The sequence below is a fragment of the Mercurialis annua genome, linkage group LG8 (assembly GCF_937616625.2).
Source record: "Mercurialis annua linkage group LG8, ddMerAnnu1.2, whole genome shotgun sequence".
NCBI classification, from domain to species: Eukaryota; Viridiplantae; Streptophyta; class Magnoliopsida; order Malpighiales; family Euphorbiaceae; genus Mercurialis; species Mercurialis annua.
In genome coordinates this window covers 9,235,947-9,308,035 of record NC_065577.1, presented here as the reverse complement: position 1 = coordinate 9,308,035, position 72,089 = coordinate 9,235,947, and the positions used below count along the sequence as shown (strand labels likewise).

General features: G+C 33.7%; 4 protein-coding genes across 4 annotated transcripts; 2 read left to right on the top strand and 2 right to left on the bottom strand.

The window, feature by feature from the left end:
• Nucleotides 1–7,849: 7,849 nt before the first annotated feature.
• Nucleotides 7,850–8,549, bottom strand: LOC126661574 (uncharacterized). The gene is made up of 3 exons (XM_050355428.1): nucleotides 8,308–8,549; nucleotides 8,091–8,235; nucleotides 7,850–8,011 (listed from the first exon to the last, which is right to left on the bottom strand). Exons 1-3 carry the CDS (start codon nucleotides 8,547–8,549, stop codon nucleotides 7,850–7,852), a joined length of 549 nt encoding a protein of 182 aa, XP_050211385.1.
• Nucleotides 8,550–18,586: 10,037 nt separating this feature from the next.
• LOC126661573 (uncharacterized) lies at nucleotides 18,587–19,504 on the top strand. The gene has a single exon (XM_050355427.1). The coding sequence runs from the start codon at nucleotides 18,587–18,589 to the stop codon at nucleotides 19,502–19,504; it is 918 nt and encodes a 305-aa protein (XP_050211384.1).
• A 22,274-nt stretch (nucleotides 19,505–41,778) lies between these two features.
• On the top strand, nucleotides 41,779–45,499 carry LOC126661271 (cytochrome b5 domain-containing protein RLF). The gene is made up of 6 exons (XM_050355101.2): nucleotides 41,779–41,935; nucleotides 42,560–42,677; nucleotides 42,839–43,229; nucleotides 44,178–44,312; nucleotides 44,921–44,971; nucleotides 45,247–45,499. Exons 2-6 carry the CDS (start codon nucleotides 42,645–42,647, stop codon nucleotides 45,321–45,323), a joined length of 687 nt encoding a protein of 228 aa, XP_050211058.1. The 5' UTR covers nucleotides 41,779–41,935; nucleotides 42,560–42,644; the 3' UTR covers nucleotides 45,324–45,499.
• A 1,130-nt stretch (nucleotides 45,500–46,629) lies between these two features.
• On the bottom strand, nucleotides 46,630–49,729 carry LOC126660957 (protein DUF642 L-GALACTONO-1,4-LACTONE-RESPONSIVE GENE 2-like). The gene is made up of 3 exons (XM_050354685.2): nucleotides 49,481–49,729; nucleotides 48,147–48,644; nucleotides 46,630–47,370 (listed from the first exon to the last, which is right to left on the bottom strand). Exons 1-3 carry the CDS (start codon nucleotides 49,557–49,559, stop codon nucleotides 46,850–46,852), a joined length of 1,098 nt encoding a protein of 365 aa, XP_050210642.1. The 5' UTR covers nucleotides 49,560–49,729; the 3' UTR covers nucleotides 46,630–46,849.
• Between the last annotated feature and the right edge of the window lie 22,360 nt (nucleotides 49,730–72,089).

Below are 72,089 nucleotides of genomic sequence, written 5' to 3'. Positions count from 1 at the left end.
AAATAATATTAAATTTATCGCAAATTACAAAACGGATACTGAATTATACCATTTTGTTAAAAAAAGATACTGAATGATACATTTTTTTTATAATTATGACATGCCACGTAGGATAAAATGCAAAACGTTTGGTGTGTTTTGCCTCGAGTGACATCCCGTGAAATAATTTGATAACTTAGTGACCATTTTTTAATGATTTGAAATTTAGTACCCTTTCTGTAATATTGGAATAACTCAGTGACATAGGGAGTTTAATATCCCTATTTTAAATATTAACTCTTTTCTCACAAATATATTTTTGTGTTTAAATTTTTTAAATGTATAATAAAATGTATATTATTTTAATCATTAAAGAATGTGTGTATATATATACACAATTTATAAAAATATATATTATTTATAAACCGGTAAATCTCAAATATTTAAATCTAAACTATTAACCATAAAAATTAAAAATTAAAATCTAAACCTAAACTCTTAGACCGGTTAACCATATTTTAGGTTCGATTTTCCAGTTTTGGTTCCGTTAATCGGTTTGACCGGATTTTTTGCCCACTCCTAGTAATAAATACAATTAATCAAATAACTAAATTTTTGGTTGATTAGTAAGAATAATTCTCTTAACTTTCAAATTAAAATTTTAGCCTTTCTTTTTTGGAAAATTATAAAAAAAATAAAATTAAAATTAAAAAATTTCAAAAATCTCCTCTTCCATTCATTTAGTACTTAAAAACTTTTTATTCAATACCTAAAAGTTTTGTTTTTGTGTGTTTCATATCAGAAATGTACTAGAGATGTATTTTTGGAAAAATATATTTTATATTGTTAAAAATAAGTTTATAAATGTGAAAGATTTCCACTTTTTAAGTAAAACTGAATTTAGTATTATTTAAGTATATTTTTGAAAATTAAATGACTTTGCGAGATAGTTGTCCCAAATTGCAGACACTTAATTATTATTTAAATAAGAGCAAATTACTCTAAGGTATCTCACATTTGTCATAATTTACAGTTTGATACCCCTTATTTAAAAATCAAACGATTTGATACCTCAGTTTTGATTTTGTAAATTATAAGGCCCTTCTGTTAGTTCAGTTAATAATTTGAAATTTACTTTCAAACTATTTGATACCTCGGTTTCAATTATATAAACGATTTGGTACCTCAGTTTTAATTATTTAAACAATTAGGTACCTCATTTGTAAACGATTTGGTACCTCACATTTCATTCCGTTAACGATTGAGTACCTACATTTAACAGAAGGGTCTTATAGTTCACAAAATCAAATCTGAAGTACTAAATCGTTTGATTTTCAAAAAAGGGGTATCAAACTATGAATTATGACAAATATGAGATACCTTAAAGTAATTTTCTCTTTAAATAATTAAATCTTATATGCATCTTATTAAGTGCAGTAGAATGCACTCAAAACAAAATAAAAATCATCAAAAAGTACAAAATAATTATTTAATTAAATAAGAATAAATATGATATTTAAAAAAAAATTAATTTACTTATCCAGGTAAATTAAATATCTTAATGTATTTTTTTTCTCATATTATATATCAATTTTAGATAAAGAGAGTAGTGAAATATAAAAATTAGTAAATCAATTATTATGCATAATTGTGCTAAATTTATAAGTAATTTTTTTATTCAAAATATAATACTTACATATTCTCAATGATTTAGACTATATTTTATTTTATTTCAGTTTATTTTATATTTAATTATTTAAAAAATTAAAATAAAATAAAAGAAATTATCATTATTTAAAATTTATTATAAAGAAACTAATAATTTGTTATTCTATATTAAACTATGTGTGGTACAATTATTCAATAAAGTTTAGTTTTTTATTTTTAGTCTTAATTTCTTAAAGAGAACACGAACCGTATCGTATTTTACAATTTTAACATAAACGTTCAATTTTGGCAATTTAATACTTGAACTATTATTCATTTGCAATTCAAAACACATAGCAGTTTTTTTTATCAAATAAATGCTGATGCAGACATCAAAATAAATACTATTTTGACGTCCACATTAAATTTTTTTAACGGAAAATTGTTCGGTGTTTTGAATTATAAAAATTTAAAATTTGTGTCCGATATTATCAAAACTAAAAGTGCGTATGAATAGTGCTAAAGTTCTTCATTCTTTAAACAACTAAATCCTAATTCTTAAGAAATTATGAGCGAAATAGTTAAAATAGTTAGATTTCTAATTATTTAATAATATATTATAAATTTAGAGAGCAAATTAATATTTTTTTTTCATATTTTACAGATCATATATAATTGAGTGTTACTTTTGAAGCGTTTTAAAACGTTCTAATTTCTTTTGCTATAAAAATGGGTATTTGCAAAACAAATCTCAATTTTTCATGCTTGTAACGATTTAATCACAATATTTAAAATGTTACAAAGCAAATTCTAACCTTTTCAATTTTTGCAATTTATAGTCTACTTTTATTTTTCGGCCATATTTTACACACGTAGCAGCAGAATTATCCTACCTCGCATATTCAATGCCACATCACCCGTTTAAAGCCATGTCACTCTAAAAAAATCAATTGACTCCTTCAACTTTGCATATAATTTAAAAACTAAAAAAATGATACTTTTGTGTTCATTTAACCTTCTTCTACCACCACCACTAGTCTCCACCATCAGCCTACCGCCAGAACACCTCCTAGCCGCTAGACCAACTCTCCATCAAACCTAGACGAAGAAGATATGGGTCTCTGTCTGAGTACCAGACGAAGAGAAGAATCTCTTCGTTTGGGCAGACGAAGAAAAACCATCTTTTTTCGTCTAGGTAACTCAGACGAAGAAAAACTTCATCTTCTTCGTATGTGTTATCCAATCAAACAGATCTTTGTCTAGATAACCCAGACGAAGAATGGTCTGGCAGCGAGGAGGTGGTCCGGCAGAGGGAGGGGGTCCAGCGGCAAGTGATGGTTGTAGAAGAGAATAGAAATGAAAAAAGAAATTGTTTTTTTAAATTATGTGCAAATTTGAGGGAGTGAATTGAGCCCTTTTTAGAGTGATGTGACATTCAATATGTGAGTTAGAAAAAATCCGGTTGTCAGGTGGCTCTCCGGCACCCCACATGTGCAAAAAATGGCCAAAAAATAAAATTGGGCTACAATTTGCCAAAAATGAAAGGGATTCTTACAAAAGTATTATAAAAATATTTACAAAAAAACTCATAGACTTTTTTTATTCACAAACATACCGACTGAATTAAAATTATTTATAATAATATACCAAACAATAAAAATCATTTAAAAAATACGGTGTGTATAATGTCGGTTTATTAAAACTATGAACCAGAGAATTTGAAAATAGTATTTGATTTATTATTGGTATTATTTCATCATACTTTCGGTATATCGATAATAATGTTTTCTATAGATTTTCTAGTTTATAACATATACATTTTTTTATATGTATTTTTGCTATAGTTGGTAATGAACTAGAGAATTTGTATATTGTTAGTTTTAGTATATTGTTAATTTAATTTTTAATATATGATGTGATGTAATGTTGGTGTAATTTTTATCTAATATTAATAAAATTTTAGTATATTCTGATGTGTATACTCTTAGTATACTGTTGGTATAATTTTAATATATTGTTAGTTTAATTATTTTGGTAATTTTTTTATTTAATATTAATAAAATTTCAGTATGTTTTGATGTGTATAGTATTGGTATAATGTTGATATTATGTTAGTATACTTTTAGTTTGTTAGTATACTGACATTATACCAATAGTATATACCGTATTTCTGTAATTATTTTTTAATTTTTGCTATTTTTGTAAATATTTTTAAATCAACTAGAATTTTTGAAAATGAAGAAAGTCAACAGGTATTTTTATAATTATTTTTATTTTTTTAGTAAATTATGTAATTTCCTCAAAATGAAAAAGTTGGAATTTGTTTTGTATTTTGAACATCGATACAAAAGTGAAATATTGAAATCTATTTTGTCAACATCCTTATAACAAAATTAGATAGGTTCAATTCAATATAATATCTAAATGTTTTATAATTTTCCTTAGTATTTGATTAAATTGATTATATAATTAATTACTTTAGTTTTATCTAATTGAATGAATCAAAAATGCAATTGATACACTATACCTCACTATTAGAAAACAGAGAATTGCCAATGAAATTTTTTGATTTAACGACGGATTTTAGCCTTTTACCAACGGAAAACTTAATTTACCAACGGATTTCAGCCTTTAGTGACAGAAAAATCTGTTGCTAAAATGCAGTTTTCTAGTAGTGCCTAACAAAATAATTCTTTAATTATATAACGCTAATAATTTAAAACTAATTAGTTTCATTTAATTAATGGTTTTGTGATGGTTCAATTTTATTTGATATTTCAATTATTAAGCTGGTCAGTTCATATTATTTAAAGAAGTCATAAAAAATTTACATATTAAAAGTATTTTATTAACACATTATTTAGAAATTGTATTAATAAACATTCATAAATATAATAATAAATATACTAATATTAATTAAACATTAAGAAATATAATATATTTATTTAAAAAAATTAAAAGGTAGGTATTTATTCACCCTAACCAAAATGCAGCTTTGCCAATTTCGTAGCAATAAAAACACATGTATACATACACTAATTAGTTTCATTTAAATTTGATTCACAATTAACATTTAGTCCATCTAATCATATCTCTTTTTTTTTTATAAAAAAAATCTTAAAGAGATGCATACGCAATATACATAAATAAAAAATATAGAAAGAATATAATAATAAAAAAAAAGAAATCATGAATATTGTGTTGTCACTCACAAGCCATGCATCTTTGGCTGACTCAAATTCTGGCAACAAACCACCAAAATCCTTAAACAAATGTAGGCTATCAAGTTCATGAATATTGTAAGAGTTCTCAAGTTTAGGGATTTCACTTATTAATTTTACATTAGTCTTAGCAATTAGAATTATTTGAAAAAAAAACTAGTTTAATTTAATAAACATTGTAGCAAAATTTAATAATTCTTGCACGATTCAAATGAAGATCTAGGGATCCTTTCAAATTCATTTCAATTTGAGTGGAATTCAAGATCTACACCATTCATTTACAATAAATGGTGTAGATTAATTTAATTAAAATAATATTTGTTGATTTACACTATTTATTTGATAACAAATGGTGTTTATTTATTGAACTTGACCCTTTAAGTTTAAATGAATTTGAGAGAATTTCAATCCATATTTGCAACATTTGCGATTACACATGGGCAGGTAAGATGGGTCTAGGCCCAATTTTCATTTCTACTTTAATTTGTTTTATTTTGAGAAAATTAGCCCATATACTGTCTTAGACCACAATATTTAGGTTTATACGGTGACCAAATTCAGTTTAATTTTTTACGGTTAGAATTTTTTTTTATTTAACAAGATATGTTTTACACAAATAAGATTTTGAATTTGACAAATACTTAGCCGATCATGCAGCAACACCCACTATCATTCCGGTAGTTTCCTTTTTCTTAAGATTTTCCCAAGATTTTCGCGGCCGTTCAATATCAAATTCTAATTAACCAAATATTACTCATTATAATTTGATTTTGGGTTGAATTAGTTTTGTAATGGGGAAAACTAGGGCTGCCACTAATCAAACTCCTACCTGAAAATCTCAATCAAAGAAAAACCCGCCTATGAAATCGACGATTGCTGCCACGAAAAGGAAGGTTAATTTCACTGATCTTCCTTCTTCGAGTAAGCACCGTAGACTTCAGCATGATGAAGAGGAGAGTGACAGTGATTTTGAGACATTCGTTGTCATGCTAATAAAAAGGACAATAAAATTGCTCCTCCTCCTCCTCTTGATGTTAGGATTAGTGTTTGTACCAATTAATTTTTTGGTTTCTTTAATTGATGGTGTTTATTAATATTTTGTTGTTGTTTAATGTGTTGGTATTTATTTGTTTTGTGGTTTTTTCCTTTTGAAATTATGAATTAGTATGTATCGTATGGCCTAATTTTTAGAAGAAAATTAGGCATGAAGTAATTTATAAAACTATATGGGGACTAAAGCTTAACTGATAGTGATTTCCGATTCTTTTTTATTCTAAATCAATTGTCACTACAAAAAATCAGCCAATTAGCGACGGAAATTTCCGTCGCTAATTGGCTAAAATCCGTCGCTACATAAGGTTAGCGACGGATTACCGACGGAAAAAATCCGTCGGTACATTTTGGGTCGCTAATCATTTAGCGACCCAAAAAAGAGAACCGTCGCCAAATTACCGACGGAAATTCCGTCGGTAATATGACCTGGTTCAGTCGGTATTTTGGTCGGGCTAGCCGACCAAATACCGACACATTAGCGACGGATTATACCGTCGCTAATTTAGCGACGGAATAATCCGTCGCTACTTGTAGTCGCTAAATTGGACTAATTAGCGACGGACTTTCCGTCGCTAATTAGTCCAATTTTGTCTTTTTTAGGAATATAGCGATGGAAAATCCGTCGCTAAAAACTCATATGTGGTCGCTAATTTTTTATTTTTTCGGCAGAAAATTCCCGTTTTCGGCATTTTTTGAATTTCCCTGTTTTTTAATAGACCCGTTAACTAATCACAGACATACACGATAGACAACAATAAATAAACATAAACCAAAACCGTTATATATAAATAAACGGTAAAAAAGTATACAATTCGATAAATACTAAATAAGTCAAAATATGCAAACTGTATTATAAAAATCCAAGTCCAAATACTATACTACCCCAAACTAGTAGTGTCGTCAGTCGGTGGAGGTGGAGGTGGGGAAAACTGCGGTCGTAACTCCGGTGGGAGTGTAGTCATTAGTCGCGCAAGCTCAGTACGGATCCGCTCGTCGAAACCCGCCTCCACAGTACGGATCCGCTGCTCGACCCGCTCTTCAAAACCCGCCTCCACAGTACGCATCCGCTGCTCGAGTCGCTCCTCAACCTCTCTAGCAATGCGCTGCTCGATCTCCTCACTAACGACCGCCTGCTGCTGTGACTGGGATGATCCGCCGCGGCGCAATCGGCTGCTCTGGCCGATGTAGGATGCTGAAGCCGAACCAATACCGTAGACTCGCTGCTTCTTGATTGCCTCGAGAGACAAAAACAGCTCGTTCTCGTCGATCGGCTCTGGAGTCGACGAACTCCCTTCTCCAGCCGCCTGAGACTGGGTCGCTGCAGCAAGCTCTGCCTGGAAACGGTCCCGAGAATAAAAATACGAATTTATAGTTTAGTAAAACTTTATAAAAATACTTCACAAATATTAGTTTAAACCTACATTTCTAACTAAAATTCGGCAGCATTTTCTCTAAAATTTGATCATCACCCATTTTTCAGGGACATCCTGCAACAACTACAGACAACTCTGTTCAACAATACGAAATAGCAATCACAACACCCATAACAAACACGTAAACATCCTACAAACAACTAACTATATAAAGTTATATTTATATCATAGTAAGCAGTCACTTAAGGTTAAAATAAACTTACATTTTTATCCTTTGATCTCTTGTCAATGAAGACAGTCCGATCAGCTTTGGTCAGGTGCAACCGTACATGCAACTCAGCTAAAGTGGGCTCTCGACCGAGCTCCTCAGTCTATCATATGAAATAAAAAAGTTAATTAGTAGATAAACAGAATATATAACGATTAGTAATATTAAAAACTTACCATAACTGTCTTATGCCTCGTAGCCGATCTCGATCCTGCGGTATGTCGAACCGGTCCGGTGCCAGCTCCAGACGGCTCACTCAGCCGATTAGCTCGTGCTACCTCAGACTTCTTCTTAACCTCAGCAGTATCCTAGTCTCGCTTCCACGACGCCCAAGTATCAGCACTAACACTGCCCTCTTTTTTATTTGGCTTCATGTTGTGGAGAGTATCTTTGTACCGATTAGCCGCATGTCGGTAGAAGACCCCTCTAATCAGGTCCTCAGGGTGGGTGGAGTCCCAGCAAAAACCCTTCTGCAAACCATTAATTAATAAAAACAATTAGAAATCAAAAAGACAGTAAAACATAAATTTAAAATTTTAATTTAACAACCTTGAACTCCTCGAAGTAGAAGCCCTTATGCTCTGCTGTCAGCTTCTTCCACGAGGAACCCTCAGGGAACCAGCTAGATCGGAAAATGGGCAAGATCGCCCTCGATGCGCTCCCACTGTCGTTCCTGCTATCTAGTAACCTTTCTCTGTACATTACAAAAACGTTAGTTTTCACATTTTTGAAATAATATTTGTTAAAAAAAAATTGTCAATCATACCTTACAGCATCAGGTGTAACTCTAATCCTCCCAGTCTCGTCCGTAGCTGGCGGCTGGTCCTGTGGCTGTCTCGCCGCTCTCCGCGGTGCGGGTCTACCCGCCAGCACCTGCTGCTCAGCCCCTGGATCCGAGCTCTCAAGTGGATCCTGCTCTGGGTCGCCACGTCCACGTCCACGTCCACGTCCCTGACCAGTGTCCCTACCCCGGCCTCGGCCGGTAGAAGAAGAACCTGAACCTCTCATATCTGCAAAACAAATTACAAAACAATATTCGACAAGAAAAAAATAATCACATCTATTATAAAAACCATAACACATAATTTTTTAACAAAATAAAGTTACTACATCAACAAACGTAAATAAAAGTCAAAATTCTACAGAAATAACATTAAAACAAATCATGCAATTTCTATATCATCTTCCTCTCCAATGTCATCATCGTCTGATGAGGATGGTGGATAATCATCTTCCGTCTCTACTATTGGAGGGTTGTGTAATGCAGCCTCGTCCGCCTCGCCATTCGGATCAACTAAATTTTTCGGGTCGTCATTCATTATGACATCGAGCGGATGTTCCGCACTATCATCTTGGAAAGCTGGAACAGTTGTTTCAGGCATGTCTAGCTCAGAGCGAGCTTTTATCTTGCATACTGCCCACCAATCTTTCTTGTCCCGCTTTTTGCTAGGATAAGGTAAGTAATGTACTTGATCGGACTGTTCAGCTAAAATGAAAGGTTCATATTTGTTGTATCTCCTTCTGTGATTAACATCCACTATGTTATACCGAGGATGGACTAACATACCAGCCGTTTTTGTAGGATCAAACCAATTACATTTAAATAAAACCGTCCTCTTTATCGGTAGAGCTGGATACTCTAACTCAATAATGTCAGTCAACACTCCATAAAAGTCGCTTTCAGCTGGGCCGTAGAGTGATCCTTTTACACAGACTCCGCTATTCATTGTGACCCGATCCTCCCCATATTCTTCAGTATTGAATTTAAACCCGTTCACACAGTACCCCTTGAATGTTTTGACCGATCTAAGCGGTCCCTTTGCAAGACTTAGAATATAGGGATTGGTACTGACAGTTGGGTCTTTCACCTGTAGCACAATTATTATACGGATCAACACGATAATATAATATACAACTACGACAGTAAAACAACATTAATACTTACATATTGCTCGAACCAAAAGGCGAAATCATCATCAACGTCCATTTCGCAAACTTCATTTCTTTGCATCCGACATGGTACCATCAGATCACCATCCTTGAAATAAAAAGATGCAAATTTTGCTGTTTCCTCCAGTAGATATCCGCTGCTAATGCTTCCTTCCACTCTGCCTTTATTCGAAACCTTATTTTTGAGTTTTTTCAGGTATCTGCATAATCATTTAATTAGTTAATTTACCTAATTATCGGTTGACGAAATAGAACTTTAAATATATCACCTTTCAAACGGATACATCCAACGATACTGAACATGTCCTGCCATCATAGCTTCGTACGGAAGGTGTACGGGGAGATGTTCCATCGAATCAAAAAAACTCGGCGGAAATATACGTTCCAACTTGCACAGTATCTTCGGGATATCAAGCTCTAATCTCTGAAGATCTGCCTTTTTCAGCGATGTGGCAGTTAACTCTCTGAAGAATATACTCAACTCTGTTAAAGGCTCCCACACTTCTGCCGGAAGAAGCTCCCGAAGAGCAATTGGCAAAAGTCGTTGCATGAAGACATGACAATCATGACTTTTCATGCCCATCATCTTTAAACTGTTTAAATCAACGCACCTAGACAAGTTGGACACGTAACCATCCGGAAACTTTAACTTTTGAATCCATTCTAACAAAATCTTTTTTAAATCTCTGTCCAAAGCATACAAAGCCTTTGGATATCTACCAGTTTCCTCATCTTGTGCCAGGCCAGGACGATCACAAATTTTATTCAACTCTGCCCGAGATTTTTCCGTATCTTTCGTCTTACCAGGTACATTGAGCACGGTATTGAAAACGTTGTCAAATACATTTTTCTCAATATGCATGACATCGAGATTATGCTGGATCACATTTGTCCTCCAATACGGTAAATCCCAAAATATACTTTTTCGGTTCCAACCACGGCCTTTAGATAGTTCATCATTCGTAGCCTTAGCATCATTCTCATAGGCCCTCTTAAACCCCAAACCGTCCACCTCTGCTAACACTTCATCTCCAGTCCTCACACCTCCAAATTGATGCCTAACTTGTTTGCCTTTTCGGAATTCGGTAACGTTCCGACGGAAATGGTGACCTGTAGGTAAAAACTTTCTGTGGCAATCAAACCACGATTGTTTTCCACTCTCGGGCAACGTGAAAGCCTCAGTATTTTCCATACAATGCGGACATGCCAATCTTCCTGATGTGCTCCAACCAGACAACATTGAATAAGCGGGAAAGTCATTAATTGTCCACATAAGCCGCCCTCATTTGAAAATTCTGCCGTTTTTGAATGTCATACGTCCAGATTCCAGATTCCCACAACTGATTCAACTCCGCTATTAATGGCTGCAGGAAAATATCCATATGGTTTTTTGGATTTCCGGGTCCCGGGACAAGTATTGTTAGAAACATAAACTCATCCTTCATGGACATGCCAGGAGGCAGATTATACGGCGTCACAATAACTGGCCAGGAAGAATAATTTTTCCCAAAACTACCAAATGGTTGAAACCCGTCAGTACATAAGCCTAGCCTGATATTTCTTGTTTCGTCAGCAAAATCTGTATGCAACTCACTGAACCGTTTCCAAGCCGGAGAGTCAGAAGGATGACACATCTTCTCGTCTTCCATTTCATGTTCAGCGTGCCATGTCATATGTTTAGCTGTGGCTTTGGAAGCGTACAATCTTTGCAGCCTCGGAGTTAAAGGGAAATAAAACATTTTTTTGTACGGAACGTTAGCCCTTCTTTTGGCCGAATTTCTTTTCGTTACAGGTTTCCACCGAGGAAATGTGCAAACTTTACAGTGGGTTAAATCCTCGTCCGCCCCCCTAGTAAATCATACAGTTGTGGAAACAGCAATCAATAACCTCGACCGGCAACCCGAGACCTTTCACCAGCTTCTTGATATTAGCAAAAAAATTCGGCATTTTGTTGTTCTCTGGAAGCAGTTCTTGTAATAAACGGCAGGTGTCATCAATCAAAGATATCGACCCCTGATGTCGACACTTAATATCCAAAATTTCAACAGATGCGGACAGGGGTGAGTGTCTGCTATTTCCGGGCCATATTTCTTCTTCTGCCGCACTCATCATATCAAAAAACTTCTGAGCTTCGTCATTCGGGGTCTCTTCCTCAAAAACTTCGGGACCAGCAGCATCAATAACCATTCTCTGACCATAGTTTAAATCTCCCCCTCCCTCATTATAGTAATCGTATTCATTAGCCGGCTGCTGAACTACAGGAAGGACATTCACCTCACCGTGGTGAATCCAGACATAGTAATCTGGAACAAACCCAGACTGCAAGACATGTAGTTTCACAACTTCGACATCTCGAAAATTCGTATTTCTACATTTTGTCCTAGAACATGGGCATTTTATCTCTTCTCCACTCATACACTCGGGATGTTGTACAGAAAAATTCACGAACTCTTCAAGATTAGGGAAAAATCAGGCGGCAGGAAGCCTCTGTCATGTCTCGTATACATCCAACTGCGGTCTGGATTCATTTCTGAAGGACGTACAATTAGGTACTGGTTCATAAGCTCAATGTAGCAAAGTCAATGTAATTGACTGCTAAAAGGGTAGGGTCCTATCCCATTCGCAAAACTGGCGCCCCATAATTCGATCACGATATATGCATGAATACGGAAAAAATATTCGGCAGCCTTCCGGCGTCGTTCCCCAGGTGCATTATATAATATAGGGTGTGTAACGCTAATTATATATTCCGTAAGGAATAAGCGTTACACAGCCTATATTAAATAGCCACCCGGAGAACATACGCTAGAAAACTACCAAATATTCCTATACCATATCCATACATATATGTTTTTTCGTGATCAAATTACGCAGACGACGTCAGTTTTACGAACTGTACACACGTACAATCCCGTGTCGTTCAATCTCTTGAACACACGGGACGGGTTTATACGGCTAGGTAAGATTTTTTCGGTGGGAATAAAATCTTTGTTAATTAAATTTAACAGCTGTTCAATTTACTCTAACTAATTAATTAAATTGAAATACAAAAATTCAATAACACTTACTTGTTGAAGAGCAGAACCGCAAATGAGAGGACTCCTGAGAACGGTCGGTTTAGTGCGAAAACAATCTACGGCTATCAGCGCCAAAATCCTACGGTTTAAGTTTTTCATTAGTTTTTAATATTTAAAAAAAACCGGCAGCATTTTCCCTAAAAATGAGCATCACCCATTTTTCAGGAAAAGCCTGCAAGTAAACAATACGTATTCCAACATAACCAACAACTTATTTCATCTCAATGTTTTTCCAATAAAGCATACCGTTAATAAATTACGCTAATTTCATTTAATTAACATAAATTAAAATTATAGGTTGCCTTATATTACAAATTAACTAACTTAATTTAACAAAATTAAACAAGATTAAACAATACAATTAATCTATTAAAATATTTAACCTAAAATATTTTGAATTTAACCTAAATTCAAAAATAATTGAATTAACCTAATCATTCAAAATTTAATCAACTTAAAATTAAACAATGTAATTAACCTAATCATTTATAATTTACAAAATCTAATCAATTTAAAATTAAACTATTTAATTAACCTAATCAAATAACCCAAATTTACATAATTAATATAAAATAACCTAAATTTAATAATTAATATAAAATAACCTAAATTTAATAATTATTAGGTATAAAATTAACATTAATGTATTAACTAATTATAAATTAAATAACCTAAAATTACAATTTAATTTTATTAACAAATGTAATTAAATGTGTGTTCAAGAGAGTAAATAATAAACCTAATTAAAAAAATTAACAATTTAATCTAATTAAATAACAAATCTAATCTAATTAAATAACAAATCTAATTATATTAATAAACCAAAATCGACATACCTTGACCGGAACTGAAGACAGCAACGGCAGCGGTGGCGGCAGCGGTGCCGGGCTGGAAATGGGCAGCCACCAAAATTAAAAAACAAATAACCTAATATTGTTTTATATTAAACCAAACTAATAAAAATAGAGAAGAATAAATACCTGGATCGGAAGCGGCAGGTGGAAGAAGGTGGACGGCGGTGGCAGGGGGTTTGAGATGGACGGCGACGGTGGCAGCAGAGAAGTAAAATCGACGGCGGGAGAAAATAGAAAGGGATCTGAACTGGACGGCGGTGGCTGGAGGTCTGAACTCGACGGCGGCGGTAGGTGTGAACTAGAACGGCAGCGGGTCTGAACTGGAACGGCGGACAGAAAGGAAAACAGAAAGGAAGAATAAAAGGAAAGAAAGGGCTTCAACCCGTTTTATTTTACTGAGATTAGCGACGGACACAATCCGTCGCTAACCTTAGTAAAAATGAAACGCAGCGTTTCAAGGGTTACAATTACCGACGGATTACCGTCCGTCGCTAATTTCAGCCCTTGAAACGCTGCGTTTAAAAGACACAATGAACTTAGCGACGGATTGTTGGCATCCGTCGCTAATTTAAGTGTATAAATTTGGCGGGTTAGTTCCCGCCAATCTTTTTGTGTAAATTAGCGACGGATTATAACATCTGTCGCTAATTTCAGTGGGAAATATTGGCGGGTAGGTTCCTGCCACGCTGTTTTGTAGAATTGGCGACAGATTCCCTATCCGTCGCCAATTCCGTCGGTAATGAATCGAATTAGCGACGGAATCGTCATCCGTCGCTAACTTCGGTCGCCAATCTGCTGATTTCTAGTAGTGTGTGTATGAATTAGATTTATTTGTTATGTTGATTTTTTGTTAACTCTTAATAATCTTTTAATAAATTATGTATAACTATATGGTTCCTGATGGTTAACTATTAGTTAACTATGTTTGGAGAAAGTTTGTATAATTAATTAGACTACATAATGTAAATTACCTTTATGTCCATTAGTTAGAGTTAACTAATAAGTAACTACTGGTTTACTTAAAGTTAACTAATCTTTTTCAGAATTAACAAAAATGAATTTTGTATTTGTATTAATAGTTTGTTAATTGTTTAATATGTAGGATGGGGACTACCTTATCAAGCTTAACATTTTCCAGTCAAGGTTCATCATTATGAAAGGGTAAATGTTATTTTAAATCAACCATTTGTTTTGGATTTCGCTGAATATTTGATCAAAAATCAACCAATTCCAACAGCGTTTGAGAGTCATCGGGAACGGATTGCGTATCTTTTTTTTTTTCAATATGCAAACATGAAGCATGATAACAACATTGACAACAATGAGGAGGTGGAACCCAAACAAAAGTTGAAGGGCGTTATCAGGAATTAATTGTATTTAACAAATTGGAATTGTTTGGATTTTGTTTTTTTTAGATTTACAACATTAGTGGGTGTTTAACTGTTTTCATCCGACCTTGTTTTTTTACAAACATTTGTTATTCAATCATATATTGCATTTTGATTAATAGTTAGTAAACTTTTTAATGTTATATTATCCTTTTTATTTAAAATATATGATACAATTTTGTACATTGTTGTTTATTATAAGTTAACTGATATGTCACTATTAGTTAACTAAAACTTTCATGTATAAAGAATATTTATACAAAAACTATTACGTATCCATTAAAACCCTACTAGTTAACTAATAGTTAACTATACACTGTTAAGGGATTAATAATAAAATTAATAATAAAATTTAAAAATAACATGCTAAGGGTTTAATTACTTTTATTAAAAATGATAACAATTTCTAAATATAAATAAATCACTTAAAACCATTTAAAATAACATTATTCTTCTTAAATTAGTAAGATGACAAAATTAACTTCTATTTGGAAGATTACGACATATTTTTTTGCTATGCCCCTGTTGTCCACATCTGCTACATTTGTTTTTTTTCCTTTCTCTCATGTGATGCCTTCAATCTTTGTTTCTTAGGTCGTCCTGCTGGAAGTTTTCCTATTGGGGGAAGAACTTCAATATGTTCCATGTCTAATATGTCATCCCAATCGCTTTGGTTAGGCACCGGATAAACAATAGCCTCATATATTTTCACTAAATTTTCCTTTTGAAAAAATCTACACAATATTGATAGGGATCCATGTGGTATTTGCAAAATACTGAAACTGCATGTGCACAAGGTAGCTCATCTTTTTGGAATCTACAACAACTGCATGTCCTTTTAATGAGATCTACTATTAAAGTCTTTGTGCCGTCTTCCTCACTGTATATACATGTTACTGATGGAATAACCTGTATCAAATCAATTAAATATTTAGTTAACTACAAACTTACTATTAATAAACAACAATTAAACTACATAGGCAGTTTCTACTTTTTATAAAAAATAGTTAACTAAAAGTAGTCTGCAAGTAAACTGTATAAATATATTTAAAATATTTAGTTGATGTTACCTTCATTCTTCGAGCTATTGAATAATTTTTTTTTAGTGTTTCTTCTGCTTTACTTGTCAGTTTTGTCATAGTATAAGAAGCTATATTCTATTTTTGTAGCTCCATTTTTGAACTAATACCCTCAAATACCCTAGAAGTGTTGCAATTGGTAATTCCTTTTCTGATTTGATTGCTGCATTAAAAGACTCATCAATATTTGATGTCATTGTCCAGTACCTAATATAACTCCAATGATTAGTATTAAAAAACAAGAATACTGGTTAACTAACAATAATATTATAGTTAACTATAGGTTAACTATAAACGACACTTTAAGAAATCAGCAAAAAAGAAAGATTGAAATCAATATAATTACTTGTTTTCAGTTGAATGCTGTAAGAGTTTCAAATTCTGCATCGTCTTTAATTAAAATGCCTTTGATCTTATAATTTGAGTAGTTTAGATTTTCATCCCATAATACGTCATAGTAGATAAGAACCTTCAATATTGTCATTCCTGCAGTTTTTGAAAAAATAAATCATGTTAATGTTTATTTAAGTTAAACATTAGTTTACCATTAGTACATTAATAGTTAACTTACAAACCTTACAGTGTCAGTTTATATCATCGTGAATACTGCATCATTCAGAAAAAAATATGTAATAACCCGGAAATTTAAGAGTTAAAATATAGCCACGTGTCTAATTTTTTATTAGACGGGAGTAGGTAAATTAAATTTAAAGATAAATTTAATTTACAAGTGTCTCTAAATTTTTAATATGGCTATAGGATTGCAAATTTAAATTTTTAGAATTTAAATTTGTATAGTTATATAGTTAACAGAGAGAATATGGATTTATGAATTGGGTGCAGAATAATTCATAAGTCCCTAGCGAATATTTTTGGTGCTAATATTCGCGAAATATTTTAAAAAGGTTATCGTGAAAATTTGATAAAATTTGGAAGCAGAAATTTTATCAAGCGCAGTCAATGCGGGCTTAATAAATCAAAAATGATTTATTAAGAATAAAATATAAGTCGGATGGAAATAAAAATTATATTTTTATTCTCATTATATTTTATTTGATTTTTGGTAAAATTTTCACGAAATTTGGAAATCGTTTCCGTTTAGGTTACGGACGACTAATTTAGAAGTTGGTTTAAAGTGTATGATTGAGCTAGTACTAAAGTGCACTTTAACCAATACTATATATATACTTAATTGTTATCAAAAAGAAGGCCACAACTTCATTTCTTCATCTGAAGAAATAAAAGTGAGCTGCTTCCTTTGAAACACAGTGCGACGATTAGGGTTCCGCGCCGCTTCGTCCGTTTCTCGATTCTAACTCAATTTCTTCAACGATTACTTACGTAATCGAGGTATTATATCCGTATTAAACGTTTATTTCGATTTATTTCGAATATAAACTCGTTTATAAACGGTTACGTATCAAATTATCGTTTTAAACGTCCGTATTGATTTTGAATTGTGTATACGTGATTGTGGACGTTAGAATAGTGTTTTTGGACGTTTTAAGCAGGACAGGAAGTCCCGGAATTTCAATTCCGGGCCTGTGCGGAAGCACAGCCCACTGTGCGCATGCACAGTGAGCTGTGCGATCGCACAACACAGTGTGCGGGCGCATGCTGCGCGGCCGCACACTGTGCTGCGCGACCGCACAGCATATGTGTGCGGGCGCACACTATTATTGTTTAAGAAAGTATTATTGTTTAAGAAAGTATGTTTTATCTTTATTATTTATGTTTTCATTTGATTTCTTTAATTTTTTATTTATTTATTTTCATAATATAATTGATGGATACCGAATCGTACGATAGTTACAATGGAGCCGAGTCATATGAGATCCACTTTCAGGTGATACCGGACTCCCGATGAAAGACCTGAATATATGAGGAAGGCGGCCGAATCCCTTGAGATTCGCCGATATACCAATGAAGACCGAATCCCTTAGGATCCGCCCAATGCGCGTTAATCCGGGATTCGGATAGATCGCCATGATCTACTATAATATCTCGAAGTATCTTCCCATTTGGACACAATCTTCAACATGGAAAGATAAGCTCTATCTTAGGAAGACGAGACTATTTAGGAAGACGTTCCTAAATAGGACTCATGTCTAAATAAGGTAGATCACGCTAAATCAGGGTGAATCCCTACAAAGTAGCCTGATCCCTATAAAGTAGGAATCACTTACCTACTATGACTCTACAAGGTATGTATTCATCTACTATAAAAGAAACATGAGGTATGCCTAGAATCACAATGCATTCATATACTCAAAAACGCTGCTCAAAGCTCTAAACTGACTTTAGCATCGGAGAGTTAATCCGACCACCACCGTCCGGTTAGCTTCTACCCTGTTTTGCAGGTCTCATTCACCGGTTCAGAAGGCAGACTCCATCAATTGGCGCCGTCTGTGGGAAAAGCTTAACCCAACTTCAATTTGAAGGAACTTTTCTGAACTCAAAACAAATTTCATTGAAGAAGATGACTTCTGAAGGAATGAACCTGAAAGATATACAACCAATGGATCCAAAAAGTACGCCGGAAGTAATCAACGTCACCGAGGATGTTTCCACAACTCCGGGGGAAGAAGTGATACCGGAGGACCCTCTTTTTCGACACCTCAATACCAAACTAATCCGACGAGAGGAAGCAACCCAATTGCTTTCAACCTGAGCACTGATGAACAACCAACGCCAGGCATGGCAGCGCAAGATTTATACAGCGAGATGCTGAAAAAAGTACTAGATGTCCATGCAAACCTGGATAAATTGGCTAATGAGGCAAAAAGAACGAATGATAGGCACGAAGAAACTATGAAAATCCTGAGGGATAATTTCAACCCAACAGCGACGAGAAGAAGAGGAAGAATAGAAAACACAAATCCAGGCCGTCAAGAGCCAACCAGGGGAGAAAACAACAGAAGGAGGGAACCCCGAAATGGAGGAAACGAAGAAAGAGACGAGGGAAGAAACGATAGAAACCGACGAGAAAATGGAAACAGGAGTGACGAAGAAAGCCCAGGAAATCAAGAGAATGGAAAAGAAAAATCCGACGAGCAAACCCCTGAAACGCCCAGAAATGAGCAAAATCAAGACGATGCCCGAAGCGGGCTAAACTCAAAAAGAGAAGAACGAAGGGAGAAAGAGAAAGAAGATGCCCCACCTAAAAGCAAGCGACAAGACAGAGATACAGGGAAAGAGCAACCAAAGAAAAAACACCAAGAAGGGGAGGGCGAGTCCTCAGTATCGCCCCAGAAGAGCAAAGCCACATATGTAGTCGAAGAATATCTGGAAGAAAAGATTGCCAAAGCACTCAAGGAATTGAAGTCAGAAGAGCTGGATATAGACGATCTCAGGCTGAAGGGATCGCCCCTTTCACCCGAGATCAAGGAGGAAACCATTCCATATAGCATGAAGTTACCAGTCTTGCCAACGTTCAACGGAGAAGAGGACCCCCGAGATCATACGGCCAGATTCACAGCCACCATGGGGCTACTCAGCGTATCAGACGCTATTTTATGCAGGGTATTCCCAACCACACTCACTTGTACCGCCCAAAGGTGGTACAATAAATTGAAACCAGGATCCATCAAGAGCTTCGCATCACTATCGACATAATTCCTCAACAGATATCTCACAAACATACCAGCAAAAACTACCACAAGCATCCTAAGATCATGCATTCAAGAAGAAGGAGAAACCCTAAGAAGCTATATCGAACGACTCAATAAGCAAGCTATGAAAATCGATAACCTGAATGTTGACATGGCAACCGAAGCATTGCGAGAAGGAACACGATACGGAAAACTAGTAGACAAGCTGCTGGTCAATAAACCCACGACTTTCTCGAATCTGATGGGCATAGCCCAAAAATACTTCGAGCTAGACGAGGGGCGAAGGGCGATTCGTGGAAAAGAAGTAAAGGGAAAAGAGTCGAAAGAGAAATCCAAAGAAAAGTCGAAGTCAAAACCCGAAGATAGAAGAGGAAGGCCAGAAGAAAGTAGGCGATTCGCCCCCAAAACAAGATACGAACCGAGGTATGACCCTAGAGACGATGAAAACAACTTCACACCATTGAACACCAGCCGAACTAACGTCCTCATGTGGATCAAAGAAAATGTCAAAAACGCAGTATGGCCACCAAAGATGAAAGCCGAAATAAGGGACACGAGAAAGTACTGTAAATTTCATGAAGACTATGGACATGAAACAGACAGCTGCAGAGATTTGAAAGTCAAAATTGAGAGAATGATCGACATAGGATAATTAAGGAAATTCGTGGCCCACAAAGCAAAAAGCAATGACAAGGGAGAAAAGAGAAGCAGAGATGACAAAGCAAAAGAAAAAGAAGACGAACGCCCATCCAAAATATTGGGAACCATACACATGATCAACGGGGGTGGACACAACAGCTCAACGATTAGGAGAATGCAAAGGAGAGAAGTGATGAACATCAGAGAAACTCACATGCCACCCGTAATCTTCGATGTTGAAGATTATGAATATGTGAAAGCACCCCATAATGACGCCTTGGTAGTAACTACTATCATCGAGAATTGGAACATAGAGAGAATCCTAATTAATGAAGGAAGCGCAGTGAATCTCATGACAAATGCGGCGTACAAAATGCTTGGAGGAACCGCGTCAAGGTTGCGCCGAGTCCCGATCCCACTATCGGGACTCGGTGGCCCCTATATCAATCTGTTAGGAGCAGTCACCCTGGAAGTGATAATCGGCCCAGAGAGAGGAATCAACAAAAAAGGTTATGTCACTATTTAACATAGTTGACATGGAACTAACATACAATGCTATCCTCGGAAGACCTTTCCTTCATGACTCAGCTGCAGTGACTAGCATAAGAGCATTGGCGATAAAAATACCAACGGAGAAAGGAGTAGTGACGCTGAGAGGAGACCAGAATATAGCTTAGAAATGCTACGACGAGTCCGTGGTAGATCTCCAAGAAAACAAGACCGAGAAGAAGGAAGAATAAGAAAGGAAAACGACCCATCGCTAGTAAAGATTTTACATCTTACCCGATGGTGTCAAAACTATCTTTAATGTTCTGTATGCAGTCTTTTTATCAATAAAAGTTTAATTTCCCTACTGTATGATTGGCCAGATGAATCAATAAAGAAACAAAATCAAGATCCGCCATGAATGATTAAATCAAAGACGGACAATAACAAAAATATGAGTTTAACTCAGAAAAAGGGCAAACCGCCAAAAAAGAAAACTCAAAACAAAACAAAATTATGAGTTTAGACTAACTCAAATGAAAGAGTTTAGATTAACTCAAAACAAAACAAAATTATGAGTTTAGACTAACTCAAATGAAAGAGTTTAGATTAACTCCGCCAAAACAAAAAGCGTTAAAGCGGGGTTTAGATTAACTCCCGAGGCGAAACGACAAACTAAATCAAGTATCAACTCGAAAACATTAAATAAAACAGAAGCGAAAACTTAATCCGATATTGAAGCAAAAAGGAGATATATTCATAAATCACAATTACAAATATAAAACAAGATACAAAAAAGAAAAACAAAATCTATTTGGCACGATTCTTCGATATTTTATCAAGAAGATCACGAGAAATGACTTGAGGATCCAACCCGTTGACTCCAGACAGATCAATGTTTGGATTCTGCTCCAAAGGCTTCCTTCCAATAGCGAGGCGATACTCACTGATCAAAGCAGAATAAAAAGCCTTCGTATCAAGAAGACGAATATGAAGCCCCTCTACCTCAAATCTTAGCTTATTTCTCTCTTCGCCAACAAGGGTATTGATCAGGATAAGCTCTTCGATCTCCTGAGTCAAGTCATTGGTTTTCTTCTCTATCACGTTGACCTGACGATCATTAATCGCATCCTGTGCCTTGAGCTGTGATAAAAGCGAATCGTGCTCTTCCAAAGAAGCCTTCAACTTCACCCTCTCAGACTCAGACGTCGCTAAGAGAGAAGAAAGACGCTCGACCTCCTCCTCAGCACACTGGCGGCGATCATTCAATTCCAAAACAGACTGGAGAGTCTACCATACAACACAGAAAAACAAATCATGAAATATATATAAGAAAATAGTGAATCTGAAAAGCAGTTTATCTAAATAATAATCAACTTACAGAAAAGCCGTGAAAACAAGCAAGATTAGAAAGCTCCTGCCCCGGCCTGGAGCAGAACCAAGTAATGTCATTAGGAATCGCCAAAGTCCTGATATATTCCGCCAGCACTCGAGGATTCAGCAAACTTGCTGGATCATGACCTTCAACTCACTGCACCAAATTGGGAGTAGAAGAAGAACCTCCAGGAAGACTCTCCCTCGAAGGAGAGTCATTATTAACTCGACGCCTTTTTCTAGACGGAGAATCCACCACGTCTTGACTCGGTGAAACCTCTTCCGAATCAATAACAATCAACTCACCCGAATTCACCTCCCCGGTTTCTTCCGGAATATCCACTGAAGTTGGAGGGGGAAGCGGAGCCATAGCAGCATCATCACCTATCGGTTCTTCAACCGCATCGCCATCAGCTATGACGATTACTCCGTCAGCAGCAAGCAACACTGCCCTGGCAGGAACTATAGCAACCTCAGCGTCATCTCCCGGAATAGGCTCAGCGATATGGGCTTCGGGACCGCCCATTGGAATATCCAAATCTACTTTAAATCCGGAAAGGAAATCGTCAGAAGAAGAAGACATCCTACAAAAGGAAAAGAAACACCAAATAAACTTACAACATGAAATATACCTTGAAGAAAGGAATAATGAATATCCGCCAGGCCTCGAGAAGGATCCTCCAAAGGAAACCATCGATGCCGAAGATGACTATTAAACAAAACATCTAAAATAGGACGTTGAAAGACACTATGGAATGATAAATCAGAAGCACGGATCGACTCAGGTAAACTTAAAGGAGACAGACAGCTTTGGACTTGATGAGTAGAAAAACCATCCGAAAAATGAAGAAAAGCAAAATTATGATAGACTATAAAGAAACGCCTTCGCCAGCGATTGTTTAGACAAGGAAGATAAATATGGGATCGCCCTCTCCTACCAAGTGCAAACACGAAACAACCGTCACACTTCCTAAAATCTACAAAGTAATAAAGGACATTAAGAGAAGGGGCATGACCCCGAAGCCTACACGCTTCCACAAAGGCGACCACCACTTTAATTGTACCAGGATAGAGCTGCCCTTAGGAAACTCCTAAATCCCTACAAACTTCTACTAAAAATGGATCTAAAGGATACCTAAGACCAGCAGCGAACTGCTTTTCAAAGACAATCACCCTGCAGGAAGAACTAGGGGAATCGGAAGCGGCCATATCGGCACCGGGTAATACTACTCTATAGTCAAGAGGAAAACTATACTTAAAATAAATATATAAGACTTCGCTCCTACGAAGTCCAGATCTAGTGATGGCCATGGCGGTGCATGCATTTTCCGCTCGACTAAGAGGCATCCTAGAACAGGAAATCATAAACACAAATGAAAATTAAAGATCAAACAAAGAAAATATTGAAGAACACCAAGAATAACAAAACATTTTCCAGAATGACATTTTCAGAAATCGAAGAAAAACAGAAAAATATCTTCAACATCTTCAAAAGAACACATCAAACAAAAGAAGAAGCATACCTGAAAATCTGGAAAAGCAAATGATGGAGAGTAGAATAAGCAAATGAAGAACATAATAATCTCAAAAAGCCAGGAGAAGATAACTGAAGAATGAGAATAATTTCAAAATAGAAGTGAAAAGAGAAAATAGAAATATGAAGAGTTTAAATACGAAGAGTTTCAATACGACGAACATTTATCAAGTCATTAAACGGTGACACGTGGAAAAAAAGAGAATCTTACTAGAGAAGAAAAGCGGCTCGCCAATATATAAAACGACTCGCCAAGAATGCAAAAAGACTCAGCTCCAAAAGAGCCAAAATCTACTAAGGCATGAATACCAATCACTTCAGCTCACTTGCGGGGGGGGGGGGGGGGGGGGGGGGGGCTAATGATAGATACCGAATCCTACGATAGTTGCAATAGAGCCGAGTCACAGGAGATCCATTCTCAGGTGATTTCGGACTCCCGATGGAAGACCTGAATATATGAGGAGGGCGGCCGAATTCCTTGAGATCCGCCTATATACCAATGAAGACCGAATCTCTTAGGATCCGCCCAAAGCGTGTTAATCCGAGATTCAGATAGATTGCCATGATCTACTATAATATCTCGAAGTATCTTCCCATTTGGACACAATCTTCAACATGGAAAGATAATGTAATACCCCGTATTTTCCGACTTGTTTTGGTGGTTTGGTTGTCCGTTTAAAGCTTGGTTTGTGATGGACTTTGGTTGTGTTTTCGCTTCGTATTTTCTCGTTGCGATTCCGACTTGTTTTCGGATTGATATATGTTCGGATTAGCACTGGGGCCTGCTGCCCCCCACTAGGAACGTCACTCTTTCCCTTCTGATTCTGGAAAGGGTCAGAGATCGTCCCAAACTGAACCATCGAATTCTCCATCCGCCGCGCACTATCCACTAACCGGGCAAACTCCATGTTTGTCCCTATCAGCAAAGGAAGAAACTCCGAGCCTAAACCCCTAACATAACGGTCGTTCACTCGCTCTTGATCACCCTGTAGATCTGTAGCAAACCGCCCCAAACGTACAAACTCAGTAGTGTAGTCTGTCACCGATCTATCCCCCTTCTTCAAAGTGAGCAGCTTTTCTCTGAAACTCTCAGTAACAGAGAAGGGTAGATAGTAACCTCTGAACCTGACCACAAAATCAGCCCAAGACAAAGTATCCATAACTGGCCTGATGTTATCGCGATACCAGTCCTTAGCTGGACCATTCAGCGACATCTCCACAAGCATCACTGATTGACGATCAGAAGCTTGAATCCTCTGACTGTTGTACTCAAATTCCTCCAAAAAGTCCAGAGCATCCCCAGTACTATCAAAAGAAGTCGGATTCAACTTCAAGTAGGTCATCACCAACTCTCTGTCTGTTGGAATATGACCGACACCAGCAAGTCCACCAATACCAGCTACAGCACCAACCTGAGGTTGCTGTTGCTGCGCTAACTGACCCAGTATATTACACTGATTCTGCAGTAGAGCCTGATTGTTCTGCATCTCGACAACGCCAGCCAAGAAAGTAGTGAAGTCGAACGCTTGCATATTTGGTGCTTGATGCATCTCTGGTGCCTGCTGCACATTCGGTGCCTGAACACCTGCTGCAACGCGTCCTCTAGCTCCACCTCTACCAGCACCAGCTCCTCTGCCTCTACCAGCACCTCTACCTCTGCCAGCACCTCCACCTCGACCACGTCCAGCATTAGCCTGAACTGGTGGTACGTTCTGATCGACTTCCATGGAAATCGCATCATCAGCCACAGCTTCTTGCTCTGCCGCAGCACGAGCACGAGTACGAATAACGTTGTCCATATCCTAAGATTGAACAACAACAATTTAAATAACAGATATTTCATACCCAAGTATGAACAAAACAAACAACATACATGATTTCCCAAGAAATCAACAGCAATAAAATATTCACCCAAATGAAATAAAATTAACATTTAACAACATCAAATCAACATACAATGACTGACTCGACGCAATCCTATTGGTGTAGGCAGAATGTTTTTAAAATCAAAAGATGACGTTTGAAAAGACATGACAGAAACCTATATCCGCAGTAGTTCCTAAGACACAACCATACTTAACAGAGTAAACACATAGCAAGCAATTGGCCTTGGTTTGAAACCAAAGCTCTGATACCAAGTTTGTCACGACCCATTTTCATGAATCGCGACCGGCGCTAGGGTATGGGTAATGTAGTACCAAAACCCGTAGCTAGCCTTTCAATTAACAAATAAACACAATAACCTGCAGAAAACCAATGCTCGGGGGCAACCGAGACTTCAGCCTAAATCTAGCAGTTATAAATATCAACAGTTAATATAACATGCTTATCCAATTCCGAGTCTAAAATAAGCATAACATAAATAATCCGAAATAATTACAAATACATGCCAGAGCAATATAACTAGTCAGACCAATCCGACAAACAACTGTAATAATAATAAAGACTTCTAGTCAACTACTGCGGTCTAAGAATAAAATAGTTTAACAGTTTATCAAAATAAATGGAACCTCCGAGGAAAAATAAATGCGGAGATCACCAGACTCTCTCAGATCATAACTCTGGGAAAAATTGGGAAAACAACGGGGTCAGATATACTGAGATGAGTTCATACCACTATTTACATTTATTAAGTGGAAAACCTTTAAAACGTTTAAAACATTTAATAACGATATTACAGATAATAGTTGGAACCCTAATCCACAATTAAAAAAAACAATCATAATCCAATAGGTCTGGTCCCGAGAGCTGAGCTACACCGAGTTACCACTGACCACACTTATACCAGAGTCCCGAGAGCTGAGCTACACCGAGTTACTCTACCTGGTCCCGAGAGCTATGCTCACACCGAGTTACCACATTTCCATATATACCTTACCCAGATCAATACCGGTGCGCACGCAGTCCTAATGATGCCCATTAGGTAGCACGTTCCAACTAAGAACCATAATATAAAAACAGTTCGAAATATACGTACAGTATATATATTTAATATTAAAATAACAATTTACTTAATAAAGCGGTAAATAGTAAATATAAACTCACTGCTTACTAATCCACGAGAAATACCGGCAAGCAACTAACTCTGGTTCGCCTCTGAAGCACGAACAGTAGACGAGTCTAGACAATAAAATAATTATTAAAATCAGACCCTAACTCTAGAGAGTACTAGACACCACATAAGACTAGCACAATTAACACGTAGTAATAAACAATCCAAAGTAACACAAATATATCAAAAAGGTAATAAAGCCCAATTAATATAAGTCTATTGAGTTCCCGCTTAAAATCCAATTTATAAATATTATTTAATAACTTTAAATAATAAATAATTTCCAAATAGTGGGTTAGCCGAGTTATCACTAACTGCCAAGCTAACTTCACTTGTCGGATGACCCAAGTCTAATCCGACTCAAAACGTTTATCAAATATAAACCCGAGTTTATATTTATAAAACAATTTAACAAAATATTAATCCATTTTAAAAGCGGAACTCAATAACTTCAATTCTAAGTAACCCAAGTTACAAATCAAAAACTTAACATTTTAAGTTCATAGAAGTTTAGGGACTAAATCGTACTTTAACCAATTAGGGACTAAATTGTACTTTAGCCAATTTGATATCCGAAATCAATTTAATTGTTTTTCTTTATAATAAAAACCAACTATAAGGTTATTAACCAAAAATCCACTTAATTAAGTTATAAAATAAGTTTAGGGGCTAAATTGTAATTTAGCCAACTTTTGACAAAACGACATTGAAGGCAAATATAACTACCCGAGTAATTATATTAACTTAATTTATAATTATCTATCATTTCCACTATTTAATTTATATTCAAAATAAAACCCAAGTTATTAGTTTAAAGTTTAACCTTAAGGATTAAGTTGATTTAAGTTAAAGTCTTTGGTGATTAAAATGAGAATTTAACCATCTTTCCCAAATCAAATAACCAAACATCCCGCCCCCCTGCATAAGCATATCACCATTTTCAAGTTTCTGAAGCTAAGTTCATATCTCAATCTTCATCAAACCAAAGCAATGTAATAGCCAAAAATCAAACCAAATCAACACAACACCATTGCTACACACCCATAATCAATTAATCAAGGAGAATCAAGCATCAAAGTTAACTGCCGAATCCCAACTTTTCCGAGGACGAAGAACGAAAAGGAGAAATGAATCGATTACCCCATGAAATCATAAGCTAACAATAACCCAAGAAATCTATAACTACCTAACAATCAAAAACAATGCAAAAAGGAAAGAACCCAACGGCAGTAAACAAAATCAACCAAAACAGAATTTATAAAGCTTTAAAACGTAAACCGTACGGCGATTGAAACGAGATCGACGGCGTACCGTTCAGCGAAATTGAGGTAGGGAAACGTAGATACGTGAGTCTAGATCGTCTGGAATCAAACGGTTCTGATTTCGATCTAGAAACGAGAGAGAACGATCAAAAACACAGAGATGTCGATTAAGGCAAAAATCTGGAAATTGATGAACAAAGGAGCTTACCCGAGTAGCAACTTTGGAGGATGATTACAGCTACGTTTCTCAGCGAAAGAACGAAAGAAAAGTGGCTAGGGCTACCTTGCAGCGTGATCTAGGTTTTATATGAAGAAACCGATTTGAAATAACGTAGGGAAGTGAGCCGTAAACGAGATCGAACAGGGCCGGATGGAAGGGTCCAAGCTGCATATTGGTTCTCGAACGAGAACAGCCCTTTTGGGCTTGGTTCTCGTTCGAGAACCACCTGGTCTCGAACGAGACCAGGCCCTGAACTGGATTCTCGTTCGAGAATCCAATTTCTCGAACGAGAATTCAGTTAAAACTATTTTTTTTAATTTAAAAAAATTAATTGGTTAAACCAATTAAAATCAACCCCAAACCAACCAACTCGAACCAAACCACTAATATCAAAAATACTTCAAAACGACCGGAAAATGTCGGAAATTAAATGTAATAAAATGTAAAATTTTACGGGATATTACATTAGTAACTCCTTTTACATTGGTTTTATGATAGGATCTATGTGTTGTATTGATTGAGTGTTGTGCTAAATCCTTACCTAGGGTGTTTGGCTTATGCTTTCTGTTTTGTTTGAATTATAAAATCTGGAAATAGTTGATTGATATTGTAATTGGATTATAGATGTTACATATACTTTGGATGGTTTGGTGTGAACGATGTAATTGATTGGTTAATCAACTTGTTGAAGTTCTTGGGTTTATAATTCTGTTTAGGCTTATTTCAAGAATCTGGAAATAAACATTATGATATTGGTTTTGGCTTTAAAAGCTTGTTTACACATTGGGTGGCTTGATATAATTGACTAAGTTAAGTATAATGATTATTTGAGGTTTTAATAAGATTAAGTCGCTGTTTTAGGAGCATATATATATGGCTGGAAATTTGTAAATTAAATGATGATTTTATAAAATAAAATTAAATACTTAGAGTGTCTTTTTGGTTATTGACTTAATTTGTTAAGAGTTGTTGTTTTGCCTTTAGCTATGTGGCATACTTAGGGTGGTTTTGATCATGTTATTAAGGGCTGGAAACTTAGTTTATAAAATGGTTTAAACATATAAAAAGGATGTTAGTCTTGTCTTAAGTTGTGGTTTAACTTTTGATTAAACAATATAAAGATATAAGGTGTTATATGATATGTAAAGTTTCGGTTGAACTATTGTTAACTTCAAGTTGATACTTGAAAGATGTTGAATCTTAATGATTCTATTTAAGGTGATATATTTAAGTGTACTTTGGGTGTTACTTGACAAGTGTTGGCAAGCCTATTTGGCTTCATTGCTTTCTATGTTTTGGCATTATTTAAGTGAAGGTATGAGTTCTTATTTCAAATGACTTTGATTTTATTTAAAGGATTGATTTAAGACTTTAGTCTTCACTTTGGATTATGGTTGGGTCGGGTTAGACGTGTGTCGCCTGACATGTGATGTTGAGCTATACTGCAGTTAAGGCTAACACACTACTTTGGGAAATCTTTTGATTTTAAATAAAGTATTTAAGCTATGAAAGGACTTTGGTTTTGTTTTAAAAATAAGAACTCACCTAAACTTAATTTGTCTAACTTTGTTATTTGGTTTGAATGGAATACTTTGGATATACATTGGCTGTACTTGGTCACCTTGGTTGATTGTTTGGTTGTGTTCGAGATGCTAGTCTTATATGGTGTCTAGTATTCTTAGAGTTAGGCTTGTTCGGATTTTAACTTATATAATGTTTTAGACCCGTCGACTGCTCGTGCTTCGGAGTCTACGCAGGGTTAGCTGTTTGCCAAGATTCACGTGGATAAGCAAGCAGTGAGTTTGTAGTGCTATTTACCGCTTTATTAAGTACCACATCGTATTTTAATATTATAAATGCTTTTGAACTATTTTTACGGATTATGGATCTGGATTGAAACGAGCTACTCGATAGGCTTATATCGAGACTGTGTGCACCGGTAAGTACTCTGGGAATCGGCAGACTAAAGTCTTGCTTACGCTGGTATATATATATATGACGAGGATATGTTCTCGTCCACTCTGGGTTTATCAGTATGCTATGTCATACTTACGCTGGGATCATTTCAATACTGTTTTCAATAATCATACTATATTAGTATAAACTGTTTTGATTTAAGAGTTTTAAACTTAATAAATGTAAATAGTATTGCGAACTCATCTCAGTATATCTGACCCCGTTGTTTTCCCAAATTTTCCAGGTTTATGATTTGAAAGCTGGTCCACTCCGATTCTTTTGATTCCTCGGAGGTTTTTATGTTATTTAAACTAGTTTCTGTTTTCGAACTCTTAGACCGCGGTAGAACTAGTTTATACATTACTTATTATTGCACTTTGGGATTGTCGATTTGATCGACTATTTATTATTGGCATGTTTACTCTAGAATACTTTATTATTATATTTAAGGCATGCTGTTGAGCATTTCAGATATTTAAGTTATTTATATTAGAATTGTAATATAAATTGCTAGACTTAGGTTGGAGTCTCGGTTGCCCCCGAGCAGTTTTCTGCAGGTTTAAATGTTTATTTAATTTCCGCGAGGCTTGCTACGGGTTTTGGAACAACCATACCCATACCCTAGCGCCGGTCACGATTCATGAAATTGGGTCGTGACAAAGTTGGTATCAGAGCTTTAGTTTCGAACTAAGGCCACATAACATGTTTATCGCTTTGAGGCATGTTAAGTGTTTTTGTCGTGTCATAGGATCTACTGCGGAATTAGGATTCAAGTCTTGTCTTTTGAAACGTCATCTTTTGTTTTCAAAATTTTCTACCTTCACCTATAGGAATGTTTAGTATCGGTCTTATGTGTTACTAATGCTTTACTTTAGAATGTTTATTGCTTATACATTGGGTGATCTGTTGGCTGTTGTGCCATATATGAGATATACTTTGGGTGATTTTTTATTTGCTGTTGTGCCTTATATGGTGTTTACTTTGGGTGATGCTTTGTTGGCTGTTGTGCCATATATGATGTTTACTTTGAGTGATTAGTTGTTGGCTTTTACGTCTTGGATGATTTTGATTATATTTGGGTTGCTTTCACCTTGTTGGTGAGTACATTTGTTCTGGATGTGTTTGTTGGGTGCTAAATAGGTTGGCACGTACTATGATACGTTAGGCGTTGGCCTTATGTGGTTTTTAAAGGATTTTGTGATAAATCTTTAAGCATGTGTTGTGGCTACACGTTGTTTGGTCACGCGTTGGTTTTATGGTTTTATTGAGAAAATTATTTTGATTTGATTTGTGTTTTGACACGAGAATCGGAAGAGAAGTCTGGTTTTAAAAACATATGTGTGTGATTTTTAATTACTTTTCAAGTAAAAAGAATTTTTCGTATGTCAGAATCTTACGTTTGACTTAGTGTTGACAAACGATTGTTTACAAAATAATATTATTTATGAGATTTTCCCACCGTATTGAAAATTTAATATTTTTGGCTGTTATTTTACAATGTTGTGGTATGTCTACGTTTGAAGCGTCGTTTGGTCATATGTTTGGTAATTATGTTTGGCTTGTTTAGGTGCTTACATAATGATTGTTTGAGATTAAAGATTTTTTCACTTAAATTTTTGAGATGATTTTTGATACTTAGGTTGCTTGATCTCTTATCTTTAAAAGATAATGTTTTTATTAAAATATTTTCCGGATCTACAATTGTTTTGGATACGTTTTATAAAAGGTTATTTCGGGTTTGACTTGGGTCACCCAAATTTGGAAGTTGAGCTTGGTAGTTGTAATGACTCGGCTAACTCGATGATTTTATGGATTAAGATACACTGGAAATTTTAATTGATTGGTTTATAGAAGGAAGTTTTCCGGAAATCAATTTGTTTTAAACTGTGAGGCTCAGTTAGACTTGAAACCTTTAGTGGGTGATTTTATATTTCAGAATGAATTTTAATACGTACTCTTGATCGATGACTTATTACATGTTGATATTTTTTTTAACGATTCCGAGTATGCTGTGGCATGTTTTATGTTAAGATTTGAGATCTCATTAGGTTATATGGGTTTTGTATACCATGTCGGTAGATATATAATGATCAATTGGATGTTGCATGCTCGTTTCTTTTGATAGCATGTTAGTTGCCTATACAATATTTATGATTTGTTAAATGGCAAGATGTTTGGGTTAAATACGGGTTAAGGCATGCTTGGGTGATTTATGGTTAGGTGGAAATCACATCTTTTTTGTGTTGTTTCGTGTTAGTATGCCTCGTATATTGGCTAAGTTTTCTATGTTAGTTGTTTTATCTTGTTTGTCTCATTGTGCGGATAGCACATGAGGTCATTGCTAGCAGGTGTTGGTTTGGCTTAACCTCGATGTTGGTTTTTAATTGTGAGTAGGACCTACGTTTAGACCCTGTATTGCTTTAGTTTCAGTTTCGGATTACGCTGGGTTTAGTGTGTTGTTTTGTGGATCGAGGTCTTAGGGTTTTGATATGAGCAAGAGTAAGAAAGTGTTTCCTTGGTGGTTTTTGATTATCCTGAACAAGGATGTTGGAAATTCTTATTCGAAGAGATAGATTGGTGTATTAATACACTGGTGTTGTCATCAATATTGGATGATGCGATGCGAGAACTGGTGGTTTGTTTTGTAGAAACGTATGTGATGTATTGTTTTTCCTTGAGTTAAGTTTAAGATTAGTTGGATTTTATTGTCGCATAAGAAATCTTATAGTAGTTATCGGTTTGAATTATTATGTTAGTATCATATGATTTAGTGGATTGCAAGTAAGGAGTTTGAGAAATGTTTTTGAGGTTATCGAGTGCACATCTCACAGAGTGTAACGTCTAGCAAATGTGTTATTGAGAAATTGATTTCAAATGAAAATTGTAAAAAAATTTGAAATGTTTTTATCACGTAATTGTGCCCAGACATATCATGAACATGCATTTTTGTATGTCACGAATAGGAAATTGCATTGAGCACTGAGTATGATCACTAAATAAAAAAAAGGAAATAAGTAATTGGTACATGCATAATAGTACATGCATCACGTGCATAGAAATGATTAGAGTTGGATGCAACTCTTTGGGGATGAGAGGTGTCATCACCCTGGCGCACAATTATGTAAAAGAGATTTTTATCAATAAATGATTTTGAAAAAGATGTTTTGAAACGAACTCGCGAGCCACATTATGATAAATGTATTTATAAGGTTGTTGGATTTCAAATGGTTTTGAAATTTTTACGAAAAGGTAGCTAGACAAAATACTCTGTGATGATAGTGGTGAATTGGGGACGATTACGTTGTAAAGGATCGGGTTGTATTGTTGGAATAACTTTATTTTGTAGGATTTAGTGTTAGTTATAAGGTTACACTCGAGGTATTGTTTAGATAAGCATGATAAGATGTTAGAGTCGGATTGGAAGGCTTATGTGTAAAATTATGATTTATGATTGAGTAGTATTGGATTAAGGAATTTGGTTATGCTCCACACGTGCATGTATGTAGTGTGATTTTAAAAGATGTATTGTTTGTTTTACAGATACGATTTTAGGGTGTTGTTATATTAAAAATAAATATTTTTGTAAACAGAGAAATTTTCACTACAAGATTTTTACCTTTAGAAAAAAAAATGAATTTTTTTTTTCAAGTTTGATATAAAGCGAATTATAAGTTTCATCGGTTGAATGATTTTATAAGCGAGATTTAAATGCGAATTCAGAAATTATAGGATTTTTAAAACATGATGTGTACAGGAAGCAGGAAGTTTTTAAAGGTTTATTATTTTAGTTTTTAAAAAATAAAACGAAGTTTATGATGTTGTGTTTTTTTAAAAAAGTGGATTTTTTTTTACTATATGATATTTGGTAAATGGAAATTGTTTTACTATAAGATTGGTTTTGAGCATAATCAATAATCCAACATTTCGTGATATGGATCTAAGATATTTTCCGTTATACATGAGGTTGTAGTTGAGTTGAGAGATAATTTTGAAGAATTAATTTTGATTTAGATATTTGGGTTTATTGATCGGATGATCATGATTAGTGGGTTCAGACAATAAGGTTGGTTGTTCGATACTTTTGATTGAGGTTTTTATAGGTTGAACGTTATTGATTGATTGGTTCTTAAACCGAGTGTTTAGAATTCAAATGATTCATTTATGGTTTTTGTATTGATATATCCTTTGGTATATAATTATAGCGAGTATTGTGATAAGAGTTACTTGGTATTGAGATCATTAGTGAATGAGTGGTAAGGATTGGTGAATTTACTCGGTTTATGAATTTCATTATTTTTAATTTGAGGCGATCGATTTGTGTATAGTAATAACTACAATTTGAGCCACGAGCTGTTCCTTGCAACTTTGTTAGTGTTGCTTTGGGAGTCGGTAAGACTCGAGTTGTTTTTGGTTTCACACTATTAGAATGTGTTTTATTGTCTTTGGTTATAGTATTTTTGAGTATTAAATTGTTGTTTTATCGAATGTATGCTTGCGCGTTTATGTGTTCGATCTTTCGGGGTATAGATTAAGTTTGAAATTTAAGTTCGATGTTGGAGGGAGTATCTTCGTTCTAATGGAGATAGAGAACCATTTTATTTGACATGAGAGGTTTCGGTATCTAGAATGTAAGATTTTTATTTTTAGTTAGAGGCTTATGTGTTCCTTCATGTCCACCTAGTCTTGGTGTTGATATTTTGTGTTATGCAGGAGTTTAGCTTTAAGGCTGGTTAAATCATATGAGATTGATAAGAGTAATCGAACTTTGATATTTGAGTTATCTTTTCAGGAGAAAAAAAACGATAGTGAGTGTGCGATAGTGCTTAAGTTGTTGAGTAAAAAAATAATTATGGTTAAACTTGTAGCTAAATAACTCGGTTGAGAAGTATACTTTGGAGACAGAGTCCATTTTGCACAATCGCTATTTTTTTTCTTTTCTCTCGATGTTCGTTGGGTTTGTTGCTTACGTGTTTTTATTATTTTTATGAGCACACTATCTTTGATGTTTTATTTGAGTTGTTTTAAGTTTAATTCGAGGACGAATTTTAATAAGGTGTGGAGAATGTAATACCCCGTATTTTCCGACTTCTTTTAAGTTAAATTCGAGGACAAATTTTAATAAGGTGTGGAGAATGTAATACCCCGTATTTTCCGACTTGTTTTGGTGGTTTGGTTGTCCGTTTAAAGCTTGGTTTGTGATGGACTTTGGTTGTGTTTTCGCTTCGTATTTTCTCGTTGCGATTCCGACTTGTTTTCGGATTGATATATGTTCGGATTAGCATATGTGGTACCTTGATTGTGTCATGTTAAGCGACCTATGTGTACCCCTTGAGCCTCTAAGTATTTGATGTTGAATTGAATTATTTCCGGGTTGTTATCGAAACAATGTTTACATGTTTTCCAAATCTGCCATGCTGTAGTAAAACGACCGTATCTCCCAATTGAACCGTCGGATCGGGCTGCATTTTGGATATGTTGTACCTAAGAGGATTATCTTTCATTCGACCGTTCGGATCGTCGGTTCGACCCTTTTTCGGGTCAACCGGACCTGTGAACCGGACCTGCTGGGTAGATCAAGCCGTAGGTCCGGTCCACTTTGTTATTTTGGATTTCAGTGAGTAAACCGGTTCTATAACCGGTTCTACTGGGCAGAACCGGCCATAGAACCGGTCAGGTTCGTTTTGGAGGCTTTAAATAGACTTTTACTCGATCTAAATAGCCCCTATTCAATTTTTAAAACCCTAAACTCATTCTAAACTATTCCTAGGCGATTTTCCTCTGATTATTAGTGTCCATAACATTTGGTAAGTGTTTCTAATCTAGTTTTCATTGATTAATTCATTGGTTCCTTGGTCTTTTCATTTTGGTTTCATAAGCGAAGGTGTTTGATTGATTGTAAGCTTGTTCTAATCAATAAATTTCTGGGTTTTCTTCTTTTGATCATTCAAGAGGTTAGTAACTCCTTTTACACTGGTTTTATGATAGGATCTATGTGTTGTATTGATTGAGTGTTGTGCTAAATCCTTACCTAGGGTGTTTGGCTTATGTTTTCTGTTTTGTTTGAATTATAAAATCTGGAAATAGTTGATTGATATTGTAATTGGATTATAGATGTTACATATACTTTGGATGGTTTGGTGTGAACGATGTAATTGATTGGTTAATCAACTTGTTGAAGTTCTTGGGTTTATAATTCTGTTTAGGCTTATTTCAAGAATCTGGAAATAAACATTATGATATTGGTTTTGGCTTTAAAAGCTTGTTTACACATTGGGTGGCTTGATATAATTGACTAAGTTAAGTATAATGATTATTTGAGGTTTTAATAAGATTAAGTCGCTGTTTTAAGAGCATATATATATGGCTGGAAATTTGTAAATTAAATGATGATTTTATAAAATAAAATTAAATACTTAGGGTGTCTTTTTGGTTATTGACTTAATTTGTTAAGAGTTGTTGTTTTGCCTTTAGCTATGTGGCATACTTAGGGTGGTTTTGATCATGTTATTAAGGGCTGGAAACTTAGTTTATAAAATGGTTTAAACATATAAAAAGGATGTTAGTCTTGTCTTAAGTTGTGGTTTAACTTTTGATTAAACAATATAAAGATATAAGGTGTTATATGATATGTAAAGTTTTGGTTGAACTATTGTTAACTTCAAGTTGATACTTGAAAGATGTTGAATCTTAATGATTCTATTTAAGGTGATATATTTAAGTGTACTTTGGGTGTTACTTGACAAGTGTTGGCAAGCCTATTTGGCTTCATTGCTTTCTATGTTTTGGCATTATTTAAGTGAAGGTATGAGTTCTTATTTCAAATGACTTTGATTTTATTTAAAGGATTGATTTAAGACTTTAGTCTTCACTTTGGATTATGGTTGGGTCGGGTTAGACGTGTGTCGCCTGACATGTGATGTTGAGCTATACTGCAGTTAAGGCTAACACACTACTTTGGGAAATCTTTTGATTTTAAATAAAGTATTTAAGTTATGAAAGGACTTTGGTTTTGTTTTAAAAATAAGAACTCACCTAAACTTAATTTGTCTAACTTTGTTATTTGGTTTGAATGGAATACTTTGGATATACATTGGCTGTACTTGGTCACCTTGGTTGATTGTTTGGTTGTGTTCGAGATGCTAGTCTTATATGGTGTCTAGTATTCTTAGAGTTAGGCTTGTTCGGATTTTAACTTATATAATGTTTTAGACCCGTCGACTGCTCGTGCTTCGGAGTCTACGCAGGGTTAGCTGTTTGCCAAGATTCACGTGGATAAGCAAGCAGTGAGTTTGTAGTGCTATTTACCGCTTTATTAAGTACCGCATCGTATTTTAATATTATAAATGCTTTTGAACTATTTTTACGGATTATGGATCTGGATTGAAACGAGCTACTCGATAGGCTTGTATCGAGACTGTGTGCACCGGTAAGTACTCTGGGAATCGGCAGACTAAAGTCTTGCTTACGCTGGTATATATATATATGACGAGGATTTGTTCTCGTCCACTCTGGGTTTATCAGTATGCTATGTCATACTTACGCTGGGATCATTTCAATACTGTTTTCCATAATCATACTATATTAGTGTAAACTGTTTTGATTTAAGAGTTTTAAACTTAATAAATGTAAATAGTATTGCGAACTCATCTCAGTATATCTGACCCCGTTGTTTTCCCAAATTTTCCAGGTTTATGATTTGAAAGCTGGTCCACTCCGATTCTTTTGATTCCTCGGAGGTTTTTATGTTATTTAAACTAGTTTCTGTTTTCGAACTCTTAGACCGCGGTAGAACTAGTTTATACATTACTTATTATTGCACTTTGGGATTGTCGATTTGATCGACTATTTATTATTGGCATGTTTACTCTGGAATACTTTATTATTATATTTAAAGCATGCTGTTGAGCATTTCAGATATTTAAGTTATTTATATTAGAATTGTAATATAAATTGCTAGACTTAGGTTGGAGTCTCGGTTGCCCCCGAGCAGTTTTCTGCAGGTTTAAATGTTTATTTAATTTCCGCGAGGCTTGCTACGGGTTTTGGTACAACCATACCCATACCCTAGCGTCGGTCACGATTCATGAAATTGGGTCGTGACAGATAATATCTATCTTAGGAAGACGAGACTATTTAGGAAGACGTTCCTAAATAGGACTCATGTCTGAATAAGGTAGATCACGCTAAATCAGGGTGAATCCCTACAAAATAGCCCGATCCCTACAAAGTAGGATTCACTTACCTACTATGAATCTACAAGGTATGCATTTATCTACTATAAAAGGAGCATGAGGTATGCCTAAAATCACAATTACATTCATATACTCAAAACGCTGCTCAAAACTCTAAACTGACTTTAGCATCGGAGAGTTAATCGGACCACCACCGTCCGGTTAGCTTCTATCCTGTTTTGCAGGTCTCATTCACCGGTTCAGAAGGCAGATTCAATCAATAATTGTAAATTGCAATTTGTAAAATCGAACCGCACTCCAGTAAAATGACCGTCTTTAATTAATTTGACTAATTAGATTTAGTGTTTAGGTTAAATAATTTTACAATTTATTAAAATTAGTTAATTTGGAAATATTAGGGCTAATTAAATGTAATTATAAATTGAATAGATCATTCAAGATGACAAATATTTAAAAACAATTTCATATAGACACTTAAATTTAAATTAACAAAATAACCTTAACATTTAATAAAATCAGTTTTAGACAATAAAGATAGATGTATGTTTAGAAATGCGATATTAGTACAAATTATATGTATATACATGATTTATCGAGTTCAAATTACATGCAATTATTTGAATAAGTAGGATATATTATGCAAACAATAAAATATTAAGGACAAATGACTTAAAAAATGGCAAATCTTTTCTAAAAGTTCCACAAAAGTTCAAATCTTTCAATTTCATCTAGTTTGTTCTGAAATGCATTTTCAATAATGTTCAACCCTCAATTGTCAATCAATTTGCATATGTGGCGCCTACGTGGCACTGACGAGGCATTGCCACACGTATGCCACTATGGCAATTAATAGGTGATAAGTGCAAATAAGTACTTAATATTTGAAAAACTTATCAATTTTATACTTATAATTTTTTTATCACATTTCACCCTCTTCTTCATTTAAATTTAATAATTAAATAATATTTAAAATTAAAAATATTTATTAAAACAAATCAAAACTTAATTAAATCAATTGAAATCTAATTAAACACTTCGAAACCCGATTAAATCTTCCAGGTGCGGATCAGATCTACTCCTCGGAAGAGGAGAAAAAGCTATTTTACGGGAAAAAAATGTCATAATTTTTTTTGGTCAGAGGGCGGGGACAAAATGATTTATGTTTGATTTGGTTGGGTGTTAGATTAGATTGATTTGATTATTTAATTCGTTTTAATTTATAAATTTATTTATTTATAGATATTTAAATATAGAAGAGGGTGACATTGTTTAAATATTCTAAAAGTTAAGTTGATACGATTTAAAGTTTGAGGGCGTAAATATTCTTTTAAAAAAAATTAAGAATTTATTTGCACTTTTCACCTACTAATTGCCATGGTGGCATATGTGTGGTATTGTCTCGTCCGTGCCATGTATTCGCCACATATGCAAAATTGATTGCCAATTAAGGGCTGTACATTATTGAAACGAAATCATGCGTTTCAGGATAAATTAGATGAAATTAAAGGGTTTGCACTTTTGTGAAACTTTCATGAAAGATTTGGTATTTTTTTAGTCATTTGGCCAAATATTAAAGTCTATGCACAAATTATAACATAATAGTATACGGACTTGAATTTTTGATTAGTGAGATTAATAGTGTTCGATGATGGAATTCGGTCGGCCAAATTTAAAAAGGATGTCATGGTTTTACCGAGTGGCGACTTTTAGCCTTCGCGCTAATTCTTATAAGTAGTAGAGTTGTCTCAAGTTTTAGAGTAATGTCGTGATCGCTAAAATTTTAAGTGCGCGCCTCAGTTTACCACTCACAGTATTCTGTTTATATAATGGATGGAAAATAATATAAAGATATTTATTTGATCAATATAATTCAATTTCTTAATCCGATAATCTTATTTTTATAATTACTTATCAAATAAATGTTTTAACTTTTACTAATGAGTTATAATTCAAATGCTATGAGCACTCGATATCAAACTATCTAGGTTGTGGATTCAATTCCTCCTACAAGCCCTCCCTAATTATAAAAAAAAATCTTAATTTTATAGTACTAGTTTCGCATTACGTGCTATGCACGTGGCTCGTAACGTAACTTGTCAATGTACATATTAGTAAATTTATTATAATTATATCAATTTTTTATTTATAATTAATATTAAATTAATTAAGAATTTTTGTAAAATTAGATATAATAAATTCGGTTATTAATTTTTTTTTATATTGAACTTATTCTTCTTTTAATTTTATAATAACCATAATTAAATAATTAATTTTATTTTATTAATAATATCTTTAAAAATAATAAGATTGAAATTTAAATAATAATATATTGACCAAATACATTGTTTTAATTTTGTAGTTCAATCAAACTAAAAGATAGTTATTCCTACTAATTTGAAGATAATTTAGTTATTTTTTACATACAAAAACTAAATTAGAGATAATTTAGCTAGCTATTCTAATTAGGACTTTAATTAAAAATTAAATTGGAGATAATTTAGCTACCTATTCTAATTAGAACTTTAATTATAATAGTGATTAATTAAATAACTAATTAGTTAATGACTATAAAACCTTTATTTAGTAATAAATTGAAAAGGATTATTCAGTAAATTTGCCTGTCCCCCCTCCCCATCCGTACTTTTATATATAGACTAGTTTCGTATTACGTGCTATGCACATGACTCGTAACGTAACTCATCAATGAACATATTAGTAAATTTATTATAATTATATCAATTTTTTATTTATAATTAATATTAAATTAGTTAAAAAATTTTGTAAAAGTAAATATAATATATTCGGTTTTTAAATTTTTTTCCATACTGAATTTATTCTTCTTTTTGTTTTATAATAACCATAATTAAATAATTAACTTAATTTTATTAATAATATCTTTAAAAATAATAAGATAGAAATTTAAATAATAATATATTGACTAAATACAGTATTTTAATTTTGTAATTGAATCAAACAAAAAGATAGGTATTCCTACTAATTTGGAGACAATTTAGTTATTTTTTACATATTAAAAACTAAATTAGAGATAATTTAGCTACCTATTCTAATTAGAACTTTAATTACAATAGTGATTAATTAAATAATTAATTAGTTAATGACTATAAAACCTTTACTTAGTAGTAAACTGAAGAACAAAGGGTCAACGCGCCCCCTAAACTTGTGTCACGGGGTTATCTAACCCAATTTATACTTTTTTGAGCAACTAACCCCAAAACTCTTCATTTTCGGGTCAAGTAACCCATAATTGTATTTTTAAAACGCGTAAAATACAAATCGGAGGTGAGGGATGCAAAAAAATAATTAGATACTTCCCTAATTGTTGCGATATAATTATCCTAAATCTGTTTTTTAAAATAAAAATATAAAATATGGGGTTATTTGACCCAAAAATGAAGAGTTTTGGGGTTAGTTGCTCAAAAAAGTATAAATTGGGTTAGATGACCCCGTGTCACAAGTTCAGGGGGTGCGTTGACCCTTTGTTCGTAAACTGAATATAGTATAGATATAATTAATAAATAGTTATAAAAAATAGAAAGGAATTTCTTGGATTCCTTCATATGTGAAGCAAGATACGTAAATTGGAAGTCAAAAACGACGGCGTAACCTCTACCCTCTTGCATTTGGTAAGATCAACAGTCACTGAAGAAATTATTACTCGATCGAATCAAATTCCAGCTTTCGATTGGATCACTGCGTTTTGTAAGTAAAAAAATAATCAAATTTTTTTTTTTAGTGTTTTCAGTTTATGTTTATCATCATCATATGTGATTTGTTCATTTACAGTTTGATTGTGTGATGTTTTTATTTTAAAGTCAAATATAGGGTAAATTATGTTCTTGAACATTCTTTTTTGGTGGGTATTTCATAATTTTAATGATGTTATTGGAGAGTGAAATTGGGCAGTGAATTAGCTATTGGTTTGATGGAATTTGAGTAGAATAAGCTAAAGCAAGATTACAGAGTTTCATTTAGCACGAACACTTCACTCAATCAACGTGTCCCGTGGACACTTAATATTTTGGACACAAAACTTAATTTTTTACACACGAAGACCTTAAAATAACACTGTTTCGCCGTGTATGTGTCCAAGTGTCCCGTTTCCTTGTATACGTGTTTTTTCTTGCTATCAAGATGATAATATCTCTAATGAATCGATAAGAGTGAGGTAGCTCTGTAGTTTGTTTTGAGAAAATACATTTAAATTGATGTAATTAGTTATAATAGGAGTAATGTAGCTGTAATAGTTTTCTTGCATCTTAGTTTATGTTCTACCTGAGTATTATGCTGTCCATGGTTTCTGAGTTCAAATGTATTTGTCTGCAGTTTGTGGGTGCGGAAGGAGCGGCTTTTTGCTGTGTTATTTGAGAGGATAGTTTAGTTGAGCTTATTCGTTTAAATTTAACGAGGCATGGATAATGATGATGATTTCACCTTTTGCCAGGTAAGTTGGATCTTACATCCTATTAACGAAGAGAGTTCACAATAGCTACATTCATTTATTTGATCAATTGCGAAAGTTTTGATACTTTTGATAAATTGTCATATGTGGATTTTTTTGCATATTGTCATGTGTTTTGAAATTTACGCTTTTCACACAATCAGGTGGCTGCGCCTAATGTCCAAAATGGCCGTGAGGAAAAGGATATTTCTTCAGATATTAATGATATGACTATTAAAGATAAGCATTTAAATGGCTCTAGTAATATTCAAAGTAGCAGTGTTATCTGGAAAGATAAATTGTCGGATAGTGCTACCTCCAAGGAGGAAACTGTCGGTTCTTTGTCTTTCACTGTTATTGACGCGGGATCTTTTAAAGAACCTCATGATTTATCAGGACAAGCGGCATCACCAGCTACTAAAACCAAAGTAACGAGTTCAAAAGAACAAAAGCCCCTTGCTAGGAAGCCTGCCCCCAGAGCCAAGGTTCCTTTTGAGAAGGGATTTAGCCCAATGGATTGGCTTAAGCTTACTCAAACTCATCCTGATCTTGCAGGTGCGTAATAATAGTATTCTTGATGGAATTTCTCACATTTTACAGTTTTCCTATGCTTGTTTGTAGACACCAATAAAGTTTCCGTATGTATTAAAATGGTCATCTTTTTGGATGTCATATCCGCGTTACACAACTCATCTTGGCTTAAGCTTACTGAAATTCTTGCTTTCAGTTCACCAATAATCTGCAACTTCTTTTACCAAGTAATTTGTCTTTTCTATCTTGAACTTTAATTTTTAGCTTGAACATGACATATTGAAATCTAGTAATTTTTTGTAAGTTCCCTGATGATAGATTTATTATGACAGTCGTATGTTTCAACGTTTAAATTCTTCAGTTTCCAGCTTAGTTTTGAGGCTAGTTTATGATAAACTTTTTTTCCCTCTTAGATATGAATTTACTGGAGTATTGAAAGAATTTCCATTAGTATTAAAAAAGCTATGTTGCGATCTGTTTAAGGATATTCAATCAATGTGCAGAATTTCTGCCTACTTATGCGTCTAATTTTCATCAGTTGGTCATGCTTTGAGTGTGATACAATCTCATTGCATCTCAACTTGTTTGAAGAATTTTAGGATTTCAATTCACAACTGATGTGTTTTATCTGTTGTGACCTAGCTATGAATACGCCAAATTCATAGTTGGTGGGCCGATTTTATATTTGCCGACCTCTTATAGTGTGTGGATACATAGATGTCTACAATATAATTTGATTTACATATATTATATGATCTACAACCATAGACATGTGGTTGTTTTTGTTATCAATAGTTTCATGTGCTTTGGTCTCTACGTGAGTACTGATCTGTTTCCATACATATGTTTGAATTATTTTCCTTGCAATAAATGATAGTTTGAAACTTGTTAGTAACACTCGATTTAATTTATGTTTTGGCAATTCTGGTACATATCAATTTCTGTTCCATGACTATAACACATGCTTTCCAGGATTAAATGGTCAATCAAATAGGAGGCGGATTTCTATGGATGAAGTTAAGCAACATAGATCAGAAGGTTCCATGTGGACTGTTCTAAAAGGTCGCGTGTACAATTTATCTCCATACATGAAGTTTCATCCGGGAGGTTTGTTGATTATTTTTTGCTTATACTTTTTCTGTATAAGAACAAAACAAAATTTGAATTCTGTTATACATTTAATGCCTATTTAAATTAATTGTCATTTCTGCCTAATTTTATCATGCATATGTAACATGCAACATGCAACTTGTGTATGCATGTGTATACTTTAACGAGTTTCTTAATTTTGGAGTATGGGGAAGTCAAGTAGACATTTCATTTTAAACGAGGAATACAGTTATCAGTAGGCTGGAATGTATATCCTAAGACCTGCTACCAATAGCTTTAGGTTCATATATATATATATATATATATATATTACTTTTGCTTTATGTGGGATGCACGAGACTAGGAATATGATTTGTTATATGTAATTTATTTATAATAATTAAAGTGGAAAGAAAAACATAAAATAATTTATATAATGTAATTTCTTTTATTAATAAATAAATGATCTGAAAACGTTAATCTAATTAAGTAGATAGTTGAAAATCAAAAAAGATAATTAAGTAAATAAATATATTCTTACTCCTCTCATATTAAGTAAATACATATCATGTTATAAACTGTGTTCCGATGCATATTGCATTATCTAAAGAAGTTCCTGGTGGCAGGTGTTGATATGCTGATGAAAGCTGTGGGAAAAGATTGTACATCTCTATTCAGTATCCTTTTTTTTTAAATCGGCTTTTAATACAATGATCATATTCAGACCTTTTCCTGAGAACTAATCTGAACTCATATGATGTTATAAACTGTGTTCCGATTCGACTTTTTTTCAGTAGTATCAAATTTTTAGCACTGGTCATAACCATCTCTGGGGGAGATCTAGCATCGAATGAATAACCACATTCTTGTTTGTGCATTTTGTCCGACTATCCATGCCTTGAGATTTGCTTCTAAATTTAAAATTTGTTCTTATTCCTTGACTTCGTATTAGACAAATATCACGCGTGGGTGAACGAGGAGTTCTTACTGGAGAAATGTCTATTGGGTGTTCTGGATGATGGTCATTGAAGATAGTTCTTTGGCTCCATTATTGCAGTGGTAATACCATTTATACAGTAAATCATGCTTATGTAATTTCTTCAGGTATTAAAATTATATGCTATTTAAAAACTAAAGAAATGGTATTTAGTTTGTACAATGTTGATAGAGTTTGATACTCCATAATAAATTGATATTCTACTGAATTTCTAATGCTACTGTTGTGGCATGGTGTGTGACAAAATAAATTGCTTATGTATTTTTTCTCCATTAATTGTGAAATGTAAGATGCTGTTGGATATTGTATGTAGAACAAATGTTTCTTTGATTTTATAATTTAACAAATACTTGATTTTATAAAGCTTTCACCTTTATATAAAGAAAAATTATAAAAAGGGTGTAATTTAGTCGAGTCAAAACACTGTAAGTTCGAGCTCTAAAGTTTGAAACTTGAACGAGTTTTATTTAGGAGCTTGAGCTTGAACTCGTTAGAATATTTGAGTCTCGAGCTAGATTATCTGTATATATATTTTAAAATTTAATTTTAATATAAAAATAAGGATATTATTGTAACTTTATGTAGTTATAAATGGCAAAAGAGCAATTAAATGAAATTCATTAGGCTCGCGAGTTACCCTATCCAAGTATTTTGAAGCTCGACTCGATATTAATCAAATTGATTTCGAGTACTTTTCGATTCAATTCTTAGTAGCTCACGGATTGAGTTGACTCGAGTACATTCCTAGTTCAAACTGGATCAAATTAAATTAAATATTTTGATTTTATAAAACCATTAAACTGAACTGATTTTATAAAAAAATAAATATTTCAAATTTAATCAACCAAATAACTTTATTTAACTGTTTTTTAGTTCAGTTTATGTTAAAAGTTAACTGAATTTTTTTACTTTTAAAATTGAATTAAACAGAGAGTCAATTTTACGTTATAATTTCAAGGCCTAATGTCTTAAAAAACCATGACCTTTCATCCCCTTTTCAATCCTACCCTGACGTTGCAAATCAGTCACTTTTACCCTATTTTGTATTTCAATTGAACCCTAAAGCATAAAATTGATCTTTTTTTTATTTGGCAAAAATTCTCTAAATTGATCCTTTTTGCATTAGATTAACTTTTTATATTAAATTGACCATTTTTGAAAAATTAGATTGAATTTTTGTCAAATAAATAAAGAGCAATTTTATGTTTTAGGATACAATTGAAATGAAAAAATGTAAAATGGGGGTAAAATTGACAAATTTTCAACGTCAGAATAGGATTGAAAAAGGAATGAAAGGTCGGGGTTTTTTAAAGCATTAAGCCTAATTTCAAACAAAACTGGAACAAAAGTAATATGACTTTCTTATCATTGAATGCATAATAGGGCTAAAATCTTACACCTCCAACATAAGGACATGGTGGCCATGGACGCAAAAAGCAAAGCAACATGCCTCAACAGTCTAATTTACAAAACAAAATGTGTAGCTCAAAATGAACATTACATTGCTTAATCTCTAACCAAAACATATAGTAGTTTAGCAATCGACTGAATCAATCATCTATGCGGCAGGAAACACTTTAACTTCATCGAGCACAGGGCCGCAAAGGGATCCAAAATCATCGACTCGAGTATGGTAGTATGAGCTGTAGAATGTGATTCGTGTCCTGGCCGAAACGGCTTTGAATTTGAAGCTCACCGTCTTGAACTTACCCATTCCTTGAGACTCAAATGGAACTTTAAAGGTATCCTTAGCAGCAAATGCCTCCACCATCATCGACCCATGGCAACCGTTTTTTGCATCTCCGACTGAGAATGTGAGAGTATAAACTTTGTTTGGAACTGTTCTAGTTATCTGCGCAATCGCACTTTCTCTACCAGCAACAAGTTCGACAGCTGCAAGTCCAAATGGAACATTGAAGTGCTTCGAGTCTATGAACTTTACCGCTTTTAGTGATTCAATGATCCAGCCAGGAAGTGGAGATGCGAGATCTTGTTGCCTTGGAGGGAGTAGAACACCGTTGGAAGAGTTTAGAAAGCGATGAGGACCCTCCTCAAACCCGGCGTTCTTTACCAAGTTATCTGTAAGAGATTGTTCCGACATTAAAATCACCATAACCTATGTACAAAATTATATCTTGCTCCGGAGTACCGGAATATCGACCAATGCAAACAGAACAATAGAAAGCCTACCCTTGATTCATGGAATTGTAAAATAAAACAAATTTCTAATTTCTAACAACTTCAAGTGAAATTGAAACAAATCATCCCTTTAATTTCTTATAATTGACACAAAACTGACATTAGGGAGCACGGTTAGATTTTTAGTACTACTATTCTAACCTAAACCAAATTAATTTTAAAACAAACCAACAAATGTGATTTGGTTTGAAATTTTTTTCTTCAAACTCAGATTGGATTGTCATTCAAACAATTATTTTGTTTATCATATAAATATAGTTTTTAAAAATATTTATTCTTTAACATATATAATAAATAACAATTATGACTAAAAAATTGAAAAATATATATAACAAAATTTTATACTATAAAATTTCAATGATTACTAAAACCATATCCTAAAATAATTAAAATCAAATTTAATAAATATAAAAGCAGTAAAAATTATGAAATAGTTTTAGTTTATAGTTTTTGAAACCGTAAACCAAACCAATAATGAAAGTTTCTTACTCTTTCAAACCAAAACCAAATCAAGTTTTAGTGTGATTTGGTTAAATTTGTTTGAGTTATTTATGTATAGCTCTACCTAACATTAATGAACCAAATCAATGTTTGAATGCACAAGCACATAAAAATGATAAAAAAACAAGCATAAGTTGGTGAAAGAAACACATTACATCTAGTAGGCCTCGGTGGAAAAAGCTCCTTAATAGCAACAGCATCAATGAGCGGTCCACAAGCAGGGTCTTCTTGAACACCAGGATTATGAAATGTAACCTTAACAACATTAGTTTTTGCAATAAATCCGAAAGCATAAGTATCACCGCCGTTGCTACTATACAATGTCTGCAACGGAAGGTCGCCCGAGAGAGGAGGCACCGACACTCTAAGCGTCTCATCTTGGGCGCAAGTTCTCGATGCACCAAATGTTAGGGCGTAAAGAGAGCCTGGTTTTACTGATATCGTTTGAGAAATTGAGGCCTCATTGCCTAATCTAACAGCATGAACACCATGAGCAACTGCAAAATACATTCCACCGGGTTGTGGCCCGGCAGAAATGTATTCCACTAATCCGTTTATTTCCCATCCAGGAAGCGGATTTTTTCCTTTTAGTACGGTCTTGCTTAGGTCACTTGGTTTTGGTTGTTCCTCAAAGTTGCCATTATTCAGGAATCCTGAATATGAATTATAAACAGAGCAAATTAAGATCAACAGTATGAGACTTTTCAAGTAAAAAAAATGTATTGTAATTAATTATGTTGTGCAAAAGCTTATCGAATCCTACATTTCCTAGACTTTTCAAGTAAAGAAAGTATATTGTAAATTATGTTGCACAAAAACTTATCGAATCCTATATTTCCGAGTTTCGTTAAAGTTTTTGAAACTCCGAAACTCTGTATATATAATCTACTCTTATAACCGTATAGCTATTTTCTATTTCCGCGTGTGGTCAACAACACAGGTAAAATTTGCAGTGTTCTAAGAACTGGACAGACCGTTTCAACCAGAAACCGAAGATCAGTTCGGTTCGGTTCTTCCCTACAACTTACTAACTTACAATTCCACATCTTTAAATTAAAAAGATGACAAAATCAGAAACCACTTAAACCATACAAGAAAAGTGATCTACTTACTTAGTTTTCCAATCTATTTGCTAATTAAAATTTTAAATAATTACTAAACTGATCGAGTTATGCAGTTGAACCTGAAGCGTTGGCCTTTTATCAGTACAGCAACCGGTTCGGTTTTAATCTACTAAAAATTTGCAAAAAAGACAAGATCTTTCCATGAAATCTCTACAGTAAAAGATGACAAACTAACAACCAGATCTTGAACTATAGTGCTACACTTGCACAGCCCAAGGTAGCACGGATACGGGCACGGAAAAACGGAACATTTTGATTGAATGAAGTGTCTGTACTACTTACACAACATAAAAACAGAAGTATAATGCAAAACAAACCAATACCCAGTTCAAAAAACATATGAAATGAAAAAATGTGAGCATTACCATCCAAATAAGGTGCAGCTGAAGCAGAGCCATTAAAGAGCAGCACCAAGGCAAGCAAAAGAGAAAAGCCAGGCCTCATTTTGTGAAGTATTTTTGCATAAAATGAAGAGAAATGGCTGGATATTTATAGTGAGGAAAAGGACAAGGAAGGTGAAGATGGGGTTTGTAGAAAACAGAAAAAGAAGATTAGCAGAAATCACGTTCACTGTATTTATTGATTACTTCATTTGTCTCTAACTAACACATGCCTTTCTCCAATCTCCATAATTTATGGCAGTTCCTACTGTTTTTAATTGACGTATTTCGGACCCTTGTCTGAACCGAACCATAAATTTATTTTTAAAATAATATTTAATTGTTTTAAATAGTTTTTTGAAATTTTGTTTCTATAAAATATCAATTTAATTGTCTTATTAATTAGCAGTTTTTTAAACGGTATTGACAAAATAAATACTAAAGTTTTATTTTTTTTGCAATTTAAGCGTAACATTTTAATTTTTACATTTTATAGTCCAGATCGTTTTTTAGACTTTTTTTGGAGGAAATTACACCATTTACCAAAAAAAATGAAAATAATTACAAAACTACATGTTGACTTTTTTTATTTACAAAAATATTAATAATATTTACAAAAGTACAAAAAAATAAAAAAAAATATCAAACATACGGTGTATACTGTGGGTATAATATCAGTATACTAATAAACTAACATTATATCAAAGTTATACCGACATTATACATACTGAGATTTTATTAATATTAAATGAAAATTTATCAAAATTACATCAAATCGTATACTAAAAATTAAATTAATAATATACCAAAATTATACCAACAATATACCAAAAGTGTACACATCAAAATATACTGAAATTTTATTATTATATCAACATTACACCACATCGCATACTAAATATTAACCTAACAATATACTAAAATTATACCAACAATATACAAATTCTCTAGTTCATTACCAACTATAGTGAAAAGTACATATAAAAAAATATACATGTTATCAACTAGAAAATATATACAAAAATTTATAATCGATATACCGAAAATATACTGAAATTATACCAATAATAAACTAAATATTATTTTTAAATTATCTGATTTACAGTTTTAGAATTCCAAAATTATACCATAATTATACCGACATTATACAAATCGTACTTTTGTAATTAATTTTCATTTTTTGGTACTTTTGTAATTAATTTTAAATCAGTCGTATTTTTGTAAATAAAAAAAATTTACAGGTACTTTTGTAAATATTTTTAAAATTTTGGGTACTTTTGTCATCGTCCCCTTTTTTTTTACATATGTGGTAGCCATATTATGGGCTTTTTTCAAAAACACCAAGATTCTCTCTTAGTTTACTTTTATACAGTCCCAACTTTTCATTTCATATGGTACACACTTGTTAATATATCATTTATACTATAATTATCCTTCTTCTCCATCTTTGTCTTCCTCTTCTCATTTTTTTTCTGTTTTATCTTCAGATCTGCAAACGACAAGCACCGGTGTGTTATCATTATGTTGTCGTCATTATCGTTCACTGCCACCGTCTCGCCGCCGCCGTCCCGTTTCTTTTAACCTTCAGATCTGAATCTAATATTATCATTTTGCCTTCACTATTCCCCTGTTATAGTCATCGTTCCGCCTTCACTATTATACCGTTGCTACCGTTCTTTCACCTTCACCTTGGTTCTCGCCGTCGAAATCATTTTCTCCGCTTGTTGTTACCGTATAAGCCATTGTCGTCGTTTTTCTATTTTGATTTCAGATCTGAAGTTCATTGTTTATCTTCTTCGTTTTCAGATCTACGATTTTTTTTCATTTTGTTTATTATTTTTATATAAAAGTACTTTTTTATAAATATTATCTTTAAAGAATAATAATACTACTTTTTATGTTACATTTATGATCTGGAATGACAAGCCCAATAGTGTTGACCATATTGTTAATTCAGCAGGGCTGCAGCTTTTTCAGTGGCAGGGAGCGAGAGGTAAGGTTGCCGGTGGTCAAGACGTGATTTTTGAACATGGTTTTGGAGCAGTAATGTGGCAGAGCCCGCCTATAGGCTGGTTTAAATTAAATGTTGATGCTGCAATCTTTGAAAGTGAAGGGAGAGCGGGGTTAGGGTGTATGGTTCGGGATGACAGAGGTCGTATTGTTCAAGCTCTTCAAGTTGGTTTGTTAGGCAGCTTTGATCCTAGAACAGCAGAAATCATGGGGATTCGTGCGGCCCTTAGTTGGATTAAAGGATGGAGTAATATTATTATTGATTCGGATGCTCTTGAAGTGATTTTGGATATCCGCAAGTCGGAAGGTCAGAGCGGTGATGTGTTGATTGATGATTGTGCTTTATTATCGAAACAGTTTCATAATTTACTTTTTGTTTTTGTAAGGCGATCTGCGAATCTGGCCGCGCACTGTTTAGCGCGTTCTGCCCGTTCCATGTCAGGTCATCGGAAATGGTTTTCGGACTTTCCTGAATTTCTTACATCTGTAACTGTTTCGAATTCTTTTTAATGAAGGTAGTTTGAGTTTCAAAAAAAAATGGAATAAACTTCTGTTATTTCTGCATTTTTACTGTGTTAAGTTGTATTTATGCATTTTTTTATTATGCAGCACGATTTATGATGATAGTTGACTTCTGAATTATTATAATATTACAGTGTTATTGATTTTATGTTGATTTTGTGTTGATAATCAACAAACCTTATGTTGATATTTGGTTGATTTTAGCATTAGCGAAAAAGGGCATATTCAGAAGATCTCGCGTCATAAGTTTTAGTTAGTCGTGTCCTTTGCTTTTGGATTTCTTTAGTGCTTCTGGCCTTGGGCATTCTGTGGGCGGCGTTTATCCTCATAGACGCGTTCAGGTTATACAGGTATTTTGGGTTTAGATGAGTCTCTAAACCCAGAACTCACATCTAAAACCAAAATGGATCCATGTTTATTCTATGGTGCTTCCGTCAGATTGCTGCTTCTCAGGTCTTGGAGATAATTTGGGATTCGGGCATTACTTTTATCCCAAAGTTACCTATAAGACCAGGGAAAGAAATCTGGTTTCCATCATTTTCTTCTTTTAGATTGCTACTTCCCTGATTTTTGGGGTAGGTCATTCTACCCGCTTTTTTTTTGGATATTTACTTTTGCCCTCGGTGATATTAATACTCCGCTATTAATGCTATACAAATGTTTCCTGTCACATCGTGCTTCAATGTTTCTCAGGCGTCGAGCGCCTGCCATTACTTCCTTTCTTTATTATCTTTCATGGTTAATTATCCATGTCGTCTCGTCTTCCGGATTTTTCTCTGCGTTATATTAAGTAGTGTCTTTTTATTTCATTTTTGTCTTTTTCTACTCCTCTCTCCACTTTATTGTTTGAAATCTTGATTTTTGAGCTGTTGTCGTTTGGTTTGCTTTTCTCTTTTTTCCTTTCTTCTTATAAATAGTTCCTGCTAAATATTTTTATATTTTCTATTCACTTTTCTCATATATTTTTCTCTTATCTCTTTCTACTTCCTCTCTTTCAGTATTTTTCTTCCACGAAAATGGCAAAAAACATCTTTGATGCTATTGATAAGGGTTTACTCAGCGATGATGACGTTGTCATTATGTCTCTTCTTATGCTGGAGCGCCCTTCTACCCCTTTTACTACTCAAGTGGCTCCTGACGGCGGGACCACTTCGTCTACCACTACCGCTGCTTCTCTGGCCTCTCTTCCCGTCATTGTCCATTGGCGTTTCTACTGGTGCCCTTACTTCAGTGGCCACCAATTCAGTTACGGTTTCTACGTTTCCTTCTTCTTCCATCGTTTCTACTTTAGTGTTGTCTTCTATGAAGGCGAACAAGAAGCGTCCAGCTACTTCTCCTCCGATAGTTTGATCCTTCTCTTGAGCAGCATGCTAGGAGGGATGTCCCTCGTTCTCTTGTAGTTATCAAAGAGAATCTTATGGACATGAATTGTTTTTTCCAACCCAAGGGGGCTTCTCATGACGCCGGTCATGTGCGTTTGTCTCTTACCCATTTCCTTCAGTGTCAGGTTCCTTCTTCTTCTTACGATGCCATGTCCAGAAAGGAGGTTTGTCTTACTCTCTTCGCGAACACCCTTCGTGTTTCGGACGGAGTGCGTTGGTTGGCGAGTGAGTGTGCTTGTTTTCTCTAGTGGTCGTGGGTCATTTGGTATCAACGCTCAATTGGAGAATATGTTTGGGGTCCTAAAAAGGATTTAAGAGTGTTCTCAGAAGAAAGGAGAGGAGATCGTGTAATACCCCGTAAAATTAAAGGATTAAATTTTTCCACGTAAGGATTAATTTATAGGACCGGGAGAATGTAAATATAAAATTTTTACATAAGTATTTCCGGAAATATAAAATAGTTATAGAAGTTAAAATATAAAATTTGGATATTTATATTTTAACTAACAGGAATTAAGAAATACTTATAAATTAAAATATGATAATTTGTAAGTCTCGTGTGAATATTTTTGGAGTCAATATTCACGAAATATTTTTAGAAAGTTACCCTTCAAATTTTAGAAATTTTATTAAGTGGGTCTAATTTAGCCCTAATAAATCTTAAATGATTTATTAAAGATAAAATATAAGTCCCGTGAGAATAAAAATTACGTTTTTATTCTAATTACGAATTATGGAATTCATGGTTAAAATTTCATAATATTCGGAGTTCGTTGTCCGTTTTAGTTACGGACGAGTATTTAAGAATTTGGGTTAAAGTAACGCGTGAATGCCTAAGGACTAGTTTGGCTTTTAGCCAAACTATATATAAGTTTATGAATTCAAATGAATTCATTTAGTTGCAGAAACCTAAGACTTAGGTTTTATAACTCAGAGAACGGTGACGAAGGCATGCGAAGGTAGGTTCGCAGATTTCGATCTGATTTCTCGTTTCTAACTCAAATTTTTTCGGTAATCTGTTATTAATCAAAGTTATAACCATTATTTTGAATTTGGTTATATAGAAAATGGATTATATTCGAATATATAACGGTTACCGTATCGAACGTATACGTAATGATTTTACGTTCCGATAGTAAAAATGGATAGATTGGTGTTTGTATTGGTGTTTAGGATCGAAAAGTGGCGTTTTAGCACGTCGGAAAGCCCGGAAAATTGAGTTTCCCGGAGCTGTGCACGCGTGGTGCACGACCGTGCACACAGAGTGCACGAACGTGCACCAGCTGAAGTGCACAAACGTGCACAATTGTGCACGAACGTGCATCACAGCAGTGGTGCACGAACGTGCACAAGGTGCACGAACGTGCATCAGAGCAGTGGTGCACGAATGTGCACAAGGTGCATGAACGTGCATCACAACAGCAGTGCACGAACGTGCATATGAACAGTGTTTCATATTTTTGAGTTTTTAGTTTATGGACTTTTAAACCTTAACTAGGACGTTTAAACGACCGAAAGGATTTGAATAATTAAGAACATTCAATTAATTAAAACATAGAGATGTTTTAATTAAATCCTCTATTAATCAAAGTGATTAATAGTTAGAGGACTATGAGTTGAGATCAAGAATGAGTGTAGACTAGATATGTTATATATCTAGTAATGTCAATATAGTCTATTCTTTAGAGTTAGAATTCATATTTCAATTGTATTTAATAATTGTTTTCTAACTAGATCCGACGAGCAAGCAAGCTACCGGACCAGGAGAGTAGAGGGTGATCGAGAACTGTTTTGTGGATAACGGTTTTGTGAGTTCGCATATTTACTTTGAATATTGATGTCAAAACATTTACAACTAAAAATGTATTTGAGATTGCATTGCATATAGTCGATTTGAAACCAATATATAGATCCACTGGAACGTGCTATCTATTGGGCAACAATAGGACTGTGTGATCACCGGTATTAATAAACCATTGCATTGCATACTAGCTGGGTTCCTTGGCCAGATGCTTGCAAAGCGGCCTAGACCTAACAGGTTATCCTGGGGAGCCAGTAATTCAATTTATGGCCCAGCAAACCTTACACAGAGATAAGATGATTGTGATAACATGAGTTCATATTTCATTCTGTGTTAAACAAGAGAGCATGAACTGTGGTATTAACCACAATTAACCAAATGGGGGTTTCTCTAAGGGTTTCATTTGGATCGGTTATTTGGCTGCACAAAGTGCGTTTACATGCGATTTCTGCTTTTATTAATATGCTTGAGTAACTATGTGAATTCACTCATATTTGACCCCCGTTGATTTCCCTTTCACAGGTAAATGATATTTTGACGTGATAAGACTTCCAATTCTTTCTCTGGAAGTTGTAACTAAATAAAGGTCACTCTAGAGCTGCAGAGTAGTTCTAGCTCCGAACAGTAGTTCAATTATAAATGCTTAAACTCTGATTTGAAACTACTGTCAGTATCATTTTGGGACAAAAGCATGTTTTTACAAAAAAAGGGCTTTTGCCAGTTGTTTATAAGAAACCTGGTTTTGATAAAAGCTTTGTGATTAATTATTTAACATGCTTAAACCGGTTACTTAATATGGTAACTGGTTTGCACCGCTGTCAGTGTTTTCGGACAGGGTTGTGTTAGGATACGTGCAGCGTACACGTACCACCCTGAGTCTAGAAATACAATCACACGATTTTGATTACACATTTATCTAAAGGTTTTCAAATACTTACGAAAAGAGATTGAAACCTTTTATGTTTTTCAAAACGCGAAAAGTTTTTACTGTTTTTCCTAGGCTTGCTACGGGTTTCGGAACAACCATTTCCATTCACTAGCGCCGGTCTCGACACGAGTTTCTAGGTGGAAATTGGGCTGTGACAGATCGCATCCCTTAGGGCTGCTAACAATGACTTGAGGGCTAGCCATAATGATAAGACTGCCGTCGTTTGTTTTTTGGAGAAGTAGCTCGACCTTCGTGGCAAGCAGGTTGAGGAGCTCGAAAAGTCTGCCCGTATCCGGGGTGATTGCCTTGTCGATGTGGAAAAGGCTTATAATAAATGCCACTCTTGATAGGAGTGAGGTCGTTGCTGATAAAGAACGGATTGAACTGGCTTATCAAGCGGTTGAGAGTAGTTGAAGAAATCCACCAAGTTGGTTCCTCTAAAGTTCCAGTAGTATCTTCGGCACGTTTGTTTATATATCCTCCAGGTTCATCTCGGGGATGACATGTCTTTTATGCAGGTCGATATAGGTTGCTTCCGAGGTTAATGCTTGTCGGCTCTTAAAGAGCGAAGGAAGTCTTTGTCCTTACCTGCTAGGTCTTCAAGTTCCGCCGGTGCTACTTCTGATATCATTTTTTGTTGGTCCTTCGACCAGCCAGCTGCTGAAGGATCCTACTGCCTCTTCTTCAATTTCTCTGCTTTTGAAGGGTTCCACCGGTGCTTCTCATTTTCCTTCTACAAAAACTGGTCGCAAGAAGCTTTGAAAGTTGCGACTTTCTTTCTGTTTTTTTATTAAGTGAGGGCGTGCGGCCCCTGTTTATGTCGCACATACGTTGCCTTTTTAATAAAATGTTGATTTTTCCTATTTTTCTTGAGTATGCTACTTTCTGCCTCCTTTTGATTTTTGTTGTCGTTGCTTTGTCGGTGATGTCTTCTTCCCTTTGTTTATTTGCCTTCTAGAAGATGTTCTTCATGTATGTTGCTTGTTGTTTTTACGAGAAATGTTTTTCGTGTAATTTGGCTGTTGCCTCATGAGAAATGCTTCTAATATATTTTGGTCGTTGCCTTATGAGAAATGCTTATCATATTGTTTGGTTATTGCCTTATGAGAAATGTTTCTTATATATTTTGGTCATTGTCTTGTTTAAGAGATGTATCTCTTTTGTTGTGATTTGTTTTTCTTTTTATTTGTCGTAGTTGAGGGACCGGGCCCAGACATGCTCGAGGGTCATGGCCCTGACATATTGTAACTTCCTATCTTTCTATTTCTGTTGCTTGCTTTGCTACTTTCCTGAAAATACTATTTCATATAATGTACTTCATTTTGATAACCATTACAAGGGCTATTGTTGCTACTGTTATTCAATTATCTTTCTTGTTTTTTCTTCTCGTTAGTCATTCTTTCTTTGCCTGTTTACTCCTCCGCCTTTCTATCTTCTTTCTTTGTTTCTTATAGGGCCACCGTGTAACATCTTGCTGCCACCTTCTTATCTCCTTTTATGTTGAATATGCTTCCTAGTGTTGGTATCTTCATGGTTAAGTACCGTATGATTGTTATTGCTCCCGAGTCATAAAGGAACAGCCTCCCAAGTATACCGTTGTACGCAAATGGCATGTCGACTATGTTAAACTAGGTCTTGATTTCTTTTCTTGCTTTCTTCTCCTCTTCCAAATTCCATGATCAGATCTACCAGGCCTTTAGGTTGAATGGGGGTTCTACCAAGGCCGACAATGGGTGTTGGCAGTGTTTTAGCTTCCCCAGGTCTCCTCTAATGCTCCTTTATACTTTCCAAGTCATTAGGTTGTCTGTGCATCCTTCGTTGACCAATAGCTTCATCACACACTAATTGTTGATGGTCCCCTCGACTACAAATGCATCACTATGCAACATCTGCATGTGCATTCCGTCGTCTGGTCCGATGGTGATGGTACTCGTGGCACTTGATTCTCCTAACGCCCTTTCTACGACTTGGATAATTTCTGTCATTGATCCTTTCCTTGTTGTTCTTAGGGTCCTTCCTCCTATTATTATATTGATAATTCCTATGACTTCCTTCTTCTTGGCTTTCTAACCTTCTTACTTTGTTTCCTTGTCCGTTTCTTCTTTTTGATGTTCCTTTTTTTCTTTTCGGTGTGTGAACTTCCTCAATGATCGTATTTCTATCAGCTTCTCAATTTCCTTTTTCAGGTCGTAACATTCTTTTATACCATGTATGTAATCTTTGTGGAACTCGCAATACCTGCTTTCATCCTTTGTCTCGATCCTATGCACCATCCTATGAGGCCACGTCATCGGGGTCCGACTCTCTTTGACCCACATTAACATGTTGGCCCTTGTCGTGTTGAGTAGGGTTAACACTTCGTTTCTGTCGCCGTACCTTTTGCTTTAATAATCCCCACTTGTGTATCTGCATTTGTTTCGCTAATGGCTAGAGTCTTCATTAGGAGTGTATCGGCTGACACTTTGATGATTGTTGGGGTAATCTTTTCGTGAGTGGGACGTTTGTCTTTGTAAGGAGTTTCCTTTACTTTTTTCCTTCTTTGCTGTATCTTGGTTCTTCTGCCTTCTTCCTTCGTCCACGTTTATGCATTTTATGCTACTGTCATGACTTCTTGGTAAGTTTTTGGTTTCTTGGAGCCTAGATTGTCTCCCAGCTAGCACACCTATTCGGGTTACCTTCTTTAGTGCTAGGATCACCGTATCATTGTTTTTGTCTTCAATCCTCATTGCCTCATTATTAAATCGCTCTATGTATGCCATTAATGTTTCTCATTCTCCCTGTCTACATCGGTATAACTCCTCTGAGCTCCTCTTGGGTGAAATGTTTATGAAGAGCCTCATTATAAATTCTTGATTTAGCTTCTTTCAAGTGTTGATTGTGCCTGCCTTTAGGTTATTGAACCAACACTGCGCTGTATTGCTCAGAGTGGTGGGAAACATTTTGCATAGTATGGCATCATCAATGTCCAAGAGGACCATCTTGTTGTTGATCTTGGTTACGTGATTCTCAAGACATCTGGTCCTATCGAAGTTATCAAAGTTTGATATTTTGAACCTTTCGGGTAACTTCTCTGATAAGATAGTTACAGCCAGTGGTGATTTCCCTCGTATTAAACTTCTAGTATTGATGTGTTCTCTTGCTTTATTCTCCATTTTTGACTGCATTGCTTCTGTTATTAACCTTTGCACTTCTATCAAGTCAACTCCTTTTGTTACTATCTCTGATTGCCTTCTCTCTATTAGTCTTGGTGGAGTCTCGACTTGTTCCTTTTCTCCGTTTTCTCTGTTCGTGTGGTTGTTCGCTTCTCCCTCTGCTCTTGTTTCGTTTGTATCCTTGTCCTGTCCCGTTGATTTATGGTTTTTATTACCGATGATTTCCTCTTCTCTCACTTTCTCTTCTTGGTTTTCTTCTATTCTCTATTTGGAGTCCTGGACCTTAACATGTTATTGGCTTCCTCAATTACAGTGGTTATGTCCGTTCGAAATTGCCTTAGCACACTATCGATGGTCTGGTTGATCACTTCATGCAGGGTTGAGTCGGAGCCCTCTCCTTGGCTAGGATTAAGCTTTCCAAATCCTTGGAAGTGGATAGGTGATGATCTTGCCGTCTGTAGTGGTGTCGCCGGCATGCAGAGGCTATTTTCGAGCGTTTCTCAGACATCATGGGCCAGCGGGGTTTCTTCTTTGGCCGTGAGGTTGGGTGGGTTGTTCTTAGTTTCCGTCATTCTGAGATCCAGTCACTAATTTTTTTTATCGGAAATGGAATTCCCACAAACGACGCAAATGATGGATCTGGAGATACAGTAGGATCTAATCTCTGGTGGATTCGTAGATAGGTTATGGGCGAGCCAGATCTTCTGTAGATGATAGATAAGGGAAATGGCTAAAGGGAAAGTTTGAGCTTTGGGCCCCGAGTTCACTCTGATGCTTAAGGTAGTAAGGTATTTATGTATGCAATAAATGTATCGTAAAGAGTCCAGAGGAGTGAGAGCATTACCCCTTTATAGGCTTGTCCGCGTGGCTCTCTCTCTTTTGGCGATGTGAGATTTGTTGGTTTTTGTAGTATTCTATCAGTAATTATCAACGAGATTTAAATATTAAATTATGATTAACACTATTAGCAGATATTTTACGTCTTTTGCATATAAAATAAAATTAGTATGAAATTAAAAGTTTGCCATTCAATATAGCAATAAGCATTGGAGGTAAAATTTAAAATTTGTCTTGTATTTAGCATTTTACTATATTTTATGCTACAAATAGCATAAAATATAGCATATACAATGGAGATATTCTAATATTAGTAAACTTTTGATCTTTTGTCAATGAATTGTAGTGAATTTTTTATGTATAGATTCACTATAAATACACGTTAAATACATTATAACTACACTTTAAATACACAATAGATATACTATTGATCCACCAAATTTAAGTACTCCCTTCGTTCAATTCTTTTTGATAAAATTTTGAGATTTTGACATTCCGTTCTAAATGATAAAATTAATGAGTCTTATTTGAGTCTTATTTAGTTTAATAGTAAAGATTAATTACTTATATTTATAATAAAATATCTTGATTGATGGGACAAATTGCCAATTGAGAGACAAATAATTTACAAGTTTAGTTGGCAAATTGTCAAATTGGGGCTAATTGCCCTTAATATGCAAGTTCATGACTAATTTGACCACAAAGTTAATTTGTGTGTTAATTGCCCATTGCTTATAATTTGAGGGGGCAAATTGCTATTTAAATCATAAAATAATGTAATAATAATAAAAAAATAAATAAATTTATCTACCACTGACAAATTGAAAAAATAATTTATATGACAAACGCATTTTATGGATAAATTTATTTTATTATTTTAAATATTTTTGTTTTATTTTTAACTGTTACATAAAAAGTGTTATTGATATAAATTTTACTTTAAAAATATCACACATTTTAAATAATTTTTTATGTATATAAAATTATGTTTCTATATTTATTACAATAATTTTTTAGAATAGAATAATTTTAAAGGATAAAATAAAATAATTAGCAAGAGTAAATAATGCAGAATATGGCTTCCAAGATCTGGATTGGGACTCTTCTCAAACAAAATATCTGGATTGGGACCAATATCAATTATGGATAAGCATTATGAGCTTCTTCCTTGTACTATGTCATACACAGGAATGTGAGATCATGTGATTGGGACACCAAATTGGGCTTAATACATCTTCTGATTCTCTGAATTTATACCTATTCATCTTTTCAATCCTTTACTATTTCATTTAATCTATTTGACATTCGAATTTATAAATTTTACATATTTAACCTCTAAACTTATTATTTTATAATTGTTTGACCCTTTTCTCGTCAGCTCGGACAAGTGTTTGATTATAGACTAAAAAAAGAGCGTGAATGAATTTTTTAAGCTACTATGTAATATGATTAAAGCATATATTAACCACTAAACTTGCACATTTTTGCTCATCTGACCTCTCATTTTCAGTTTAACCTATTTAACATTCTAACTTTTAATTTTTTTGTATAATATTTAAAATAAAAGAATAATTAACTCTCTATTTTATATCTAAATATTCAATTCTTAATTCTTAAATTATATTATTTCAAAAAAATTAAAATAATTTTTTTATCTTTTTCTAAATAAAGAGAAGAAAAAAATTAAAAATTAAAAATTAAAAGTAAAAAATAAAAAGAACAAAAATTAATTAATATATTAAAATATATTTCATAAATTAAAAAATCAAAAATCAAACATTTATAAACTTAAATTCCAGTTTTATTTCTATACATATTTTTTAAAATAAAATGGAACACTTCAGTTATTTTATTTTATTTATTTGGACTTTTTCACTCTTCTGATCCATCTATGTTTTAGTTTAATCCATTTGACTCTGCATTTTTTGATTTTGATGAAGTATAGTTAGACAGCAGCTCAATCAGTATTTGTTGATTATATCAGCGCGTTTGCATCTTATTCTATACTAGTATGAAACCCTCGCGATGCTTCGGATCATATTTTTTAAATATTATTTTTTAAAACATGTATTAACGTTTTAATTTTCTTATAATAACAATAATTTGATAATCAAAATATTTTGAGTGAGCATTTTTAATGATATTTTTTGTAAGAAAAAATAATTTGGATAAAATAAAAAAATGTAATAAAATTTAGTCCAATAAACTATATCGTTTATAATTTATTATGTTGTTGTTTTTATAAATATTTATAACATTTTGTTTATTCTCTACTTTATGATTTATTTATTTTTATAGAAAATGTACCATATTTTTTTAAAAATAAATAATTTAATTGAGAAATTAATGAAGTACGAAATAATGAGTGAAATTAAAAAATTAAACTGACTTTATCCTATAAATTTAAATAATAAGTTAACTTGACCTCTAATTTACTGTCAATTTTTTTTAATTTAAAATATTGAATTTTTTAAAGAATTTAGAGCAGAATCTTTTAGGGAGATGCTGTAAAAAAATTCTTAAAATAATTATGCTAATCGGTTTGCATCTTGAGTTGGTAAGCTAATAACAATCACTCCATTCATGAATTATTGCAAAGATCATCTGCTGCTACAGCTTTAACATCTGCTCACAGAGCAACCCATCAATGATGATAAATTCTTGTAATCCATCAATGTGTTCGGTAGAAATTGAAGCAAAAAAAAATAACTTTCACTTTGAAACCGATAAAGTTAAGTGTGTCAGTCGAAGAATTACAGTAAGGTGAGAATTAAGTAAGAATTGAAGTTGAAGGAAGCAAAGTTTAGAAATTAGGGGGTGTTTGTACCGTACAGTGCGTTAAAAAGAATACTGAATTAAAAGAAAGAAAAAAAGCAAAGGACTAAAATGGATTTTTCAAATTAAATCATGGTATAATGGTAAAGTTGACCCAAAAACACTGTTCAATGTACAGTGTTTTTGGGTTCTACTTTATATTATATATATATATTGATTTAAAAGGTTAAACATGCTAAATTCAAAAGTTAGAACATGTTAAATTTTAAAATGAGAGGTCAGATGAATAAATTGATACTAAAGGAATAAATCATATCCTACGTGCACGTGCAGATTTAATTAAGTTGTTATGTGAGAGAAAATTTAACCATACACTCTATATTTTAATTGTTTTACAATAATATACTTTGATTTTTTTTTTCTCCTACAAAAATATGATCTTTTAGTATTTTATAAATACACTTTTTTTTTAATTTATCAAACATCTACCAATAATTTATCAATGATCTATCAATAATTTATCAATGATCTACCAAAAACTTATTTATGCAAAAAATAAAGCATAACTCAAAAAAAAAAACAATCATAACATATTTTTACAAATAGTTAGGCGAAAATAGATAGAGAAATTTAGGAAAAATGCTCCATCTTTTAAAATATTTACAAATTTTACCTCACTGTTGAAAAGTTAACAAAAATACTCTCGCATATTTTCATTTTATATTTTTACTCTAAAATATTTATAATTTATTTATTTACTCTTAATAGTTCGCTGCAATACTCTATAATTCTTTTATCTTTTGTTTTCTACTTAATTCATTCTTGTGGGATATCTCATCTGCTTTCGAGGATCTTACAATTACCGACATAGCAGCAGCACTATGGCCGTCCTTCCGTTTACAGCAACCCTTACAATGATCCAATTGATACTGGGAGCCGTTCTGGATCGCTATTTTCCCCTTCAATCCTTCGCCGGAGCAACCTGATCCATCATCTCCTCTACGGTTATCCACCGCCGCCGCTCATTACAGCTTGCTGTAGCTGCGCCGTCTCTTCCTGTGCACTAGCGTTTGATTATTCATTTGTGCTTCATTTAGGGAGAGAGTCAGAGATGATAATCTCGTTCTCGTTCTCGCCAAGAATAGAAAAGTAAGAGCAAACCTTCTCCTTTTCCTTCTCTTTAATTCTATCTCTAAATAAGGTTGTTTAGAATAGACATTTGTATTCCTCTATTGTAATTAATTAAACCATATGATCTTGGACTTTGATATGATTACATTTGGATTAAGATAATTTTTGAAATGGTCAGTCAATTGAATTGCCAATTTTGTACTGGTTCACTAGTAATAAGTCTTGGCCTGCATATTTATTTGGAACACTCGGCTAGCTTTGTTTGATACAAGCTAATTCTGAAAGATAGTTTATAATCATTTTGGATTAGTTAATAAAGACCGTCCACAGTGCTAAATTGCTATGCATTTGCTTGAGATTTTACAGCAGCTAACCGAATGACGAAGCAACTATTTTTTTCATGACATGTACAGATTAGTTTCTGTGTAAGAATTAAATTTTTGCTTTCTTTTTTATCAATTTCATTCTTTGGTTTACCTATTTGGATCTAAAGTGGTAATTATTTGTTTTATTTGATGTTGATTTTGCAATTAAATGAGACGCTGACTACTCAGTCGGGATTTCCAACTGCAGGAGGAAGTGAAGGTGCGAAGGAGTTTGGTAGTGATTACGGAACGTATGAAAGAGGTCGGTTTGATAAGATTGATGATGGGTATAACATTCGGCTTAATCAATTTTTGGGATATATTATGGAGAATCAAAGTCAACAAATTTGGTCATTAACTTTTTTGTTTTTGAATTTAGTACTGTTACAATGTTGTTATATGTAATTTAGCTATTAATGTAGTGATTTTGTTTATCATAATAATCATCTTGTTATTATAATATAATCATATGATACCGAGATGATAATATATTATTGTACCTAAATGATAATGATATACAATGACATGATAATATTTATGATAATATTATGATAAAACATTTTCTGATTATCATGTCAGTATCACTGTATTATCATGTTTTTATCATAACACTCTAGTGTGATAATGTTATGATAATGAAGTATGATAAAATTATGATAACGCACGTAAAAAAATTATAGAAGGATTTCATGATAATAGAATGATAATGTTATGCAGTTTCTGATTGTCATGTTAGTATCATTATGATAACAGAATGATAATGTTATGCAGTGTCTGATTATCATGTCAGTATCACTATATTTTCATGTCGTTATCATAACACTGCAGTATGATAACAAGATGATAATGAAGTATAATAAGGTTATGATAATTGGATGATAACGTGCGTGAAAATATAATTACAAAAAGATTCATGATATCAGTGATAACCAGATGATAATTAAATAATAAAGTTATGATAACAGTATGCTAATATGATACCTATATGGAAAAAAAATTACATAAAAATTATGATAACAAGATGATAATGTGAAAAAAACAGTATGATAATGTTCATATTGATAATAAAATGATAATATGGCATGGAAAAAAAATTACAGAAAAATTATGATAACGAGATGATAATAATCTGCTATATACGATAATGATAGTGGCATGATAATAAGATGACAATGCAATATGATACACTGATAATTACATGCTAAGGTGAAGCTGTGATAATCATATGATAAGCTGATACAGTGATAATCATATGATAAGGTGATACGGTGATTTTGTATAATATTATCCAGTATTATCATCACATTATCATATAATAATATGTTACATAAGATACTGATAATGACATGATAACGTAATGATAATATTACGATAATGTGATAATATGTATGGTAAGTTTATGATAATATTTATGATCTACTTGAGTTAATATATAAGTTGAGGGACTACAATGACTATTTGCTCAATGAATAATCTCAACAACACCAAAAACGGCGTCGTCTCACTATCGGGCGTTGTCAGTTTTCCCTCCTACAAGAAAAAGAATCACAAAATAATATTATTTTAATTTTCAAATAGTAGCACATAATTTTAAATTAATAGAAATATTTGATATTTTAATTAAAAAAATTTATTTATAATTAATTTAAAAAACGAAAGATATTTGAACAAATAAAAAAAATATTAATAGGTAATTCAAAGAAGAACAAATAAATTCCAACGATAATTTAAAAAAGAATAAAAAATGCCAACAGGTGATTTTCAAATAAACAAAAGATTAATAAAAAAAGGAAGAAAGGAAATTTATCTGTACAAAAGAAATATGTCATGTGCAATCTATTGGGGAGAGAGAAAAAAAAAAGAGAGAAAAAGAGAGAGGAGAGAAAAAAAAGAGAGAATGAACACATGTTATTTATCAGAGTAAAATCACAAATATTAAGACATTGAGAGTATAATTCTAAGAGAGCAAAAATTATGATGTATTTTTGTTAACTTTTCTTTATTGAGGTATAAAGTCCTATTATTTTTATATTTTAGGTAAATTCCTAAATCTCTCAAAAAAAAAAGAGAAAAAAAGAGAGAGGAGAAAAAAAAAAGAGAAAATGAACACATGTTATTTATCAGAGTAAAATCACAAATATTAAGACATTGAGAGTATAATTCTAAGAGAGCAAAAATTATGATGTATTTTTGTTAACTTTTCTTTATTGAGGTATAAAGTCCTATTATTTTTATATTTTAGGTAAATTCCTAAATCTCTCAAATAGATATTTTTGTGAAAGACCCGTTATATGACCCACATGTAGAGGTGTGTAAAAATTGAATTAGACCGTAAAATCAAACTGAACCGAGTTGGAATTCAAATAATAATATTGTTATTTGGTTAATATGTTTTAGTTCAGTTTGTATTTGTATTGAAGTTTAGTTTTTGGATCTCAATTCAGTTTGGACATTTTTAAATTCGAAATTGAGAAACTGAATAAAAAAAGTTAGTTTTTTTAAAATTAAAATAAGTAGATTTATTTATACTAGTACTATTTCTTAATTATCTCTAATAAAATAAGTTAATATATTTTATATAATAGATAAAATACACTATGAAATTTTTATATAATATTTAAATCAATTTTAAAATAAATCAATAAATAATAGTCTTAATTTCAATTGAATTAAATTTGTTTTGGTTCGTTTTGGTGTGGTATGAACCTAAACTTTATCTTGAAGTAGTTTGAAGTTTTGTGAATTTCAATTGATCGATTTCGGCCGATTCTAATTAAATCGATCCAAACCGACCACTGCACAGGCTACCCACATGCACTTGTTACAAACATACCAATCGCAATTTATGATTAAATTATGTTAAAAATTGACATCTTTAGTGCCAAAAATCTCATGGGTTTTCTCAATCAAGATTCATAATTGCAACATGAGGCCAAAACTTGCATGGGTATTTAGGACCCACACCATGTGAGTATGATCTACCATGCACCCTTCTAAAAATCCAAGAAATAAATTGATCCAAAACCATGCACCCTTCTAATAATCCAAGAAATGAATTGATCCAATAATTTGTTGACTTATATTCTGCATTGGGTCATTTGCTTTTATGCTATACTTTCATTTCATTTGAAGCAATAAAATATTATATTAAATTGTTAAAGATGGGAATCGCTTTGTAAGCCTCGACTCAGGAGATTGAGAGCGAGGAACAGAAATGGAAAAATGTTTTGGTAGGTTGTGTTTATGGATTAATCCCTAGAATTGATCGCATCAACAATTTTGTGAAAAATAGATGGGGGAATATGGGGTTACGCAAAATTATTCGCATCAATACTTCAATGTTTTTGTTTGAGTTTGGATCTGAGGCTGATTGCAATAAGATTTTGGGGGAAGGACCATATACATTTGATCAGAGACCTTTCATGTTTAAAAAATGGCAACTAAGAATGACTATGGATCCTTCTGAAATTAGGTATGTTCCAATTTGAATTGAGCTTCCTGGATAACTATGGGAGTTACGGACGAACTACATTTTGAGTAAGATTGGGAGCTTCATAGGCACTCCTCTATATAATGATCAATGGACAATTAGTAGAACCAGATTGGCTTTTGCAAGAAAGCTAGTGGAGATGGAGACTACAGGGGTATTTTCAGAAAAGGTGGACCTGGTAGATGAGAATGGGAAGGGATTCACTCAGAAAATTGATTCTGAATGGAGACCTCAAATGTGCGAAAACTGTAAAAAACTTGGCCATGTAAAAACATTCTGCAGGGTAGTTACAAGGAATGACGATGGGGAAGAGAATCACAACAAGGGGAACAATAATGCAAATATTAAGGAGGTTAACAATAATCAGGATGTCATTGTCCAGAATGATAAGTTTGTTAGTGGATCTAAGGATAATTTCAAAAGAGCTGAGGTAACATCCCCCAATCCTTTTAACGTTTTTATAAAAGCTTCTGATAATGTTCTTAATTTGGCCGAGAATAATGGTGTGCACAATTGGGATGCTAAGATGAAAAGTACGAATGTGGTTGGGATCATTGGGGAAGGAAGAAGAGGAAGGAATTCTGCAAAACCCTTGGAGATTGATAAATGTTAGCTTTATGGAATATTAAAGGACTGAATGATCCTCTAAAACAATAAGAGGTAATTACTCTGATATAGTAGAAATCTTGTTATGAAATTTGAGGAAATACAAAGAAGAGGTTAGCTGGTTGGGATGTTGTTCATAATTACTAAGTACTTGATAGGAGTAAAATACTCGTATTATCTCGAGTCGTTTTATCACGTTTTAATGTAGTTTGCCTTGCATTTTAGGGTGTTTATATGTCTTATTGTGTACTTGGGCTTTTCAGGACATTATAGTATTTTGGAGCGTTTTGGCGTAAAAGATAGGAAGAATCGACAAAAGCGGAAAAAGAGCGAAGTCGTGAGCGAAAAGACAAACCGATAGGAGCTGGAACAGGAGGTCTCGATCCGAGACACTCCCCTTAAATCAATGTCTTGGACCGAGATAACAATTAGGAGGAGGCAGAATGTTTGGCCTCGATTTGAGACCCTTAAGCGTAAGTTGGTGTCTCGGATTGAGACTGCCTCTCAGAGTTGATTTTCAGATTTCAAACAAGACATAAAGGCTCGAGCCAACTTCCTTATTTGGCCAAACACTCTTGTAATAGTTGTCTTTTATATTCCTTTTGAGAAGTATTATATAAACAACTTTTTCTCAATTCTAGGGCATCATCTATAATTGTAAGAATCAAATATTCTCTTGGTTTTATGTTCTTATTGCTCTCTCTATTTAGGGAAAGAATCATCATAGTTCTTAATGTTCTTGAATTATATCAATGTAAATATTTAGCTTTGAATCTTCATTATCTTGTTTATGATATTGGTTCCTTTCTTATTTAAGGTAATCATTCTTACTTTTAGTATGTTTATTGATTATTGCTTAGTTATTAATGTTAGATTAGTGATGGTTGGCTAAACCCCTTGTTTGGGGGTTGTTAATGAAAGCATGATAGTTGATTAGGAATTAGAATTGTTCTTTGACTATTGGTTTGTTGTGGTTATGTACTCTTAATGCCTAGGTTAGTGTGATCTATTAACCTAGGATCGTAGTCTAATTTATTAGAAGAAAGTCATTTAATTAGACGGATTTGACTAACCACGAACCTAGGACCTAATCATGTAAGGGCGTTTTAGGAAGTAGGTGGTCCTTAAAGTTTGTTTTCTTAATTGTAATTTATTGGCAGTCGACATCTTATTACGTTAGGGAAATTTAGATGTCGGGTAGTTAATCTATTGTGATTTTCCTAGTTCTTGATTCGAGGGAGCGGGACTTTGAGCTTTAGAATAATTGACCCAAAACCGGTACCTCTAGCAATCCCGATTTCTAGGATACTAGTTGCCCTAATTAGCAACCCTTGCATTCTCTTTAATCTTGTTTTTAATCCAATTTTGTTTAATCGTTGCTTGATTAGTTAATTATTAGATTTTAATCTTTGTTTACTTTAATAGCTTTATTCAATTGTGATCTGAAACACATGTTAATTGTTTACTAAACAAATTGAGTGACAACTAAACTCATTCTCGTCATAACTCTACATTTCCTCGTGGGTTCGACAACCCAGACTTGAAGTCCACTATATTACAAGTTGAAATTGACACGCGTGTTTATCAACAAGTTTTTGGATGATTGTATCAAGCAAAGGCAATCTAGAGAAAGGATTATCTCTATAAAATGCAATGATGGGAGTATTTCTACTGATCCAAATTTTTATTAAAAACGAAATTATCAACCATTTTTAGAATTTTTTGGGGACTTCAAATGATAGCAGAGTTTCAGCAAACCGTAATATACCCAACAATGGGTATGTGCTTAAGGAAGAGGATATAATTTTCCTTGATAGTCCAGTTTGTTACGAGGATATTTAGGAAGCAATTTACTCTATCAAAAATGATAAAAATTCTCTGGCCATATAGTTTCAATAGTTTCTTCTTTAAGAAATGTTGGGGAACTGTTGGTCCTCAAATCACCAAAGCCATTGCCGAATTTTTTAATTCTGGAGTTATGCTCAAGTAGGTTAACTCAACCACTATTATCCTTATTTCCAAAGTTAGTTCCCCTAGCTCAATTGGAGACCACAGACGAATTAGCTGTTGTAATGTCGTATACAAAGGTATATCTAAGATCTTAACAGCCAAGATTAAAGGAGTCATCATCAAGTTAATTTATTGATTGTCAGTCTACTTTTATCCCAAATACAAGTATTGTTGATAACATTTTACTAGCGCATGAAATTGTGAGGAACTATCATAGAGGGAAAGAGAACTCATGTGCCACTAAAGTTGATTCGCAAAAAACTTACGACTCTGTTAGCTGGGATTTTGTTGAAGAAGTTTTGAATGGGTTCAGATTTCCTTTAAAGCTTATTAGGCTAATCATGGTCTGTATCAAATTTGTTAAATACTCAGTCATTATCAATGGGAAAATAGTGGGTTATTTCTCTGGAGGTAAAGGTTTTAGACAAGGAGACCCCATATGCCTCCACTAATTTTATTTGGGCTCTATGCCCTGATTTAGGCCTGTTTTATCTCTCTGGGCTTCTATCTTTTTGGCCGGTATAAACAGAAATAAAGACAGTTGAATGGTGGCTGTAACGAGTGAAGAGAAAGAGAACAAGGCATGTGTATACGATAGAATGGTAGTGATAGTGGAGATGAAAGATTAAAGTGAAGCAATGTTCATCTTTTATAAAAAAAAATAGGAAAAGTAGTGTACAGTACAAAGAAGTGTGAATGTTAAATGTAATTTTTTTGCCAAGTGTACATTTTTGTAAACAAACAGCGAGTTTTCAATTTTTGTGCAATTTTTTCAAAAAACCTAATTCCTCCATTGTTGGCCGGCCGTTGACCAACAATGGTCCGTTCAACAATAATTTGACCAATAGTGCGATTTATAAAAAAATAGGGGAAATTATTGAGGGTAATAAAAACACAATAGGTATAATATACCATAAGGATAAAATAAGAAGAGTTATAAAAAGGTAGGTATGAAAAGTATTTTTAAAATTTGAGAGATTTTTACAAAAAATAAAAATATGGATCACTAACATAAATTTTTTAATTTTTAAGGGATTCTACACCATTTTTTCTATATTTTACTATTCGAGTGTATCAATGTAGTGGGCTTTATCTTCTATCTAAACACAAGCCCTTTTAAACTTTATGACTCGAATTTTGTGGATATTAATTTTACAATTTTTATATTTTCTTTAAATTTTGTGAATATTATTTTTATAATTAGTTAAAATAAATGTTTTATAATTAATTTTAAAAAATGAAAATACAAAAAATAAAGAAAAATAAAATAAAAAGTTACAAAAAAATTAACAGATAATACTATCAAGAAAAAAAAACTATTTTTTTTGTAAATCAATAAATTAAGAGTTATAAAATAAATAACCAATAATAAAAGAATAAAAAATAAAAAAATCTCTCAATTGGCACGAAATATCAAACCGGGTCAAACACACCCCTCATGCACCCTCGCCTATTCTCACACCGCATGTGAAACTCACCCCTCTTGACTAAGTGATTTTTTTAAACAAAAAATCAGGTTTATAATTTTTTATTGATTTTTTTTAATAAAATAAACCACAGAACAAATATATATAAAATAATAAAA

Coding starts and splice junctions, on each gene's coding strand:
- LOC126661574 (XM_050355428.1), bottom strand. CDS start 8,549: ATGAGAGGTTCAGGTTCTTCTTCTACCGGCCGAGGCCGGGGTAGGGAC. Junction 8,236..8,307: donor GTTACACCTGATGCTGTAAG/GTATGATTGACA, acceptor TGTAATGTACAG/AGAAAGGTTACTAGATAGCA. Junction 8,012..8,090: donor TCTACTTCGAGGAGTTCAAG/GTTGTTAAATTA, acceptor AATGGTTTGCAG/AAGGGTTTTTGCTGGGACTC.
- LOC126660957 (XM_050354685.2), bottom strand. CDS start 49,559: ATGAGGCCTGGCTTTTCTCTTTTGCTTGCCTTGGTGCTGCTCTTTAAT. Junction 48,645..49,480: donor AGCTGCACCTTATTTGGATG/GTAATGCTCACA, acceptor ATTCATATTCAG/GATTCCTGAATAATGGCAAC. Junction 47,371..48,146: donor TCCACCGAGGCCTACTAGAT/GTAATGTGTTTC, acceptor AATCTCTTACAG/ATAACTTGGTAAAGAACGCC.
- LOC126661573 (XM_050355427.1), top strand. CDS start 18,587: ATGGCAGCGCAAGATTTATACAGCGAGATGCTGAAAAAAGTACTAGAT.
- LOC126661271 (XM_050355101.2), top strand. CDS start 42,645: ATGGATAATGATGATGATTTCACCTTTTGCCAG. Junction 44,313..44,920: donor CATGAAGTTTCATCCGGGAG/GTTTGTTGATTA, acceptor TCCTGGTGGCAG/GTGTTGATATGCTGATGAAA. Junction 44,972..45,246: donor AGATTGTACATCTCTATTCA/GTATCCTTTTTT, acceptor ACTTCGTATTAG/ACAAATATCACGCGTGGGTG.